The sequence below is a fragment of the Gopherus flavomarginatus genome, chromosome 10 (genome assembly GCF_025201925.1).
Source record: "Gopherus flavomarginatus isolate rGopFla2 chromosome 10, rGopFla2.mat.asm, whole genome shotgun sequence".
Taxonomy (NCBI): Eukaryota; Metazoa; Chordata; order Testudines; family Testudinidae; genus Gopherus; species Gopherus flavomarginatus.
Window position 1 is genome coordinate 78,605,147 of NC_066626.1, and position 71,005 is coordinate 78,676,151.

The following is a 71,005-nucleotide window of genomic DNA, read 5'->3' on the forward strand; positions in this document are numbered from 1 at the left end:
CTAGTGCAGCTGCTAAGGACATCAGGCCCCCTAGGGTGCTACTCCCTCCTGCAGCAGAATTGGCAGTAAGGTGCTGCAGGTGGGAGAGGGAGTATTCCTTTGCAGGGTGTCACCCTACTTCTTGGCCCTGCTGGAGGCCAGTTCTCCGACATGTGGGCTCTGAAGCAATTTGCTGTTCGGTGTCTTTTCCACCCAATAACCATTTCCATCCCGCCCTCTTCGCCCCCAGTGCAAGATGTCTCTGAATGGTCAGCGAGGAGAGTGCTGGTGTGTGAACCCCATCACTGGGAAAGTGATCCAGGGAGCACCCACCATCCGCGGAGACCCTGAGTGCCACCTCTTCTACACGGCACATGAACAGGAGGAGCGGGGAGCACATGCCCTGCGCATGCAGTAGATGGACGCATTCCTGCTCACTGGAGACAGCTCAGCCTGGCCAGAGTGCTGGATTTTACATGGGTTTCAGCAAGTCTATTTATATTCTGCAAAAGACTGGCTTTGTGCATTGCCTGTGACCCTCTTCTCTTGCCTTCAGCCTGCTGGGGAAGGACCGGGGTGCAGGGTGGGTTGCAAGGGGGGAAGGGGCAGAAATTGCTTTTCTTTGGTCTTTTGTGTAAAGTCAATGAAAGACAAAGCTTTGTCTTCTGTCAGCTCTGCCCCCACTGCAACGTACTAGGTATTCGCGTGCTTCCAGAGTCACTCGCGGCCCACTAGCCCCACCACCGCAAAGTGATAGCATAGTGCAAGGGAAACAGGGCATACGCGGGAGGCCAGGTGAAAACCACGCAGCCCTGTTGAATGTAAAGTCCTGAGCTCCCCGGATGTCTCCAAAGAGCCTAGGTGATAATGCTCAAAACAAGATGGATGAAAATCTTTGCCCCCAAGACCAAAGAATGTAAATAATACACATCACCTCCTGCTCGAGTCCTGTCAACCTGTCCCTATTGCCAAGCTGCTGTTTCTGTTTGTCATGAAGTGGGCTGTGGTGGTGGGGTAGGAAAGGAGGGGAATTCCTGAATTTCCCAGCTGGATCACGCCAGTACACAGCTCCAATCACCCTCCTCTAGGAAGGCAATGGAGAGAGAAAGGAATTGAGACGGTACAGCCAGCCCCATGCATTGTGTCTGGGGCACATCCCCAGAGATGTGGAGCACTTTCAGCTCTCATAGACTTCACTGAGAGTGGATAGTTCTCAGTATCTCTCAGGACCGGGCCCTGAATTATAACCTAAATCTTAAAGATCCAGTCCTGGGATCTGCTGAGCAATCTCCTTCTTGGGGATAGGAGCCTTACTGGTAAGGTGGGAATTAAGGGCCTGATCCTGAGAGATGCTGACCACCTGCAATTTAATTTAATTGCAAGTGCTCCGTATTTCACAGGATCAGGCCCTACATTTTGTAATTGAAGGAGCAAGAATTAAATTGCAGAGAGAGGAGAGCTCTTACAGATTTAGGGTAACAATCCAGGAAGTCTCTCTCTTTTTCTAAATAGCAAAAACCCATCTAAAACCCGTACTTCCAAGCGGCTGCCAACGTCCCTCATATGTTGCAGGGAGCATCAGCCATTCAGCACATACCTTTTGTAAGTAAAGTGCAGTATATATATAGTGCTTTGAAAGCGCCTTTCCCCCCCGTGCGCATGCACACACACACACACACACGCACACTCTCTCTCTCTCTCTCTCTCTTAGATTTAATAAACACAATTCCAGGAACTGTCGGTGATGTTGCACTGGAAGATCAGTTCCCAAGAACAGATGATGTGTCTCTGCCATTACTTTACACATTGATTTGTTTCTGTATGAAACACACACAAGCTGAGAATAAGCCATGAGATTTTCTTTTCATACCTATGACATTTGCAGGACAATTACTAGGTCCTTATGCTTAGAGTAATCCTTGGATTTTTTAAAAAAATATATTCAACGAGGAAGATAAGGCATCTCCCCAGCTCGCATTTGGAAGTTGATTCATTTCTAAGGTGGTGATTAGTTGAAAGGAAAGGAGTGGGATTTAAGACAGGGCAAAGCACGTGGACTGCCCATGGGGAGTTTGACTAGACTGTTGAAGCCCAGGATGGCTCTGCCGGACAGGCATGCTGAAGATGGACAAGTGCTTTGGAAGAGCTTTCAGGGGACAGAATGTCTGCTCATGGGGAAATGTGCAGCAGCTCTGTGACTCACTGAGGAAGCAGCCTAAGCAGTAAAACAGCCACCATCCACTGAAGCATCTGAGTCATTTTGAGGTGCTGCTGTGTTATGTTGTATGCATGATGTGCTGCCCATAGAACTGGGAGAGGGATTAAATCTGCACAAAATTGTTACCAGCTGAAACAAAAGGAGGGCGTGTGTGACCTGAACTTCACTCTGCCTAACAATGGGCTTAGACTTTCCGTTCACTTCCTTGCTGTATAGTAGTTGAACTGAAACCATGGTTGGCAAATCTGAGAACACCACTTTGGGTAGGAAGTGAGACCAGGCTGAACAGTTGTTCTTTTGCTCTGTGAATATTTGCTGCCCAACTTAATGTACCTTCTTGTGATCTAGTTTGCAGTTAGTTACCAGTGCCTTCAATTGGTAAATATCACCTGCACCTGAACACGCACACACAGATGATCTTAGTTATCAATAACAACTGCAGACTCTTCTAAATGCAGATGCAGCGCTGTAATGGACAAAAGCATCAAGGGGGCAGGGAGGTGGGGAATCACACCCAGGTTTAGCGTTGTTAATATGAACAGAAAAAAAAATTCTGGAAGGGATCAAAATTTCACATGGAAACTGCAAATGACACAAAGAGAACCCCCAGCATAAGAGCTGCTCTCTGAAATTAAACCTCCAACTCTTCCAGCCGTGAGATGAAATACAAAGGAGATTTTAAAAAGGAGGGGCAGGAGTCATCTCTTTTGTGTATTGTGTGTGTGTATGTGTGTGTGTGTGTGTGTGTGCACGTGTGCAAAACCTAGTCGTATAAATTGGTGCTACCTGTTTTCTGTTAACATCAAAGGGGGTTTGTTCTGCTTTTCACATAAACCTAGTAAGCATCTGACCTTGTCTGCAGTTTGTACCTTTTGTTTTGTTTAGAAATCATGATGCTTTTTTCTTTCTTTTTTGGAAAAGCTGAACTGCATAAAGTTGGAATAAATTAAATGGGATGCCAAAAAAGTGTCATCTTTCCCCCCCTCATCTGTTAATAGAACATACATTTTTGCCTGGTGCATCACACACAAATAGTGGCCCATTCCCTGCTTTGTCCTACAGGTATTGTAAACATGATGCAACAGGCAGCAAGGAGACGGTGGGCATTTATTATTATTATGGGTCTCAGCTGTATATGGCGAGAACAGAGGTATAAGTTAGCCAGGCTGCCCGGTGCATTTATTCAGTGCTCACGGCTTATATCAGTTATGCTCTCATTTTGAATAAAGAAGGCTTTGGCCCTCCTCGTTGCAAAGAAGATCTTCCGTGTATGAACCAAGTGTAACCCAAAGCAGTGAGCCTGTTGATGGCCTGAAACAATAGCTCTGAGTAGTGTGAACCGACCTGCCACCACAGCTTTCATTGAGAGGTTAACTTCAAAGTGTGCGGGTGGAATTTTAAATGGCAGCATTTATTACATGATCATTGTAGCAGATGGATGGGGAAGAAAGGAGGAGTGAAGGCTAAGAGGCATGGTAGTTGGGAGCTGCTGCAGGGAAGGAAATACAGACCCAGAGGAGGGGAGAAAGAAATGCAGGGCAAATAGAGGAGGCTGGGGAAGAGAAGAGAAACAGGGCAGAAGCAGAGATTGTCTTGGTCACAGCTAAGGACAACCACCTGTATTTCTCCTCAGTGGCCCAGCAATAGAGTGACCAGATAGCAAGTGTGAAAAATCGGGACCAGGGGTGGGAGGGGTAAAAGGTGCCTAATATAAGAAAAAGGCCTGCATACTGGGACTGTCCCTATAAAATTGGGACATCTGGTCACCCTACCCAGCAAGAACACCCACTTACACTCCCAGTTACCCAGCACTGTCTTTCTGCACGGTTCCCTGCCTTCACTGTGTTATTCCCAGCAAAGACCAACTGCCCAAGGATGCCTGCTTGTTTTCTCTTCCAAGATGGTTAACAAGTGTGATTGCTACAGTTATTAGTTCCCACACAGCACTTCCTATGCAAGCCTATCTTATTCTTATGGGAAAAGCATTAGAGAGGAAACATCTTAATAAAAGAACCTACACTCATGCTAATGAACTAACCAGAGCTAACCCCAAGCCTGGCATGGATTCTGGCAGGAGCAGTCCTTCAGACCCCTACCCGGGGGGATTCCTTCTTGTTATATGTTCAGCAGGGGGCTGGACTAGAAGATCTCTTGAGGTCCCTTCCAGTCCTACACTTCTATGATTCTATCACCGCTTCAGCTCACAACAAGCCCCTATCTTATGGGGGCTCCGTAGGTCCAGTCCTTCCAACCCTACCTTAATAGTTGGAGGAGCCATCCATGGATCACGGTTCCTGTCCAATTGTTGGATCGGGAAGAAGATCCTGAGCTAGTTTAAAATCAGGCTATTTGTCCGAAAGCCCTTTCTTTGTCTGTTGGTCCCTGGTGAATCCAGTCTGAACAAGGGTATGCACCTCTCCGGCGGGTTGGGTTCAAAGGGTTGGTAACAGAAGAACTACGTTATCATTCCCCGTCTCTAGGAGAGGAAGTACATACAAGACCACAATAACACACACCCAATTGCGTTTTTAATGCAACCCCCCCCCAAGGTATTAACCCTAATTCAATAAGGGTTAGCTTAATTCAGTAAAGTTGATCATAATTCCCCAAGGATATTACAGGCCTGAAGAAGAGCTCTGTGTGAGCTCAGATGCTTGTCCCTCTTACCAGTGAAAGTTGATCTGATAAAGGATATTATGTCACCCACCTTATCTCTCCAATATCTGGAATAACATGGCTACAACACCACTGCATATTACAGGATATTGGCTGTCCGTCACTGTGCTGGCCAGGGGCACATTGTCCAATGAATGATGCGGAATGTGACAACCAGAACAAATAATAGTGATACCGGCAAAAAGTTCGTTTGCTCCATGAAGGCCCCGTGTTCCCCTGGATTGCTAGGTGCCAGCCACCCGTTGAACATCCGTGGGCTCGCTGCTGCCATTCATGGAGGCCTAAATGTGTCCCGTATAATTAGAAATGGAAGCTGCCCTGTCCTCTGCTGCTTTAAAGGAGCGACCTTGCTTAAAAGAGAGGCTCTCTTGCCCCAGGAACTATCTCTTTGGTTATTAATTGTCTTTGATGTCAAAGGGAGTTTTGGGTGTGCAGCACCTCAGGATCAGGGCCAGTACATATTATTTGCAGAGCACCCCAGTTATGCTTACATAAGACACCGTGACCATCCAGGCCCACACCAGAGTTATCAGCAGGGATCAAACTTTAGACCAAGCCTTTATCTTATGAGTACAGTAACAGTAGCTCGGTGCAGCTAAGTAAGGAGCGGGTTGGTAGCCTCATTGTAACTGGCCAATTGCAGGGTCTGTGATGCAGACCCTAAACCAGTGGTTCTCAACCTATTTACCACTGTGGGGCACATCTAATTCTATGTGCATGACCTTGAGGCTGTCACATGGGCCGCAGCTGTGTGCTGATTGGTCTGCAAGTGGCCCACGGGCCGCAGGTTGAGAACCACTGCCCTAAACCAATGCATTGTACTGGAGAGTTTATAGAACAAAGCAGACACCGACAACCTGAAATAACAAACAGTCCCGGTTTAACAGTCATTTGCCAGATAGCACCAGGCCATGTCAGGAACCATCTAGTTCAGGGGTAGGCAACCTATGGCACGTGTGCCAAAGGCGGCACGCAAGCTGATTTTCAGTGGCACTCACACTGCCCAGGTCCTGGCCACCAGTCCAGGGGGCTCTGCATTTTAATTTAATTTTAAATGAAGCTTCTTAAACATTTTATAAACCTTATTTACTTTACATACAACAATAGTTCAGTTATATATTATAGAGTTATAGAAAGAGACCGTCTAAAAACATTAATGTATTACTGGCACGTGCAACCTTAAATTAGAGTGAATAAATGAAGACTTGGCACAGCACTTCTGAAAGGTTGCCAACCCCCGATCTAGTTATTACAGTACTTAGTCCTGCCTTGCATGGGGGACTGGACTAGGTTACCTTGTGAGAACCTTTCCAGGCCTATGATTCTGTGTGCGGCCTGAGTTTTCACAGTGTGTGCCAGGCGAGGCGGGGATATGCACTAGGTGAGGGTCAGAGACAGTTTATTCCCAGTCCCAGATCTCCACTGATTGGCAAAGCAGGTGCGTGTAGGTGACCCACTCATTTCCAGCTCAGGCAGCGTTTATGAGAGAGAGAGCGTGTGCACGAGAGTGTGTGTGTATGTGTGTGTGCGCACGCGTGTGCATGTACAGCTGCTGTGTTCCACATCAGAGCTGGGTGCAGCTCAGTGATGGGTGATGGTTGTAGGGGTTGTGTGTGTGTGTTAATACGAATACGTTATCTCCTTGTATTATTGTGAAACTGGCAAATAAACAACCAGGACCCCCACCTGCTGAGACTGTAGAGTCAGAGCCAGAGAAGACACATCTTTGCAACTGACATGGTTTCTTTTTAATTAATTTGCGCTTATTAGCAGCACAGCCTTTTGCCCGAGGATCTCACAGTACATGGGACTAGCACTAATGGTGCTTTGCAACACTTTGGAGAGGAAGATGAGGAACGAAGAAGGGGTCAACCCTGCTCAGGTGGAAGGAGGCTGTGAGCAGTGGACAGCAACACTAGATGGTGGTTTAGGGCACAAGAGTAGAAAAATGCTGTATCCTGTTGAAACAGCAGCCCAGTGTGGAGGGAGGCAGGCTGCTGAGTAGGGGATTCAGTCAGGACGCTGGGGGTTAGCACCTTAACTCTTGTAGAAAGTGCCCTGGGATTTGTAATACCTGCAGTTGACCAGGAGCTTACTTGGATGTTTCATCCAAAAGCTGGCACCTCCTGCAGCATTCAGGCTGGGTTGATGGCTCGAGACTAACTCCAGGGGACAAGTGCCACCTGCCAACCACCACCACCACATGCAGCTGCAAAGGAAACCCCAGCTCAGTGGAAAGGGCAACAGCAGAGAAAACCATTGACTTAATCGTCAAAGGGACCCAACTGCCTCTCCAGCCCAACCCACCCTGAGGCAAACATAGTCTTACCCTCTGTAAGTCCTGCTTAGAGCCAGAGGGGCGCGACTGGGCCCCTAGGAGCTGAGAGTCAGGGAGCTGATGGTTATGATGATGCCTTGGGGGAGTGAGGAACCGTGAAGGATGGGGGGGGGCGACATAACACAGTGATGGGAGGGGAATAGGAACCCAAATTGCTAGAGGGGGGCAGAGATCCAGTGGCCACGTCCACCTGGTTCATTGATCCAAAGTGAGCACAGCCCAGGGCACACCCGGCCTGGCCAGCTCTTGTGACTTGATCACCTCTCCCGCGCTATTTGGCTTCTCAGGCGTTTCTGAGTCAGGGGCGCCGGAACGGGGTGACCAGATGTCCCTATTTTATAGGGATAGTCCCGCTATTTGGGGGAATTTTCTTCTATAGGCGCCTATTACCGCCCACCCCCCTCCTGATTTTTCACACTTGCTGTCTGGTCACCCTATGCCGGAATGGGGGCCTGCTGCCTTTTCGCCATGGGGCCCTGCCCCCCCCCTCAGCCAGGCTGGCAGCTGGAGCCTAGCCAGGGAGCCCAGGCAGCTCTGGGGCACTGCTGACCCTCCTGCCCTGGGCTGCTCTCGGCCTCCCCACCCCAGGCAGGTGGAGGCTCCATGGCTCCAGCGCCCGGCTTGGCTGGGAGCAAGGCGGGGCGGGGCCTCGGGCGGAAGCGGTGAGGTGGGGGTTGCCAACACGCTAATCGCACAAAACCGAACACCCTTGCCCCGCCCTATCTCTGTCCCCCCCCACATCGCTCGCTCTCCCCCATCCTCGCTCATTTTCACCGGGCTGGGGGGGGGGGGGGCTGGGGTCCCTTTTCCCATTCAAAACTAGACACCTGGCACCCCTGTGGGGGCCCCCAGCATGCCCCCCTCCCCCACTATTGGGAAGGCTCCACTGCCCCTGTTCTGAGTTTGGTCCCGTTTGGCCCATATTCAAAATGGCTGCCCTCTCCCATGACTGCCCAAGCCTCTGGCTACTTTCAGCAAAATGGCTGCCATTCGCTACAGCCTTTGCAAGTGCCAGCCAGCCTGCCTTGAGCAAAGATGGGCCACTGGCTCCCCTTGTTTCCCAGGAGGCTGAAGCCAGCCTACCCTGAAGGCAAAGAGTGGCTCCCTGTGAAGGGCAGGCAGAGGCCAGGGGAATATAAAGAGGCAGGGAGTGAGCCTGTCGGCCAGCAGGTTTGGGGGGTTGGGAGCAGGACAGGGAAGGTGGGGGGCAGGCGACTGTGGGAAAGGGCCAGCGGGGCAGCTGCTAGGAATGGGTATAGCAATGGCTGGCAGGGCAGCCTCCTCTCACCCCCACCACGGGGACAGGGGGCAGTGGCTGCCCCACAAGGTGAAGGAATGAAAAGGTGTCAAAGATCCGCGTGAGTGAAAAAAATCTCATGATTTGGGGGGACTCCTGATGTTCACGTTTTGAATGCTCAGGGTTGGTGACACTGCAGAAATAAATATGCGCGCACGTGCACACGCACACGCACACGCGCGCGCACACACACACACACTGTGCATGCATGTATCAGCTCTCTATAGTGCACTTACAAATGAAAATACAGCCTGGCCCAATAACCGGGGGTGGAAAGCATGGGAAACGTGCCCACCCAGACCTGAGGAAAAAGGATCTAAGCTAGCGCTGAGCAGCAACCTCAGCCTTTCTTTGATCTCTGCAGCTGCATCAATCCCTGACCCCTAATGTGCTAATAGCCCAGCTGGCTCTGGTTGCCAGGGACCGTGGTGGGGAGATGCTGGGCACAGCCGCCCCTGCTCCCTGTATGGGACATTGCACATTGGCTCCTCTGGGCTGCCTGCATTATGGAGTTTCCTAAACAAAAGGGAGATGTGTGTGGCGGCGGGGTCATCAGGCAGGCAGGCAGTTAGGGGTGGGAGGATGGGCTGGAGACATCTGCAGGGTCAGTGCTGGAAAGAGACCCGGGTGGGTCCCTGAAAGACCCCCAAAGGCCAGAGCTGGCTAGTAACGTCTGTAAGAAACGAAGCCATAATGGTCATTGTCACCTTCAGCACCTAGAAACCTTACCGTCCCGCCTTTGATTTGTGCAGGGGGAGGGGTACAGCACCCCTCTGCCCTCGTCTGATGGGGCTACAAATTGGGTCGTTACACGACGTCTTTTAAGGAGAAAAGTCATACTGGAGAAAGGTGCCGGGCTCACCACAAGGGTGGCTCGGCTTGTCTGGTTAGTCACAGACCAGAGCCAGCAGCAGGCCCAGCGCCACACGTGTGTGAGTGAGCAAGCGAGAGGAATTGCTGGAGGTCTGATGAGGCCTGGGCCAGAGCAAGCCAAAGGTGCAGGGGAATGTGTGTGACGGTTAACCCCAAGAGATGTCCTCATCCCTGAAGCCCAAGGAGAGGGAGGGACAAAGCCAGGTGCAGCTCCCCTCCATCCTGCTGCACCAAGGGGCACCACCCTGCCCCGGGGGGCAAGAGAGGGCATGCATCCTGCTGGGTGGTGGTGGTGGGGTTCTGTGTGGGCTGCTGGGGAGCCAGCGGGGCCTGGTCACTCCTCAATGCCACCTTGGGACCAGGGTCCATCGGCCTGGACATGAAGCAGCAAAGCAGCAAAGAATCCTGTGACACCTTATAGACTAACAGACGTTTTGGAGCATGAGCTTTCGTGGGTGAATACCCACTTTGTCAGATAAAGTGGGTATTCACCCACGAAAGCTCATGCTCCAAAACGTCTGTTAGTCTATAAGGTGCCACAAGATTCTTTGCTGCTTTTACAGCTCCAGACTAACAGGGCTACCCCTCTGATTCTTGACATGCAGCTGAGTGACAGTGACACACCACCACCACCCCCCGGTGGCAGAAAGTCAGTACTGCAACCTCCCATTCGCATCCTGGGGAAACCGAAAACTCGGGCCTGCTGTTTGGTCTTTGTGTCTGGCGATGTCTTGGTCTTGTCTGTTCAGGTGTGGCTGCTGGAAGGGCGGCGTCCTGCAGCCCAAACAAGGTGACGCCCATACAGCGATCACACAGCATGAACAGGTGGTGTAATTTGACGCCCATGGGCGGTACAGCTGGAGGGCCATAAATATGGTTTGCAGCCCACACCCCCCTCCCAAAAGCTGTGTAAAGACCAGTCCTCCTTCACAGCAACTGGGTCCTTGGAAAGGCGAGATTAGTCCCTGGATGTGTGCAGTGTGACTGAGTCTGTTTTTAATAGCACTTTCAATGAGGATTCACCCTTTTGGATCTAGAATATGCTCTTGCTTGGGCACCCTCCCTGAGCCAGACTGCATCTGCAAACCATGGCAGGATGTGCTGCTCCTTTAGCCCATGTGTGCAGTTAGTGGCTTGCCTCAGCGTCGCATGCTTTGCAGTCAGAGTGTTGGGCTGGGGCTGGGGGGGGTGGCATGTGACCCCACAAAACTCTGCCTGACTCACTTAAATAAGGCGCGGTCTTGCCTCACTCTCTGTAGACAGTGCTGCTCTAATGGACACAGTGTGTCGCAGCTGCTTCATTAGCATGTGCAACATCCCAGGCGCTCACTGTGTTTTTGGCACGAGTCCGTGAGTTCTATTCCCCGTGCTGTGCGGACTGCCAGCGCACCTCTGTGTATGCGGCTTGGGGTTGATTGTTAGCGCCTGGCAGCGTTTCCTGTGTGGGAAACACAAGGTCTTTAGTCCCTTCCGCGTGTGTCCAGACCCTTTGGTGACACTGGCCTGATACGCTGCCATGTTTTTCATCCCGTTAGGATAAGGTGTCTCTCCTCTCAGCCTCCTCACTGGAGCAATTTAAAACTAGCCTGGCCCAAGCACTGGAGAACAATCCTGCACTCCCATCAGTTCCCTGGGCTCTGATCTAAGCCCTGACACCGACTTTGGCTAGCTCCATTAGCCACACTGTGCCTGAGTTGCTCCTTTGGGAAACTGGGGCGTGTGATTTGGTCGTTGCAGTCTGTGAAGGGCTGTGGAGATATAACGTCTCAGGAGGCCTTATCAGGATGTGCAGAGATTGTTATGAAGCGCTGCCTAAGGGCCCAACGTGGCACAGCCATGAATGAAAAGCCGCTCCCCACCTGCCCCCACATGGTGAGAGCTCAATATTTCCTGCCTACTTTACAAATGGGGAAGGTAGGGCACAGAACCATCAAAGGTCAAACTTGACTGCTTAGTTAGGCACCAGCTTTCCACTTGGATGCCTCACGTGAGGACCCTAAGTTGAAACATTTTGGACTGTGGGAGGCGCCCAGCAAGCCGGCGGGAGAGTCAGGAATCGTGTCCTGGTCACATGTCGGGTATGAGGGAACGGTGCTGCCTTCTACTGAAAGGCTATTGCATCTGCTAAAACACTGCCACAGACTGCAAGGGCTATAGTCCAGGGAGAGAGGTGTGTGGGTTTTGGATGTGCGCTTGCTCTAGTAAGCAGCCAGCCCATTCTCCCCAGCAGGACGGCCTTCTGCTCATCAGGAAATGGACCGGTTTCCAAACTAACCAGGAATCAGCCTTGTGAGAGCTTTTAGCAACGTCCAGCAGTGTCACAGGAATTGCCAGCATGGAGCAGACCCGAGGTGCCCCACGCCCTGTCTTTGACAGCAGCCGCTAACAAAAGCTTCAGAGGAAGACGCAGGAACCCCTGCAACTATGGGAGAAACAGCCTGGCCTAACCCCTTAAATAGTTAGAATGGCTAAAGCCTGAAGTGTGGAGCTTTATAAGCTCCTCTCATCCTTTCCCATAGTGATGCTGCTTCCAAGACATTGTAGCATGCGCTGTTCATGCTCGGCCCTCCCTCCCAGATGCAGATATCCACCAGGGCATAGACTCGCGCTAACTGAATGCATAACTTTATTAAATAAATGCTTTGCCATGAGAAAAGACAAAGATCAAAGAGTAACATAAATTATACGTTGAATAAATAGTATACAGCAATCTTCACTTTTTAATAAAACGTGAGATTTGTTTTTAAAAGTACAAAACAGAGCATTAAGCTCCTCATCCATTGTCAGTTTTTCACAAACTGCTTTTTTTTTTTTTCCCCACCAGTACGATTATCTATGTCTTCTTTACTGGAAAAACAATAACAAAAACAAAAAAAAAACAGAGCTACTGTATGTATGTAAAGCTATAAAAAGCTACTGTAAAATGTGTAGTGAGTATTGCTTAAAGATTCAAAACCAGGCAGGAATCTCGGAATCTGGTGTGTTAACAACTGTACTATAATGGTAGATAACTGCATGTGGACGGGCTGTACCAAGGCCGGCGTGGCGTGGCGAGGGGGGCAAGAGGCAGTGCAGTGCACTGGACGACGAGCCAAGGTGCTGGTACGGGGAGGGCTGGAATCAAGGGGAATTGTCGCTTGTTTAAATAGACACACTCCATTAGGGAAAAAACAACCGAAAGAGAGAGTGGAAAATAGTGCAAAATGCTCTTGTACTAGTGGTTTTAAAGTAAGACTGCCTGCTGCAGCCCAGACGTGGAATAACCCTGCTCACCACCAAGCCCTTGCCTTGCTTTCAGTCAGAACCCTATTAGATCCCCTTCCCCCCCACCCTCCACGCTTGTTTCATTGGCACAGATTCAGGCTAGAAAAACACTGAAAGGTGAAATGTGCCTCAGAGCCCCTGGGGGTTAAGCTGTTACTGGCGGGAGTCTTCCCATCTGGGTTTGCTCAATTCACCATTAAAAAACCCCAAACCGCTCCCCCAAAGCAAACTCCTTTCCCGGGGCAGGGTGTGAGGGTCACCATTTCCCAGGACATGGCGCGATCCTGCTTAGCAAATCTTAGTGCAGTTCTCAAACAGTCCCGGCCCTGGAGAGTATTTATTGATAGCCCTTCTGTGCAGCCGGGCGTCGTCCTCTCTCTGGGCTCAGCCCCGGGCTCCTCCAAAGGGGACCATGTGGCTCTGAGCAATGATGGCAGAGACCCACAGCTCTGTGTGGGCGAAGCACCTGAGGGGCTGTGTCTCCACTGGGTTCCCGGTTCCTGGACTGGCCCACTCAGACTCTCATTGTGGGGAAAGGGATCCCTATGCTGATCCCTAGTGGGGGGGGATTGCACCCCCCCACCCCAGTCACCATGCGCTTGCTGGGGTACCAGGGAACAGAAGGCCTTGGGACAGCCTGAATCTGCTCCAGCCTCAGTCCCTTTTCCAGGCCCTCAATGAGTGACGGCAGGCTGCAGAATGCAGGCCGATGGGCAGCTTTAATGCTTTGGGGGCAGGGGGGACGGCGCTGGGATCCCACTGGCAGCCGTAACATGGGGCAATGGCTGGCTGTGCCTCCCCCCAGGGCTGAGCTCACAGACACACAGGGGATCACTTCAGCAGGGGAGGGAAATTGAGGCAGAAGAGTACTTGCTTTTGGCCAGCTGTAGCGCCCCCAGCTTGCGCCAACCCCCAGAGCCACTCAGGCTGGGGGAACACGCAAACGGTGGCCCGGGGTTGTTCCTCCCATCAGAACTGCCGTGGCCGCCCAGTACAAGCGGGGAGAGGGGGCCGCCATTCAGGGTTGGGGCAGCAGCCAATGGGACAGGAGACAACACTCAGCTGAGAGTCGGCTTGCTGCCATCTGTCCTTTAGCTTGGAGAGCCTTGGAGGGCTTTTCCTAGGCTGCTGACCCAGGCCCATCATTTCTCTACTTCCCCCTCCTTCCCCCAGGGTGTGTACAGTGGGGGGATCCCACTGCAGCCACGGAGACAGTCCTTTTCTCGCCCCCCACTGTAAACGCTGCCGAAAGCACAGAAATGAGGACCAAGTTCTCCCCCCAGTAAAAGCAAAGGGAGCCGTGCTACTGACTGCAGTGGCTTGGGGCTCGACCCTGGGGTAGCCGAGAGCCACATTTAGACTCACCTTTGCCCCATCAATAAAAGGTCTCAGGGTGCGAGCTATAAGGAACAGTTGGGAGGTGACAGCCCCCCCCCCCCCAGCCAGTAGCTGCCATTCCTAGCTGAGTGCAGTCATGGCGAGACCCCAGCCTAGCCCTGCCCAAACAGGCTTTCGTAGCTTTCAAGTTTCGGGGACTGAACCCACAGCAAGACAAACGAACAAGCAAGGGCGAGAGCGCGCAAGAAGGGAGGAAGGTGGGTACTGGCCTAAAACAGTCAGGCCTTGGGGGTCACTTGGGGAAGGCCCGTGGCAGAGGGACTGGCCAAGCCAGGCTGATGGGGGCACTGCCTCCCCGTGCGAGAGCTTAGCTGGCGCAGTCCGTCCCTCTTTGGGGTGCACATGGCCCCTGTGCTCTCTTCTCTGCCAGCAACCCCATTCTCCAAGGCTGTGGCTCGCCTATAATGCACACAGTGACCTCCAGAGCAAGGTGGGATCACCCTGGGTCTGCTCCTGGGGGCAGGGAGCTGAGCCAGATCAGGTTATAGGTGTGACTTTGGCAAACATCCCCTCTTCTTTCCATTTCCAATGGACTGACCCAGCCCACCAACGCCGAATGCCTTGAAACGTTGACCTGTTCAGGCTCCCCGGCCGGACTTGGCCATAGGAGCGTGTGCTCATCTGTCCCTTCAAGAACCCAGAGCTTCCAGGACAAGCTGGAGAGATGCCCAGGGCTGCTGGGTGGCCTGGTTTTGATGCTTCATGGGGTGGGTCCCAATGGCTGTGCTATCCGTGGCCATGCGTGGAATAAATCCCTGCCTCCTGTAACTCTATTGAGTACCCTGGGGCGGCCCTGCGTCCCCCGCACGCATCTGGCTGGCAGCCTGGTAGACGCGGGCAGGGCGAGGGAAAAGTGTCGTGAGCTTTCTGCATCTCCCTGCACTAGAGCTAGGGGGTGTGGGGTGTGGGGGCGGGGGAGTCCATGGACCATTCTGAGAACCAGGCTGTGGGTGGGCAGAGAGGGGACACATCTCATATGGCAAGGCCCACAGGACGGAGACCCGTGGACCTGCGCAGCCAGCCTTGCCCTGGGAAATGGTGCCACCTGGTGATAGGAGAAAGGTGTTTGGGGTGCTTTCTGCTCTCAAATCACTGCCAGTTTCTCAGTCTAAGTCTCTGCTTCCCTCACCTGGGCCTGGTTCCTGGTCACACTGTGGCCCCTCTGCACAATGCCAGGTGCTGCGTCTCCAGCTGGCCGCGGGAGGAAGCGTGGCCAGAGCACACTGCACTGGGGCCAGAGTGTAAGCCAGAGCAGTCCTGAGGCTGCCCTACCTGACCCTGGGGGCTGCCCAGCCCTGGAATACAAGGCGCCCGTTGCCCTGAGCACGTGCCTGGGGAACTGAGAATCAGGCTCCGTGAGCACGGCATGCTCTGGTGTTGGGAGCACGGCCTCAGGCACGGACAGGGCACGCTGGCACACACAGACTCCCTGCCAGTCTCCCACGGGGCAAAACCCTCTGCTCCGCTCAGCAAAACCAGCAGGGCAACCACTCCCCCCACCACTGCCCAAAGCCTGGTGGGGGAGGGAGGCACTGCCCAGCCCCGCAATGCCAGGCTCATGCTCCTCTGGGAAGGTCGAGGAAGAAACCCCACAACTCCTGGTCACGCAGTAGCCAGTCTAGCTCGGGGAGATTCCTTGGTTCCCTTTGATCTGCGCTAGTGTGTTGTGGGTGTCACGCTGGCTTTCCCGCGGATCAGCCCGCAGCAGGGCCCGTCCCAGCTGGCACAGGGAAGAAACCGTCGCACTCTTCATATCTCTAATTAGCACGCTGCCTGAGCCAGTCGTAGCCTCTGCCAGGATGGGGTGGGGCCTAGCTCTTTCGGTGGGCGCATCCGCACCCTCAGCGACATAGCAATGGATAGTGACAGCTTGAGCACCGGTAGTTCGCCAAAGCAGGGAGTCAGCCAAATGCCTCGTCCTCTTTGCTGCGGAGTCTCGTTGGGAGTGACCTTAACAAAGACCCTTGTCGTGGTGAAAGTAGGGGGGAAAGAAAACGGTCCCAAGAGTTAAATAATACACAAGTCCAAAAGCTGCAGTGATCTGGCCACGCCTGAAGATGCCGCTTGAGTTGGTCAGATCAGTGGCTTCCGTGGTGTGAGTCACAACAGCTGACGAGCTGGCCAAACAGTCCTGGCCAAGTTACGGCACTGATCCCACAATAACCTCTGCCGGGGCCAAGGCGTCTATGGAGCTCCTTGCAGGGGGAGAGACTTGACATTTGAATCTTACCATTGCAATAGAAGAAGAGAGAGGTTTGCATTTGGGCAAACGATTCTTTTGATGGGCAGGGACAATATCATTTGTTTTTCCCATCCTGACAGAGGGTGGTAAAGATTTTTGAGCCTGATCCCACAGCCATTTAAGCACAGCTGTCTCTGGGACTGCACCTGTGAGTAAAGTTACACTGTGTGGGTGGGGGGCCCGTTCACGTCTACAAGACGTAAGAATGGCCAGACTAGGTCAGATCAAAGGTGATTGGTTATCTTTGGGCTGTTTTTTTTTTTTTAAAAGGAGCCACCACTATTTTTTGCTGGCAGGAGCTGTTATCCCCTGACTAAAGAAACGCAAACCCGTTTCCAACAATGTTCTAGACCCCGACTGCCCAGAAAGCTGTGCATCTCTCTCTATAGAGACATCAAAGGACTTTTAGCGCCAGTGGAGGGTCAATATTCACTCTGGCAGTGCCAAACAAGCCACTCAAACACAAGGGCTGAGCGACGGACGTGTGCCTCAACGTGGGGCTTTGTCTGGTTTTGCTGGAGACCGTTTAGAAAGTTGCTGGCTAGTCTAAAAACCAAAACAAACAAAAAAAGACACCCTCCCCCATATCAACAAACCAAACCAAACCCACAATAGAAAAGCCCCCAAGTCGATGCCTACGTTGGCTGCGTCCCTGCATGGGGAGTCGAGAGCAGTTTTGGGGGGGTCTGTACTGGGAAGGCGGTGCCGGTTTGACTTCTGCTTTCCTCTTCTCCGTTAGCCGCCGCCGCCGAGCTGGCGAGGACGGGCTGCAGATTCCGAGGTCCTCAATTTCTTTCGTTTTTCGAAATGAGATGAAAGGGTTCGGAGTCCCGGGGCGTGGGGAGGCGTGGGGGCAGGGGGCAGGGGGATGGCGCAGGCCCTTCACTCGGTGACACCGCTGTCGAAGCTGTGACACTGCAGGTCGCCCGCCACGTAATTGGTCCCCGGCAGTTTCAGTCCATACTTGTCCACACACCAGCACAGCCCGCGCTTCCGCCCCCGGGACGGCTTGCACTGGGGAGGCGAGGAGAGATGCAAAGGGAGGTCAGTGGCAGGCGCGTCACGGGGAAGTAATGGTGCAGGGAGCAGAGCCCAGGCCTCAGTGCCGCGTGGCTACACGCCGAGAACGAGACGCAGCCATCACGTCTAATGGGGGTGCGACCTGGCACCAGTCCGTGACCTCGCCAAAGGCTAGCCCCATGGCTCAGGTGCTGTGCAGGACTTAGGAGAGAGCAGGGTTCGGTTCCTGGCTCTGTGCGACCTTGGGCAAGTCAGCTCAACTCTCTGGGCTTCAGTTCCCACTCTGTGAAATGGGATCAAGAATCCTTCCTTTCTCCCACCCTTTGCCTCGTTTCTCCAGGTGGAGCATGTGCTCTGTCTCTTGCTCTCAGTGCGCAACATGCCTAGCACAATGGACCCCCAGCCCCTCTGATTCCCAAGGCCAGGGCCTTCAGGTGCTACTGCTAAAAAGTGATTCAGAGACGATGCAGCTTCCTGCTAGCTGCTGCATGGGATGCCTGATGACACTTGACTTGATAGACCTCCTAGGAGGGTGGGTAGTAAGACAGCCCACCACTAACACGACCAGAGGAACCCTGCAGGGTGCGTCTAGGGCACAGCACTGTGGGAGAGAACCGACGAACAGACGGCCCGGTTTGTGCACAACTGGTGAGCCCTGGAACCCACGCCCAGGCTCGTGGAAATCCTGGTCGCGGTTTTACATCTGAGCTGAAAGAGGGCAGCCCGAGTGACCTGACAGCAGTGTCGCCTAGGGGCTAGACTGCCAGGCTGGGGTTCTAGGTTGGGTTCTGTTCCTGGCTCTGTCAGTGACCTTGGGCAGGTCACATCACTGCTCTATCCTCATTTTACAGATGGGGAAACCGAGGCACTATGCTCCCGCTCTGCTTGGTGAAGTGCTTTGGGAGCTAAGGACGGGAAATGCTGTGTAAGAGCTGGGGGCCATCATTAATGTCCCCACGCACTCTATTGGTTCGACACGGAGCTACCGGGGAGAGTGGCCCTGACAGAATCAGACCCTTGTCGTGGGGAGGGCCACGTAGGTTTCCCCTGGGGGAGCTCACCTGTTTCCTCTTGTAGAATCCCTTCCGGTCGCAGTTGGGAAGGTGAACGGCTCGTGGGATCATTCGTTCACTGGTTTTGATTTCCTGCAGCGAGGCCTCCATCTGCCTGCGGCAAGGGCCCTGCCAGAGGAGCGAGAGGATCAGCGAGAGCCCAGCAAGTCTTAGCCCGCAAACCAACCAAGAGCTGGGAATCCCGCACGCCCCCCAAATCAGTGACCCACTGGGCTCCTGGAAGTGATGGATTTCCCCAGCGCGGGGGTAGGAGAGAGCAGGGCAAAGCCTCATCTCCTGAATGGCAATACGGCCCCCCACTGGGCAGCCGTGCCCTCCTCTCTCAGCACCTGCTGCTGGGGGTGCTAGGTGGCAGGGGGAGGAAAGGGGCAGGCAAGGGGAACCCAGCACTCACCAGCTCGAACTCTTGCCTCAACTCAGGGACGGCGACCCGGGGATGCGCCGTGTTCTCCGCCCCGCCGACGAACTTGGACAAGGTCAGCTTCTTCCTGCGATCCTTCTTCAGGGCCTCGGCCTTGAGCTCGGAGAGGCGCCCGTGCTTGCGGTACACCTTGGGCGAGAAGGCCTCCTCCGCCATCTCCGAGGTGGTCGGCTCCTCGTGCTCGCGGGATTCCCGCTCTGGAGGGGGGACAAAGCAGAGCGACTTCTCCGTGAGCTGCCCATGGAACCTGCAGGGGCCAGCCCTACGTACGCCTCTCGCTGAGTGCCCACGGGGAGAGGGCTGACTCCCCCAATGAGAGCCATGCCACTGCAGCACTTTGGGCACCGTCTCTCCATAAAGGAGAGACCCTTCCTTCCAGCGCCATTCCCCATGAGGGCAGCCCCTGTGACTCTCACAAGACTCAGTCGCATTGGGTCAGGGAGTGGTCCCTATAGGTCCCAGGCCGCTGTGTATTGTTACATCGAACCAAGAGAGGCACAGGTACGTTACCGAATGCGTACACTCTGCCTGTCACATACATGCACAGATAGACGCTGGGACGCGCAGGACAAAGCCACGCCACGAACGGTTTCCACACAGTGCCTGAATTGGCTCAGCTTTGCTGGGGAGAAGCCTTCAGGCTGGGCAGAAAAGCCATCATCTCTTTGGGGCGTGGGGCTCAGAGGGACAATCCGACTGTGGAGGAGATGGTAGGAGGGATGGCCTGCTTCTCCGCTGCTGCCTTTCATTTGCCCCCAGGGGCAAAATCACCACAGGGTTTGGCAGGCTTAGCTCGAGACAGCAGGTCAGGTCTGGGGGCAGCTGCCAGGGAGATGTAGGGCTCAGGAGGGGAATAGCAGGAGATGCTTGGCATCAGGATTGGGGAGCTTTGGCAGAGCTGGGAGGTTCCTTTTAGGTAGCTGAACGCAGGGTCCACCCTAAAACCTCGTGTGCAGCATTGCTGGTGCACAGTGAGTGTCATGGTCCAACCAGAGGGGAGTGCATGTTTGCAGTAGCTAAGTCATCCCCGAACAGTGCATATCTAGTCTCTGCAGTGTGGGGGGATCCTTCTGGATGAGTTCTTATTGGGATGATCAGCCTCAAGCTGTGTGTGTGTGTGTGTCTGTGCCTAAGTCATCTGCTGTTTCATCCACTGTAGTTACCCCCATATACGCTGGGAGACCTTCGGAACACTTTGCTCCCAGGCAATATGATTTTAACAGCTGGGATGTCAGCAGGGCTCCCAAGTGCTTATATATAGGAGTGAGCCGGTGACAGCCTATACTTAGCTGACTTGTGACCTTTAATACAGCCACTGGAGTGAAAGAGGGTTATTTCTGGTTCTAGATGTGAATATAGTGCTCCCCTCCAGAGACAGTGGAACCCTGGGCCATATTCCCACCAGGCCTGTTCTATTGTAGAGGCCCCTCTGGCAGAGGCAACATAAAGAGATGGCAAATGCACACTGGGGCAGGGGACAACAGGGGGAAGAATGGAATAGAATCGTTCTGCCTCACGCAGCCAGGAATACAAATATCAACCTACTTAGATGTCCTCATGATGGTGGCGGGGGGGAATATGACTCGAATTTGGTCACAATGAACCCAACATGTGCAAAGGATGATCCTTGTGCAAGGAATAAGCCTGCAGATGATCTTGGGGCAGATGGGATGCCAGCCCCACAGAAGACGATTCTGTGACAAGCAGAGATACTCATTGACATAAAGAAAATTATTGTCTGACCTAGCCCAGGTGCAGGCTAGGAAAAGGCCAACAAGATATTTTCACCAGGACCTAATGCAGCCACCTCTGGGGTGGACCATTACGTTTAACAGCATACGGCAACACTGCAACATCATGTAGGATAGGAGGGGAAGTTTTAAGGGAGGTAGAATGTAATGGGAGTTATATTTCAGAGTGTCATTCACAGGCCCTCAGGAGTCTGTCAAGCCAGACAGCAATAAATAACGGTCCAGCCAGCAATCGCCGACCGGGGTACTGGCACTTACAGAAAGGAAGCATTTCACCTGCTGATCAGCAGGTGGCAGCACATGCCTGCAGTTCGCACTTAATGCAAGGCAAAACCCTGCAAAATCAGCACGGGGGTTTCATAAGGGCGGGAGGGTCTCAGAATTGGTGCGCTGGAGGGTGGCAACTCAGACCCTGTGGTCCTTACAGCTGTCAGTCCAAGCCTCCCACACCCACACCCACTTCACAATTTCAATCAATGCCAAGTCGAACTTTTCCTCTCCCAGCTCTGAGAAAATCCAAATATGCTACTTGGCAAAGTCGTGTCTCAGCCTAGCAGCTACTCACATGCATTATCGAAAGCCATGCAATGAACCTGATCAGGGCAGGGTAAATCCTACTACAGCCTCTCAGGATCGTACTCAAACCTGCTGGATTCAACAGAGCCTGATGTACCTTCTTCAGTCCTGACAGGGTTCCCATCATCCCTGCATCTAACGCCTCACAACACTTGCGAGGCAGGGCACTGTTGTTATGCCCATTGTACAGATGGGGAAACCAAGGCACACGCTCACACAGGAAGTCTCTGGCAGAAGGGGGAACTGACACAAAGTCTTCCAAGTCCCAGATTTGCACACTAACCACCAAGCCATCCTCCCTCTCTCTCATTTTGTGAGGCCCAAGGCTTATCTGTGCACTCAGGTTTTCTCAGGTGCAGATGATGTGTTTTTGCTTGTTGGAGGAAACAAATGTATTGATTAAATAAAACATGAAAAGATCACGCCTGAAAGAATGAACCAGTTGGGAAACAGGAGCCGGTCAGTTACCTGGTCTGTGTCTTGTCAGTTACAATGACCAGCCAGCAGCCACTAGTCCCTAGATGTTGTTGTTTATGTTTTCACCAGGAAATGGGGCAGTTTTACACTGAAGTCTTTTCATTCGCCAGATCATGGAAATAAATACCCTACTCTGCCAAGCTGTATTAACCATACCTACACCCTGGGCATAAATGAGCGACGTCTCTTTGTACAAAGTGATGCCCTCCCCAGGCCAACGGAAAAGCTGGGCAGCAAAGCAGCATATACCACAGCGTAACACTGACTCCACCAGGCATTGGATTGAGCCCACAGGCCATCAGCCTAGGAAAGCAGGTAAGAAGCGAGGTGGTGCAACGTGAGATCCACTTGGTGCGGCATCCTACCTCTGGCAGCGCCCAAGTCCTGATACGCCAGAGGAAGGAAGAACCCTCCCCACAACGCCCCTGGCCAATTGTGCTGTATTACTCCACAGAAGGAAACGTTCTTTCCGAAAACCCAGCTGATGTTTGGATTACGTCCTGAAGAATGGGGATTGACGGTGCTGGTCGTTTTTAGCCCAGCTTGCGTCAGTGCAGGAGCTAGTCTCATTCACCTGGGTCAGGCCACCGGACGAGGCAGAGCCGGGCAGTGGAACATAGGGGGGAGACTGGAAGGCAGCGCAGCTGCTGGGAGACGGGCGTGAGCACCGCCGCTCTCATTACATCTCCCAGGAATGTTTCTGAAGAGCATTACCGCCCTCACCATTCTCGGTCTTCCAGTCACCAGCTGCATCAGCATCGTCGGCTTTAAAAACTTGTTTTGGACATTGGGCCCTGGCACTGGTGCTCAGCTCCTGCTGGAATCATGTGTGAGCACCATGATCCCACGCCCACTGAATACTCAGCTGTAATAGTAAGTGGGCGGGGGGGAGAGCCAGCTGAAAACTAACATCTCTCTCCTGGTATGCAGCTGTTTTTAGAATGAATAGTTCAGATTGAATTTTTCCTTTAAAAACATATAACCCTAATAAATAACCCTACGATAACAAAGCAGGGTGTACAGCCTGGCATTCCGTGCAACCCTACAATCACAAACCAGGATGTGCAGCCCAGCACTCAGGCCAGCCTCCTCTACTGTCTGTACAGTGTCAGCTACAGAGATAATCATGAACTGGAAGCCTGGGTCCTGGATCTTCCCAAACTCTGCCACGTGGATTTTGGTTTTGGGGGGATCTGGTGGCCACTCAAGAAAATGACCTGGTCCAGCTCGAATGCAGCATTCCTCTCTTTTCTGAAGGGGCTGCCAGTGGCACAGGTATGACCAGGGAGAAGCCATGTAAGGACACCAACAGAGCACTTTGTTTCTGCTTGCTGTAATTTGTAATTTTGCAAACCTGGAATTTATCTGCAAGCCAGAATCATGAGTAGTAAGTGGATGGCCCAGTTCTGATCCCTTTTAGGAAGTAGGAGAGAGATGGAAGATGTGAGCCGACGCCCTGGAAAGGGAATGGATTTGAGGGGTGCGTGGCCGGCAGGCTGGCATTTCCCAAACTGATTTACACCTGTCTAGCTCCTGATACCCCTAGAGTTGTTCTTCTGTATTCGCCAGAGCATTATCTTGCTCCGATTAACACCCTGGCGTCCTCTGATCTCCACTGCACCCGAAGCTGGATCTCAGTCACTGTGATGATAAGTTTACTTCTCGGTCAGCCTCGTCTTTCTATTCCCCCCTGGACATGGTTCGGTTTGTGCAAAACCACTGCCCAGCTGACGAAGCTTTTACAAAAGACATCAGGTCTCACTTTAGTGGAGTCCTTGCCTGCCAGAGGGAGAGGGTGGGAGCCTGTAAATCCAGGAGAGCTGGTTGTGTTTTCAATCCACTGATCCACCTCTTGGAGCCTACGGCAGGGGGCTCCCCAGCCCCAGAAATCCAAGAACGGTTCCCTAGCTCCTGCTTTGCTAGAGTTACTCATGAGGCTGGCGTCCCAGTTGGGAAGGGAGGGCCAAGCAGTGCCCAGGGTTGGGGGAGGGTGGCGAGGAGAGCTGCCAGACCCCCCCTCGCCTCTCCTCCCCAAACAGGAGCTCAGTGGGATCCTGCCAGGGATCATGTATTCCTTGGCTGGACCATTAGGGAGCGACTTGTATCCGGCGGCGTGCACACTCCCGGCCCAGGCTGCGTTACTGATACAGCCTCTCGCTGTCACCCAATCCCCCTCCTCGCTCCGGCCGAGAGAACCTGAGCTGGGCTCTGCAATCGGGATAAGATGCCCACGTCAGCAACACATTAACGCCTGCCGAAAGCCTCCACCTACCGAAACCTGCTCCGTTACCCCCAGACAGGCCAGGTTGTGGCTGCTGGGACTGAACAAGACCCAGGGGTTCTGCAGTTCTGCTCCCAAAAGACAGAGGGAAAAACACCTCCCGGGCCAGCATCCCCGGATGGGCATGCAGGAGCCTAGCAGCTCAGGAAGGAGACTCACGTTTGCCTCCTACTCCAGCAGGATCTGCCCCACCCCCAGCGCAGCAGCCCAGGCCAACCTCTAAGCCGCTTGCCAGCCCTGAGGATTCAGTTACAGTCTGATTGCCTTTTGCAGAGGCAGGAAATGCTAACCTTTCCCACCGTTTTACCCTTGGAGAGAGCTGTTGGGACCCAGGGGAGGAAGACGCTACTGGGGGGCAAGGACTGGCCTATTCGTTCCTAGTTGGGGCTCCTTGCAAGATTGCCCAGTGCAGGGAGGCAGCTTAATTAAATATAAACATTGTGGACGAGTGCGGAGAGAGCCAACAATTCTGAAATGTGGGCGGAGCTTGGGACGGTGGGTGGAGTTTGAATACAGCATCACCTACCGTGCCCCATCTCCACTGGGACCCCTATGCACTCAGTGGGCCCCATTCTTAGTTACCCCTTGGAGCAGGAAAGGTAGGGGGAAAAAGTTGCTTTAAGCAACTTTTGTGCTCCTTGAATTCTAGGACTGCCTGGTGACTGACAAGTTAGAACAGCCTCAGGGCTGCTCTAAACTGTGCTCTGCTCCCTTAACCTCCCATGGGCCCTGGTAAGCAGAGAACAGCCATAGTGCCATGCACTCCTGCCCTTTGTGCAGCGGGCTGAGAGCAGGACCAGTTTAACAACAGCAATCATTAACAACAGCTACACATCACAACTGACAAACTTGTGTTGCTTCTAACCCAGCCTGGATTTGAATCCGTGCTCATGATGCGGGGAAGGCTCGGGAGCCCATCACCACGTCCCTGAGCCATTTGGTCTAATCCAGCTGCAAGGTCTGACCCTGTGTTTGAGGTACATGGGGAAGAGGCCCTATCTCAGTGTAACACTGACAGACTCCAGTCATTGGCAGGCAGGATCGAACCTGGGACCTCTGGAGCTAAATGCATGAAGCTCTACTCCATGACCTAAAAGCCACATGGCCCACATGTAGAACAGAGGTTGTAGCAGACTCACTAATCTCTAAGTAGTCTCGGTGCCACAGATCACCACGCCCAGGTGGTGTGCAGGTTTCAAATCGATCCAATCACCTGGCAGGGTTTTTCCTTTTGCTGTGAAAGCGAAGGGCATGAGGGACTGCACAGAGCCGGTTGGAGGCTGCTGGGATCAGGTGGGAGGCAGGGAACTTGTACAACCAGATGATAACGACTTAACAATAACGGGCTGCTTAGGAAAACCCTGGCAGGCGGGACGGGCCCCGTAATGACAGCGGTTGTGTGAACAAATGACCCCGTTCCTCAGGGAGCTGGAGGGGAGAGGAGAGTAGGTGGCAGACAGGGAGGCTGGTCAGCATGAGGCCTTCCGCCTTAGGGTTCCCACTCAGGCCAAACGCCCCGATGAAGTCACCTGGTGATCTCAGTTCCTCGGCATGCCCCCACAGATCGGGGGCCCCAGCCTCCAGCCAGGCACACTGAACTCAGCTTCAGCATCCTTTGGCACAAGCAGGAGCGAGAGAGGCCAGGGCCTGAGCCAGCTCTCAGGGACCTTGTCCTGCTAAGCAAGAGAGACGGCTCGAGTCGGACGTGATCAGCTGTCACGGGCTTTGGCTTGGTAAGAGTGAGTGGCAGAGTTCTGGGCTGTAGGGGGCTCTCAGAGGGACTGCCAAGGGTCAGAGCCAGGATCTACTGCACTGCGTGTAGAGCACATCAGTGATGTTTGTTCGCAGATAAGACTAAATTGAGAGGAGTCGCACGCAACAATGTGGATAGAAAACCCCCCCAAAGGGGGGGAGCGGATTAGAAACATGGGCAGATTCAGCTGGAATGACTGACGCAAAGCCACCTAGGGAATACAAGCTGAAACATCCGTCCCCGCTGGGAGGGAGCAAGCTGAGAAATAGCGATGCTGAACGTGTCCCAGGGTGTGAGTGGAGCACACATTCGATGCAAGTTTGCAACGTGATATATGGCTGCAGAAAAGAGCAATTTTCGAATCACAGAATATCAGGCTGGAAGGGCCCTCAGGAGGTATCTAGTCCAACCCCCTGCTCCAAGCAGGACCAACAGCAACTAAATCATCCCAGCCAGGGCTTTGTCAAGCTGGGCCTTAAAAACCTCTAAGAAAGGAGATTCCACCACCTCCCTAGGGAACCCATTCCAGTGCTTCACCACCCTCCTAGTGAAACAGTGTTTCCTAATATCCAACCTAGACCTCCCCCTCTGCAACTTGAGACCATTACACCTTGCTCTGTCATCTGGTACCACTGAGAACTGCCGATCTCCATCCTCTTTGGAACCCCACAAAAACATCACAACATCATCGCATCATGGAGCAAGAAGATGACCATCCCTTCCTCCGGCAATGTTTTGCTTTGTTTGGTGCACCCCCTTAAAAGAAGGGTATTGCTCAACAGGTGGCTGCTCAGAGAAGGGCAGCAAACGTGGTCAGGGGACTGGATGGACTGAACTATGGGCCAACGTTTGGCCTACTTTAGCCAAGTGGTGAATCAACAGGACACATCATAGCAGCCTACAAATATCTGCAGTGTGAACAGCCAGAGGATGATTTCAGGTGGCTCTCGGGGGTCTAACTAGGTGTGATGGAAGAGGTAATATTTAGGCTAGATATCACAGATACTTCACAGATACAATGTGATGTGTGACCTTGTCTCCTGAGTCATCATTTCAGACCATTAGAGCTAGACTAGAATAATGCACTGGAGCAGGTACTGTAAGCAACAACCCTGTGATGGTTTGGAGAATGGCTGGAGGATCTCCTAGCTCTTCTCCATCTCTTGGTTCAATGAGCCCACAAGCTCAGAATCCGGCACCAACATTCTAGCACACTGGACCCAGTTGGGGAAAACCAGGCTGAGCCATCTGTCAATCCCAGCTTGTGACACAAAAGGTTTGTCCTTCTCCTTCCAGAGGAGCTATTTGGGCCAGTGGCGCATTGGGGCCTTCTCAACCAATCAGCGTCTCCTCTCTGCACCGACACGCTGGAGAAGACTCTGCTGAGTCAGCTGCTGCTCGCCTGTAGGGAGTAACTATGTGTGACAAGGGACAGGAAGGTGTTTTACACCAGCGCTACTACCCGGGCTGTTCTAAAACAAATGGGATTGATTTGAAATGCAGGCCTGGGAGTGCATTAACCCAATGACCGTGATGCACCTGGGCTGAGCCGGAGAAGAAAGAAGCTTAGTTTAGTGCCTGGGAAAGGCGCACCCAGGGGAACGACTTCATTTAGACCTGCGTTTTTCAGTCTGCATTACAAGTGCAGCCCGATCGGTGTAGGCAGAGGGTCAAATCACTAGCTTAGCATGATCTGTCTGTGATGCTCATGTGTTTCTGTCACTGGGAGAGGTAAAATTGTCCCTGCAATATACTTTTGTTATTGGCGGTGTAGGGATACAGTGGTAGAGAGTGTTGTAACTCCTTTTATTCAATCACACAAGTATTTTAACTGCCTGTAATAACTTAGGAGTCCCACAAAGGCTTATACAGGTGAAAATCCATGCACTCACTCAAACAGTCCCACTGACTTCATGAGTAAGTGTTTGCAGTATTGGCCACCAAATGCTCCTAAAGCCATCACAGGTGCTAGTCCTCAGTGAGGCCAACAAAATAAAACCCCTGTGGTGATCCTAGTGCAAGTCATTTTTGAGCTAGGATGAGCCACAAATATCAAACAAATAAAACAATTACGAAACTTTCCAAAGAATGAAAACACTGAGGGCAAGAATTCCCTCCGCTGTAATTCGATGACGGTCCATTGACTTCAGCCACGCAGTGTGGATTTAAACCAGCTGAGGATCTGGCCTTTAGTGTAAATACTCGTCTCTCTCAATTGCTTTGGTTCATTGGTCTTGTGCTTTCTAAAAGCAATTTGACTCAGGCACCAGACCACACAAGGGAACGGCAGGTGGATTGGATTGGATTTGGTGAGGCTACAGTGGGCTGTGGGGGAGGAGCTGTTTCAAAATCAGGCTTACAATAGGAAGCTGCAGTAACTTCAGTCTTGATGATGGAGAGATTAGCAGTTCTCCAGATGGTGGGGATTTCTCCATGATCTCTGGAACTACAGAAGATGCAGAGGGATGAACAGAGGGAGAGCAGAGAGGCAGCTAAATTCAATATTGTCAGGACTGGTAATTTTGTTTCCATGATCAGAGGTTAAAATGGTTATCTCTCTCTGCACCCCCTTCCACCAGACACAGACCACAGGGTGGAGAAATTAAGAAGTCCTTCCCTTACCCATCCTCCAAGGGATTCCAAGCAGCAAGGAGGGAGATGGGGAAAAGAGAGAAAAACGCCCTTCTAGAAAATGATTTGTAAATAGCCCCATGAATTGCTTGGTGGTAACGGGGCACCAGAAGGTCAGAATCAGAGGTGCCGACATCTTGTCATGGCTGTGTTTATTGGTAACAAAAAAGTTTCAAAACTTTACGCAAAAAATGGGAACGTGAGACTCTTCCCTGAGGACATCCTAGCACTCCAGGCCCTGAGCTGCCAGGAGTCTGGCCCCAGGAGACACCCCCAAAGCGGGAATGAGCTCCCCCCAAAAAAATCTTAGCTGCATTGCTATGAAGGGGGTATGGCAGGTTGGAACAGGACCCTAACAAACATCACACAGCAAGGGTCAGAAATCATTCCTCAGGCCCTGGTGCCAGATGACTCAACAGGAGAGGCATGGGGCGGAGCTGTGAGTTTGGGATGGTTAGTAACTCTGCTCTCTCTGGCTAGCTGGAGCCTTCCCTAAGGCTCAGTTGGAGCCCGGCTCACTTTGCTGCAGCCTGCACGAAACGTGCATGTACGTTCTGCTGAAATGACAGCACTGTTAGAACATAAATCAGAGTTAATGAAACAAAACCGAGCCAGGCCCGAGGAAGCATAGCAAGGACAGGCCTAGAAGCTAAGGGGAAGAAGAGACTTTTACCAGAAAATACAACAGTATTCAGGAGTGAGGATCCCAGACACTAGAGATTCCAGGGGTAGGACTGCAGAAGTTTTGCCTATTGCTGTAGAATAGGGGAGTGGTTTTGCCCAAGGCCAAAGTTCAGATAAAGGGGAGATCTTTGTTATTTTCCGAGTGAGTAGAGGAGGGGACTCTAGAGTTGGGGATCTGCTCCATTACAGATGCTGAACTCCCTTTTAAATATAGCTGCATGAGAGGTAGCCACAAAACTCTACAACAGTGGTTCTCAAACTGTTTTAATGGAGTCACCTGGGCTGGCGTTAGACTGGCTGGGGCCCAGGGCTGAAGCCTGAGCCCTGGGCAGCAGGAATCAGGCTTCGGCTTCTGTCCTGGGCAGTGGGGCTCAGATTACAGCCCCCACCCCACCTGGGGCTGAAGCCCTTAGGCTTTGGCTTTGGTCCCCCCACCCGGGGTGGCAGGGCTCAGACGGGCTCAGGTTTCAGTCCCCCGCTCCTGAGGTCACGTAGTAATTTTTGTTGTCGGAAAGGGGTCGTGGAGCAATGAAGTTTGAGAACCCCTGGTCTAGAAAAAGCTCTGGGGATTGGTAATGGGATAGGGGGCCTTTCACCTCCAGGACACTGGTTTGATTCCAAGGCAGGCAAGTAGTGAGTGAAAGCTGTTATCATCTGACAGCTGTTCCGTGGCCTAGTAGAAATGAGCATGGGAGGTAGAAGAGGGGTTGGGTGGGGAATCACGAGTCTGTTCCTGGTGGACAGGTCTCCACATCACAAAATCCAGCATTTCTAATACATTGGGGCTCTTGTTGCCAGCCTGAGCAGAGAAGCCAAGCACCCAATGGGCCATGGAGACTGGACCTTTGTGTCATCCCTAAAGGGGCGAGGTGCATTGGAAGGGGACTGCATGGAGGAATCTTGTGCTGGTTTGGGGACAAACAGAGGGAGGACTTCAGTCTTTTGCGCTGTTACCTTTCACCAGAACTATCAAGAAGGAGGGCAAAGAGAAGAGCGAGCACAATCGTTATCAAACTGCAGAAGAAATGGGCGGGTGCATGTGCTGGAAGAGAGAAAGTAAAACCCAACAAGAAACTTAACCTAGTGACTTGTGCCTTCAGCATCTGAACCACACAGGACTCCACTCTGGGACTCCAGCCTGATTCTCAAGGACGTCCCTGGAGTCGGGTGGAAAAGATCGGTTGGATGATCCGCTCCCACCTCTGCACTAGCGTGAGATTATGCCGCTCGGTATTAAACGTTGCAAGCAACCAGCTTTCTGCCTTTTCCTTTGGGAAACTATTCTACTCTCTAATAGATCTCATCAGCAGGAAATCGCTCAGCCAATTTAATCCTTTTACTACTCACTCTGCTCCTGGCTGCCACCCTAGGCAATTCCTCTCCCAGGTTGATGCTTACTCCCTTCCTTTATGGCAGACTGAAACCTCTGCTTTCCAAGCCAGATTTGAACCTGCACCCCCAATCCTTCCTAGCACTTTCCCTGTCTGTGCTACAACCCCCTGAAACATAAGAGACATGGATTCAATGCTTTCCTCTGACACAGACTCCCTGTGTGACCTTGGCATGTCACTTACTCTCTCCATCCTTCCGTTCCCCCGTGAACGGGTGAGGAATACAGAGACGGAGACTAAAGCTGGATGGGACCACTCTGAGGATCTAGTCTGACCTCCTGCGTAGCACAGGCCACAGGACTTCCCCGAAATCCCTCCTGTTTGAACTAGGGCAGGTCTTCTAGAAAAACATCCAACCTTGTTTAAAAAACTGCCAGGGATGGAGACTTCCCCGTGAGATCAAAGATTGTGAGTGGCTCCCATGCTGTGGTGATAGGGGCCATGTACCTACCTGTGCTAGATAACCCCAGTACCCAGGCCACGTTCCAGGGCCGACATCCCAGCTCGTCTAAAAAATGCCTTTGGATGTTTAACGGCTGCAGCCGGACGGAACCGTGGGAGAGAGAGCACTGCATGCAGCACAGCGTCCATAACGCAGTATCGACTCCGGGCCGCAACACCAGTGCCATTTCTCACAGCACAGCACCCCCTAGCACCGTGCTGGGGAACTGGCGCAGTACTAAGTCCCTGCTATTTGCAACCTGGCACTGGATTCAGTACTGGTTCTCAAGGAGCGGGTGTCACCCACTGCGCCCCACCACCACTTCTTCTAGCACCACGAGGGGGTCTCTCATCCCTACACTGGCCCAATCCAGCTCATGAGGGCTGGTGGGAATGACACAACCCACTGTCTGGCTGTATGACTGCAGAGGTCATGTGGATACAGGCAGGTGGCCAGTTCGCTGGAGACCCACAGGAGTTGAAAGGGAAGGGAAAAATATCCATTGTGTTGATTCATTCTTTGCCGACCACAGGATATTTTCAATCACCGTTTGGCAAAATGCATTCCCCTTACTATGCTGGGCGCTGGCCAATCCATAAAGCACCGCTTTGGGCTCCTGGCTAGTGAACCCACACAAGGGGGCCCCATAATTTGTCCTTAAGCACGCACAGTCGTCTGTTACACCAGGTAGGAACATGTCTCACTAGGCTACCGCTGTATAACACGACACATTGTTTGGCCAATTAGTACAAAGGAGAAGTCATGCGAGCTGAGATTTTTGGTCCATCAGGTCAGCTACCTGCCTCTGGTAATGACTTACATCTGATACTTCACAGCAAGGCAACTCCTGTTCCCTCAAAACCCCAGCACCCCAACAATCCATAATGCACTTAGCTGTCTGTACCAAGCTGTATAGTGAGGAATAGAACTCTTTCTTGGTATCTAGAGGAGAACATCTTATACCCTGAAGCCTGAGAACAGAACACCCATATATCGTTACCAGGCCCTCACTGCTCATAAAATTAGCCAATAGAATGAGTGGAAAGGACACATTTTTTTTTCTATACTGCTCCTCCAGAAAAATCTGCATAACTTCTTGAATTTAGCGAAGTGTTTTATGTTCAAACTGTGCCTCTTTCTATGACCTTAGAGGCTATGAAGCAGTTTGTATGACGGCATTATGTGCTACACAAATGTGTACAAAGAGTCTATCCATGTGCATTGTTTCCAAATGAGATCAAAAATCATATGACAATAACAGATTTTACCAGCAACACCTACATTTGTTAAAATCATTTTTAGAAATTTTAAAACAAAACTAATTTTCCACTAAGATTCTTGTTTACTTTTTGCATTTCTTGGGGCTTAAAAATGAAAACCAGCTAGTCAGTTTCACTTTTGCGTCTAGACATTTTCAGTTTCACTGTCTGGTTCTCATGTCCTAAGGCAAGGTGGTGGTGTTTGGGTTATTAAAAGGAAGCAGGATTGTTTAAAAAAACAGATTCCACTTGAATTAAACAAACAAATGATTAAAGCTAAAACAAATCAAATGGAAACATTTGTGCTGGTTTTATAAAATCAATTTTTTGGACCAAATTTGACCAAAAAGTGCCTCTTCAAGCTCAATCTATGATGCTAGCTCAGTAATTACTGCATTCCATACCTATCAGACTGACCTTCTCCACCTTAAATAACACCCAGACTGGGTATCCCCATCAGCAAAGCTAAAACAATCACACCAGGCACAGTTCTCTTGGGATAGAACTTTCACCACTCACCGGGTGTTGTGAGCCTTAATTAATGTTTAAACAGCCAGTTGAAATCCTTGGAAGAACAAAAATGTTAGGGAAAAGCTAAGTATCGTTATTTGAGCATTGTTTGCAAGTAGGCTTGATCCTTTAAACCCTCTGCATGTGGAATTCCCACTGACTTCCCCAGGAGTCACCTATAGGGGGAATTAAGTTTTGAGCGTTATCTACTCCAAGAGGGCCCCTACCTTTAAAAACGTTATGGCCGTGCCTGCTTGCATATAGATTCATAGATTCCAAGCATACGTGCTGGAACTAGGGGTGCTGCCACACCCTCTGGTTTGAAGTAGTTTCCATTATGTACAGGGTTTACAGTTTGGTTCAATGGCTCTCAGCACCCCCACTATACACATTGTTCCACCTCCCCTGATTCCAAGACCAGAACTGACCTGCTGTATAACACAGACAAGAGCACTTTCTCAGACCTATTCCTAGAGCCGATCTTTCAGGAAAACACCCAGTCTCAATTTAATAAATTGCAGACCTCTGTGTTTGTGTGCACGGACCAGGGCTTTGCATGAACGAACAGGCAGCCCTGCAAATTATACTCATGCAAATTTTGGAGGCCTAGCGTGAACTTAACCTGTCACTAGCATCTGTCACCGGATGGCCAAATTCTTGCCACATGTGCAGCTATTTGCTTCAGCTTGAGTTTGTAGAGCTGTATCAGCAGGAAGCTGGTGACTGCGTAACAGGCAGAACTAGTCTGAAGCGGGCACCGATGAAAACAGAAAGCGACAAGGAATTCAGAGCCATTTTCTGAAAGATCAGCCTCCCTGCGGGTGAATTTGAACATATGGACCTTTAGAGGGCCGTGGATTTCAGAGAGCATATTATCCTGCCACCTGCAGGAACAAATTACAAGCAGCTGAACTGAAATAAACACCAGCGTCCCCTTAGATCATCAGCATCAAAGAGCTACGTAAAAAGTAACATCTGACTGAGATTTGCCCTGGCCACTGACACCTGCTGAAGGTCTATGGCCCTGGATGGTTCCTTTCCATCTCATGGCCAATGTTCAATGAGCTTGTCGGTCTCAAAGGACAGGTATTGACATCAGCTGCTCCTCGAGCATCGAGACCTCCCCGTCTCCCGGCTAGACATGGTCTCTGTAGCTGAGGGGCAGCGGATGCCTGCTTTGCTGCTGCCCATACAGGACCTGACCTGAGGCTAAAGAGACAATTTCAGTCTCTAGGTGACATCTTTTACCTGCATTATATACACCTGCAGATTATTACTGCATATCCAGCCACATATTATTCTGGTTGGCAAATGAATAATTGATACCCCCAGGGCATCTTCGCTTCTTCCTCCTCAGCATCTCCACGCTCTCCGTTCTCATCAGCCCTCTCCTCTCCTCTCCCCAGCACCCACATCACTGCCCTTGGGCCCGTATAAAAACGCACCTGCCGCAGTCATGAAATCCCTCTGCTGGCTTTCCCATGTTGAGTTCAAGCTCCATGGCTTCACTTCCTAGGCTCCTGACAGCTTCCCTTCCTTCCCTGCACTTGTCTCTTGCTGCAGCACCCGGCCTCATCAGCTCCACCACTGAGGTCAAGATTCCCTCACCGCAGCCATCTCTCTGGTTTTTGTCTGCCATCCCTTTGGGTGGAACAACTTCCCCGGACAGATACCTGCACCCATTCCCACTAATCCCTCTGCTTAACCCACCCCCTACTGTCAAACCTCCAAACTCTCAGTGGCTAGAGAGAGAGGCCAGCAGGGGATCAATGCTGTTTATTTAGTTTAGAAAAAATCTTATATGATTTCAGCTCCATCCAGTTGTGCACACAGCTGGACGACATAACCACAAGGTCTTGCTGCTGCTGCTGCCTTTAGCCGCTCTCCCCCTTCCCTTCTGTTGTTTGTTGCACTCCCTTGTGTCTTGTCTTGAACTAGACTGTGAGCACTTCGGGCTGGGGGCTCTTCTTCCTATGCATTTGGACAGCACCGAGCGCCTAGCCCCATGGGGCCCCAATTCAACAGGGGTTTCCAGGGGCTACCTTAAATACAGATATTAAATATTAATAGTAATGCACACAGTGCTTCTCTATTTGTCTTACTGCATATATGAGTGAATGTATATGTGCATATTTCTATAGAATACTATATAGTCCCATACATATCTGAGTAGCTATACATAGGTGTGGGCAAGTAAAGACACATTTCATATATGTAAAAGCAGCAAAGAATCCTGTGGCACCTTATAGACTAACAGACGTTTTGGAGCATGAGCTTTCGTGGGTGAATGCCCACTTCGTCAGATGCATGTAGTGGAAATTTCCAGGGGCATTTCATATATGTAATGAGATACAGGTATACCCAGATGTAATATGTGCATTCACGGTGAATTCTGGCTTCCTTTACACCTCTGTAGCTCCTTGTTGAATTCAACAGGGTTGGAAGGTGTTTGGTAAGCGAGGGCCGAAGAGGGCATTTTTATTGGCTGTGCTGTACGGGTTGGTGTAACTCTTCCTTCCTTTTTACTCCCTAACAGAACAGGGAGCCCTGGAAATCCTACTCAAGATCATAGGAACTGCCACCCCGGAATGGGCCTCTTCCCTGGCTCTCCTGCCTCTGATAGAGACTCTCGTGGAAAATGGGAAGACTCATAAAGACACCCAGTCGCTGCCATCAGGTAAAACTTTCAGTGGACATAAGGGGAAACCAGAATGCTGAATATTGTCAGACAGGTGCCTGGCTTCCATGGAGCAGATTAGGCCATCTTGGGGCTTCTCTTCTCTTTATCAGTGCAGATAGGCTATAAATATACATCCCCTAACTATATCTACAATATACTTTGGAACGGTACAGAGGTGAGCTTAACCTAAGTCAGCAAAGAACCTACAACAGTGTCTATCCCCTCTTCTTCCGGTCCCCATGTGCGTTTTCCTATGCCCTGATCCTGCAAACACTTAAAGCATATGACTGACTTTATTCACGTGTTTGATATGACGGTAAGGCTACTCACGCGGTTAAAGTATGCCTGTGCTTAAGTCTTTGCATGGCCAGGGCCCTTGACTTTCCTCTAGATTCCCCCAAACTTGCTTAGGCTCACTTATATAGGGTTAGATTCTGCTCTCAGTTCGAGTCATATAAAACTGGAGTAACTCCATTGCTGTCAGTGGAGTTACACCATATTAATGGCAGTGCAAGACAGATCAGAATTTGGTCTATATAATACTCAAACAGCCATGCATCTTTTCTCTGGTGGGATTAGGCAGATTTTTTTTTTTGGATCAACTACTCAATAAACTAGTTCCTGCTCTAAAAACTAGGCTGCTGCAGAATCTGTCCGTCAAGAGGCCCCCATCCCTTCCCGTTTGATCCACCCCCCCACACACACCACAAAAACCAACTGTCTTCTTGCTTGCAAATGATGGATTTCACCATTTTTTTAAACTTTAGATCAAAAAGAAAAATGGAGTTTTTCCTGTTTCTTCTCTGAGAGCTCCAGGCCTGTTGCTACTAGCTTTAGCTTTCAGCTCTCAAGGGTTTTAATGGTCTCAGCTTCACACAAAGAACTCACCACTCAGCACAGATCACTATGGACAGCACATGTTCGTAACTGTAGTGTGTACAAAGTTCCCTGCTCCCATGACCCTTGCCCTAACCCTGACCCTTAGATCTAACCCCAGTTCACCCCAGCTCTCCCGTCTATAGCGGCACACCTGCCCCTCTTATATCCCAGTCACTCATTTACAGCTGTTGTGTGTCTGTTAAACCCAGCCGCATGTTAAAGCCCATTTAAACTGAGAGCATGAAAGAGGGAGAGGAAAATCTGTCAAGGGAATGATAAAGAATTAAACCTGGTACTAGCTGCAGAGAATGTAGCTACACTCACTGCTTCTCCTGTCTTGTTTAAGCTGACACAGCAAAATGCATTTTCTTAAAGCGAGCTCTGCATTTCTCCCTCGCAGCTACAGTTATCATTGGCTCAGAGTTTCATAAGGAAACTTGCCAGAGATTATTTTTTCTTTCTTGAAAGAAAGAAGAAATGAGAAAGAGAAATGTTTGGCCACGTTTGTTTTTCCATGAACTTTTTCAAGTCAGTAGACTTGTATTTGGCCAGTAAACTCCACTCTGGTTCTTGTCTCTGACCTCTCTGTCTCTGAGGTCAACAGGCGGTGGTAGTGTGATGCAGCAAACCGTGAAACAAAAACGGAAAGAGCAGGCACATTTTAAAAACCGAGCTACATAAATGATGCTGCTTGTGTTTTTACAGTCCTGTAAATTTCACTGGAGTAAGTTACAGTTTTGAAGGTAAGGACGCTATCCCTTTGATGATAGGGTATTTTTACAGGGTACTCATCACACTGGTATCTAAGCACCAGTAATATTAATAATGAACAACATAAAATTCCTTTGCAATTCTGTCGCGGTTTTCATTCAAGACACTTAGAATTCTCTATAAACATTAATGAAAGTAGCCTGTACATAGGTAGATTAATTTCCCAGGTATCATTATTCCCAATTTACAGTTGGAGAAACTGAGGCACGGTGAGAGCCAGTGAACTTGTTCCCTGGTAAAACAGCTAGTCTACAGCAGAGCTACCACTAGACTGCCAGGTCCCCTGCCTTCCAGTCCTATGCTATAATCTCCACCGCATTAGCTGTCTATCCACCATAACGACGAGGAGGAAGAAAAAAATATTTCTGAGAAGTGGATTTAAACAGAGCTGCAGCAAGAGCAGGAATAAATAAATATGCAGCTGAATCCATCCCTCTCGACTGTCACTTAGTTAGACACGGTTGATTCTTTTGCAGCAGTTCTCAGTCCAGGGCCGAGTTTGGACATCCATAGACATCCAGGCCAGCTTCCCTGACACATTGTCCCCGGATTTCTGGCCAAACTGGCAGAGGCCAGCAAGTTCAAGTCAAACTTAATTTTTTTTCCTCCCTGGTTGCCTAGTAACATGCCTATGAAAATATACTTCTCTGTTCTCACCCTCTACCACTCAAAAGCCACCAGGAGTTTTTTGTTTTGTTTCATTTCTCCAAGTCCTCAGAAATTCCTGATTTTTACAACCTCGCAAGTCAGCAACCTCTGCTGCTCCCTCCCAGTACAATCCAGGCATTTCTTGGCTCAAGGCGGTTGTTTTATTCTAAATTTCAGTTCAGACTTTCAGAATTATTCACGTAATCTGAGAAACCAACAGAGCTCCCGATGGGACCACCTGCAAGATTTGGGTGGAAGGCAACTTGGAGACCAGAAAAACAACTCCTCAATCCAATCTCTCTCTCTCTCACCCCGTTCATCCGCTGGATTCCTGCCTGAGACAGAGCCTGAAAGGGCCTTACAGGACGAAAAAGGAAGCCGATTAAAGGAAGCCCGGCCAAGTGGTTCATATCTATGCACCTGCTATAGGACTGGATTCCTTGGGAAGGGTGGCGAGAGAGAGAATAATCAGCCTGGCTGAGAAATAAGTGGAAAGTCAAAGTGTTACTGGTGCCATCTGTCTGCAAGGGTCACTGTTGTTACACTGAAGTGCAGGTAGGGAGCCCAGCTCAGCCTCTTGCACTGGGCGTACACACATGTACACACAAAAAGAGAAAATAATCCTATGCGTGACACGCGTGGCGCATGGGGATATTTCACCTCGTTTCAGCGTTACCGGATTATTACTCAGTTTATTGGGTTCCAAGACAGGAAATCAGCTCCTTTTTTATCATCTTCCTCTTAAGAGACCCAATCCACATTTCAGCAGGATCCAGGCAAGTGGCCTGCCTGTGCCTTTAAACTCCTCCAAAGAGAGCATGACTGGCTTTTTGGTGTGTATGTGAAATACATACATTTGGCTTTGCTATGAAGGAAGACAAATAAAAAGCAGCGAACGCCTGCAGCAGCAGAAGGGGGAAAAAATAATAGAAGTGGAAAGATTTATTGAGTGTTAGGAGGGATAAGCTGCAAATCGCCTATGCACGGATGCAACGAGCGGCTTGGCAAAAGGAAAAAAATGATTTTGCAGTTTGGGTTTTTTTATGTGTTTCCTCCCTCCCTCCTCTCCGCTTCGGAGGGTGAAGGTGCCCAAATGGAAAGACAGGATCCTACTGCCCAAATAGGTGCTCAAATAGAAAGACAGGATCCTACTGAATCTTAGACAGAGATCATGGAAATAAGGGAAAACCCTATGAACGATAAGGGATAGTGCTTTATTTAAAGGGCGATTTTAGGGAAATAGTGTTTTCCTTCGCATATCATGTATTTTTTCTCTCAGGTGTACATGGCGACTGCCCTCGGGTATATAGTGCAATTATCATAAGCTCCAGTTTCACGTTTAAAATGGTTCTTATGATCAGTCTAAATACATTTCAATACATCTGAAGACGAGGGATGGGTTGTCACCCTAAGGGAGAAATCAATGAACTCAGGGCCAGGTGGTCACCCTAAAGAGGATCCCAGAATTGGAGATAATCAAAGGAAATGCTGCTTCCTTTTTTGCCTCATGCACTCGGCACCCTACAAAGGTGAAACCACCTTGGCTTTCTTTTAATTTTTTTTTTTTTGCATTCATTTTGAATCTGGGTTTTCCTTTCCCCGATGCACCTGCTCCCGTTCCTTGCCCAGCAAAGACCTCCAGCAGCCAAGCTGGAAAAGCTGGTCTGGAAGGGGTGGGGGTGGAGGGGTACGTGTTGCGGGCGTTGGGGGTTGAACTGAAGGGTTGGCTGGGTGGGGATTTGGCAGGGAAGGTTTGGGCTTGTATTGCTTCACTTCCAAAGCACGAGTTAGCCGCCAAGCCAAGGGAGAGGGGGTGGGGAGGCAGATACGAAAAGGGAAGAAGGGCGCAGAAGCCGTGGGCTCGGGGAGGATGGACGGAGGGGCCAGGGAACCAGCAGCTTTCAGGGGATGGGTTGAGGTAGAAGACCAGGAGAGAGGGGCCGGTGGCAGAGGATGCCCTGGGGGAAAAGCCAAGCTGGGCAGGTGAAGTAGGTACCATAGGAGGGGAAAAGGGTGCAGCAAGATGAGCAGAAGAGGAACAGAGAGGAGATAGGAGAGGATTCCCGAGGGGGGGAAGGGGAGATGTTGCAGGGGGCTGGGCAGCAGACACCCTGCAGCAGGGGAGCATGGGGGGTGGTGGTGGTGAGTGTGGCTGGAGCCGGGGTGGGAGGCCAGGGGACCACAGGAGAGTGTGAGCATGGTTGGAGTGTGTGTGAAGGGAAGCAAAGAGGGAAAGATGCAAAGCCATAAGGGGGGGCACAGCAGGGGAGCACGGGGGAGGTGTGTGTGACCGCTGCTGGAGCTGGGGAAAGGTGCAATGCCCACAGCAGGGGTTGCAGCCGGAGGGGCGGGGGGGGGGAAGGCAGGGGGAAGGTGCAATGCCATGGGGGGGCACATCTGGGGAGTACGGGGGGGGTGAGCACAGCCGGGGGCGGCAGGTGCAATCCCCAGAGCAGGGGCTGCCGCCGGAGGGGAGGAGGGGGGAAGATGCAATGCCATGGTCGGGGGGGGGGTGAGCGCAGCCAGAGCCCGAGGGGGCAGGTGCAATCCCCACAGCAGGGGCTGCAGCCAGTGGGGTGGGAGGCCAGGGGGAAGGTGCAATGCCAAGGGGGGGGCACAGCTGGGGAGCACGGGGGGGCAGGCACAATCCCCACAGCAGGGGCGGCCAGGGGAAGGTGCAATGCCATGAGGGGGTGGTGAGTGCAGCTGGAGCCGGGGAAAGGTGCAATGCCATGGGGGGGCACAGCTGGGCAGCATGGAGGGGGGCAGGTGCAATCCCCACAGCAGGAGCTGCCGCCAGAGGGGTGGGAGGCCAGGGGGAAGGTGCAATGCCATGGGGGGGGCACAGCTGGGGAGCACGGGGGGGCAGGCACAATCCCCACAGCAGGGGCGGCCAGGGGAAGGTGCAATGCCATGAGGGGGTGGTGAGTGCAGCTGGAGCCGGGGAAAGGTGCAATGTCATGGGGGGGCACAGCTGGGCAGCACGGGGGGGGGGGGCAGGTGCAATCCCCACAGCAGGAGCTGCCGCCAGAGGGGTGGGAGGCCAGGGGGAAGGTGCAATGCCATGGGGGGGCACAGCTGGGGAGCACGGGGGGGGGCAGGCACAATCCCCACAGCAGGGGCGGCCAGGGGAAGGTGCAATGCCATGAGGGGGTGGTGAGCGCAGCTGGAGCCGGGGAAAGGTGCAAGCCATGGGGGGATACAGCTGGGGAGCACGGGGGGGGGCAGGTGCAATCCCCACAGCAGGGGCTGCAACGGGGGGAGGCCAGGGGGAAGGTGCAATGCCATGGGGGGGGCAGGTGCAATCCTCACAGCAGGGGCAGCCAGGGGAAGGTGCAATGCCGAGGGGGGGAGCGCGGCTGGAGCCGGGGAAAGGTGCAATCCCCACAGCAGGGGCTGGAGCTGGAGGAGTGGGTTGGGGAGGAGGCCAGGGGTAAAGGTGCAATGACATGTGGGGGGACACAGCTGGGGAGCACTGGGGGTGTGTGAGCGCAGCTGGAGCCAGGGGGAGGTCAGGGAAAGGTGCAATGCCTTAAGGAGGGACACAGCTGGGGAGCGCGGGGGGGGGGGGCGGAGGAGCAATCCCCACAGCAGGGGCTGCCGCCGGAGGAGTGGGAGGACAGGGGGAAGGTGCAATGCCATGGGAGGGGGGCACAGCTAGGGAGCACGTGGGGTAGTGAGCGCAGCCGGAGCCAGGAGGGGGGCAAGTGCAATCCCCACAGCAGGGGCTGCAGCGGGGGAGGCCAGGGAAAGGTGCAATGCCATGGGGGGCGGGACACAGCTGGGGAGCACGGAGGGGGAGGTGCAATCCCCACAGCAGGGGCAGGCCAAGAGGAAGGTGTAATGCCACGAGGGGGAACAGCTGGGCAGCACGGGGCGGGTGAGCACAGCCGGGGGGGGGGGGGAGAAGTGCAATCCCCACAGCAGGGGCTGCAGCGGGGGAGGCCAGGGGGAATGCCATGGGGGGGGCACAGCTGAGGAACCCCGGGGAAGGGGGCAGGTGCAATCCTCACAGCAGGAGCTGCAGCAGGGGAGGCCAGGGGAAGGTACAATGCCATGGGGGCACAGCTGGGGAACCCCGGGGAAGGAGGCGGCGCAATACCCACAGCAGGGGCTGCAGCGGGGGACGCCAGGGGGAATGCCATGGCCGGGGGGCACAGCCGGGGAAGGGGGCAGGGGCAATCCCCACAGCAGGGGCTGCAGCGGGGGAGGCCAGGGACAATGCCATGGGGGGGGGGGGCACAGCTGGGGAACCCCAGGGAAGGGGGCCTGGGGCTGCAGCGGGGGAGGCCAAGGGGAATGCCATTGGGGGGGGGCACAGCTGGGGACCCCGGGGAAGGGGGCCTGGGGCTGCAGCGAGGGAGGCCGGGGGGAATGCCATGGGAGGGGCACAGCCGGGGAAGGGGCAGGGGCAATCCCCACAGCAGGGGCTGCAGCGGGGGAGGCCAGGGGGAATGCCATGGCCGGGGGGCACAGCCGGGGCAGGGGCAGGGGCTGCAGCGGGGGAGGCCGGGGGGAATGCCATGGCCGGGGGGCACAGCCGGGGCAGGGGCTGCAGCGGGGGAGGCCGGGGGGAATGCCATGGCCGGGGGGCACAGCCGGGGAAGGGGGCCTGGGGCTGCAGCGGGGGAGGCAGGGGGAATGTCATGGGAGGGGGGCGCAGCCGGGGAAGGGGGCAGGGGCTGCAGCGGGGGAGGCCGGGGGAATGCCATGGCCGGGGGGCACAGCCGGGGAAGGGGCAGGGGCAATCCCCACAGCAGGGGCTGCAGCGGGGGAGGCCAGGGGGAATGCCATGGGGGGGCACAGCTGGGGACCCCGGGGAAGGGGGCCTGGGGCTGCAGCGGGGGAGGCCGGGGGGAATGCCATGGGAGGGGCACAGCCGGGGAAGGGGAAGGGGCAGGGGCTGCAGCGGGGGAGGCCGGGCGGAATGCCATGGGAGGGGCACAGCCGGGGAAGGGGGCAGGGGCTGCAGCGGGGGAGGCCGGGGGAATGCCATGGCCGGGGGGCACAGCCGGGGAAGGGGCAGGGGCAATCCCCACAGCAGGGGCTGCAGCGGGGGAGGCCGGGGGGAATGCCATGGGGGAGCACAGCTGGGGACCCCGGGGAAGGGGGCCTGGGGCTGCAGCGGGGGAGGCCGGGGGGAATGCCATGGGGGAGCACAGCTGGGGACCCCGGGGAAGGGGGCCTGGGGCTGCAGCGGGGGAGGCCGGGGGAATGCCATGGCCGGGGGGCACAGCCGGGGAAGGGGGCAGGGGCTGCAGCGGGGGAGGCCGGGGAAGGGGGCCTGGGGCTGCAGCGGGGGAGGCCGGGGGGAATGCCATGGGGGGGCACAGCTGGGGACCCCGGGGAAGGGGGCCTGGGGCTGCAGCGGGGGAGGCCGGGGGGAATGCCATGGGAGGGGCAATCCCCACAGCAGGGGCTGCCGCCCAGGGCCAGGCGGGACCCGGCGCCGCCACTCACCCAGCTTGGCTTGCTCCCGGTAGCTCTTCTCGTTGCGGCAGAGCCCCCGGCCGTGCAGCAGCGCGTGCAGGGGCTTCTCCTCGCCCTGGCGGGGCAGGCAGCGCAGCCCCTGGGCGCAGCGCTCGGTGTACACGCCGCAGGACTGCCCCTCGGCCAGGGCGCAGGTCATGCAGCAGCCGCAGCCCGGCTCCTTCACCAGCTCGCAGCCCGCCGGGCTGGGCGGGCACATGGACAGGGCTTTCTCGTCGCACGGCTCGCAGTGCACGAAGGAGCCCAGGCCCTGGGAGCAGCCCAGGCATATGCCCAGCAGCAGGCAGAGGGTCAGGAGCATCTTCCAGGCGCGGGCAGGAGCGAGGAGGCGAAGTTGGTGTTTTAAGGGAGGGGTGGGGAAAAATCCCCCTCTAAACTCCAAAAAAACAAAGCACCAAAAAAGTCCCAGGAATAATTATTTTTTTGGCCGCAAAATAACCAGATTGCACAGCCTGGTTGCAAGGCTGAGAGCTGCTGCAACAGGTTGGTGGTGGTGGGGGGAATCATAAACCAGCAAAGAGCTGGGGGGTGACTGCTACCCAAACCCTCCCTCCGCCGCCGGCCCCCCAACAGTTTTCCAAAGCTTGGCGAGGAGGGCAAGTGGGGAGCAAAGTTATTCTGCGGAATGGGCTCCTGGCAGGAGCGCAGCAAATAATAATGAAATACTGCAGAGCAGGTAGCGCTAGGCGGCTGGAGAGGTTGGTTGAAAGCACATTTTTGTGTTTTGATTGGGTCTCTTTGCTTCCCCCTCCTCTTCCAGCTCTGTCAAGAAAAGTTTTCTGCAAAAGTTTGGATTTTTTTTTTTTTGCAAAGGCTGCAGAAGAAAAGTTTTTTCTTTAAAAAAAAAGAAAATGAAAAAAAAAAAAAAGGAGGAAAAAAATTCCACTTTGTAGATCTCTCAACACTTTCCCCCCGGAGAAGTTTCTAAAGAGACTGAGTACTGCCGAGCAGGGCTGTCTTTTAAATAGACTGCCCTGGCTGCCTGCCAGCCCTTAGCTGCAATTTGAGATCCCAATGACACCTCAGCTTGGATGGGTGCCAGAACTCGGGCAATGGCAGTGCACACTCACAGTGGCTGGGGGTGGGGGCTGCGGCTTTTGACTTCTAGGTTTCAAACCCTGGGCAACGATCAACGATAATATAATTGGAGGTGGGGGAGAAGGGAGGGTCACGAAAATAACGTGTTCCGATTTCCCCAAGAACACTGGGGGGTTAGGCGTTCAGGTTGAGAGAGACACAGAGAGCATTTGTCTGGGAACCTCTGTGAACATAGTTGCCAACTTTCACACAGAAAATAAGCCCCCCCCGACTTTCACAATAAGCCAAAAATCAAGCTAGTTCCATTTCAAAAGAAGAACCCCAACACTCTATGTGACTAGATCCCTCCTGTGTGCAGTGTAGGACTGCGGTGGGCCTGCTGTGCACCTCTGACTCTCTCTTCCCCTTGCCCCTGCTTGCTGGGAGCTCATCACAAAAAAGAAGCAACAAGCTACAACAAACAACAAGCCAAAAACTAGCCAACAAGCAACTCACAAGCCAATTAAGCCAAAACCGAGCCCGATTTCTGCGTTTTTTCCACGGGATTGGCATGTCTGTCTGTGAGATATTGCAGAGAGCTCTGTTGTTCTGATTTCCCACTGAAATTCTAGTGACTTTTTAAATCACGCAGGACCCAATCCTGCAAACATTGGCTATCAGGCATGGTACTTATCATCACCAAGACATCATGAACCCCCCCGATTGGGCCCTAAATAAGGGAGACAATGTGCATAGGAGTCCATCAGTTGTAAATATGACATGTATGTACCACGTGTTAACACAGTCACTTATTCAAGACTGTAGCTACAGAATGAGTAGAGAACATTCCTAACTGTGCACTGGTGTGATTACACAGCTGTACACCTGATAAAAAGATATTCTCCTTTGCATGCACACCTGTGCTGCTGACACAAGTTCCTTGCATGGAAAACACACAGAGTTAATAAAACTGAAGGATGAACATGACATAAGGCAGGGATAGGCCTACTGCAAGAACTGTGTTAGATTCCTCTCTGGAAAAGTGAGCTGTGCCTTGCAGGATGCCAGAAAGCAAGGGGAATTTTGCCACACGAAGCACAATTTGTACATTTTATCTCAATCTTGTTCTGCCCCATAAATTCCCCTGCCCACCCCCTCATGTGAAAAGAGCCAGACTTCTCGTAGGGACACAGCATTCCTAAACACAAATGGTCAGGCCACATCTCTTCACAATAGCACACAATAAAGTCCTTCGGCACTTATTAATTATTTGTAAAGATTAACTTTTGTAGCACTAAATCTCCACTAATAAATACATCACCCGATCCCCTGACACTCCAGAACTGCTGTTAACAGACACAATACACCTTGAGCAACAATGGCACCAAAAAACAGGTTTTGGGGGCTTGGTTCTGTGTTCTTTAAGTCAACTAAGTGATGCTGCCTTCAGACTGAGGGAGAAATTGAAAGGGATCGACCATTTCTTCATGAGATTTAAATGAAATATCAGAGCCCCCCATGTCCCCCCCCGGTTCCATATTCCTTACGTTGCTTCTCATCTCCCGCATGAATGTGACTGCCTGCATTGCATGGATTTTGCCACTAGAATGCACCCTTATCTATGATAAGACATTGAGTCTGCTGCTTAAAAAGGTTAACTCTTTTTCTGCCAACATTGTCTAGCCTTAAGCCTGCCTTAGTCATCTCTGGGGTTCATCGTTTTAATGCATCGCTCATGTTTTCCCCATATATATGGATTTTGTATTAAATGTGAGATTCCTTTTTTTTGTCTGAATTGTTTTTCTACAAGGAAGGTTTTCATAGGTTTTCTTGTAAACTATCTGTTTAGATCACACTTAGTTATTTCCAAGTGGCTGTCCCTTTGATAGCTGATTAGATAGATAGATTAGATTAGATGAGGTGTATAGGGATAGATAGATAGATAGATAGATAGATAGATAGGGTTCCTGATAATTTTTATGGAATATTAGTCATATCCTGCTTTTAGAGGGACAAGGTGCGGGAGGTAATTTCTTTTATTGGAGCAACTTCTGTTGGTGAGAGAGACAACAGAGCTCTCCTTCAGGTCAGCTCACCCGCCTTGTCTCTAATGTCCTAGGACCAACACAACTACACCAACACTGCAAATACTCTGCCTTTGATTTTCATGAGGCTTTCCCATTGATTTTAAGGGGCGTTTTGCATGTCACAACAGCCATGCTGTACACTTATATAGCACTTGTCACCTGAAGATCCTCAAGTACTTTGCAGGAGTGATTAAGGTTAAATCCCTCTCTCCTCATGGTTAAAGCTAGGGAAACCGAGGCATAGAGAAATTAAATGGCTGTCAGACAGCAAGACATGGGCAGAGACAGCAATACAATACAGGGGAGAGATTTCACCCCTTTCCGGCCCCTGCACAATGTATAAAAGTGGCCAGAGTGAGGCATAAAGCCCAAATTCCCCTCACAGGAGGACTCCCTTAGCGCGAGCATTGTGGAAGACAGGTGTGAGGCCTGCCTTCTGAGGACTTCTCTGCAAGCCCGGCCACAGGGCTCCACTGGGAGGTGTGTATGAGAGTGGAGGTTCCCAATGGTACTGTGGAGAGTATGGGGAGGCTGCCCTCATGTAGGCAGGTCCCTAGAGCTAAGTTACCATGCAAGAGCAAAGGTGTCTTAAAGATATCCTAAATTCCTTCCTACTGCGCTGCGAGTTCTATGCTGGGCCCCCCTCGCCGAGGCCTAGCACCCTCTCCTTAGTCTCAGCTGTGTCCTCTAACCGTGAGACCATGGCCAGAGGCAGACTGAAGTCTTAAGCCAGTAGGCCTTAAACCTTTAGTCACAAGCTGATTCTGTCTGTAGCCTCTTGACTGAGGACTCTTCAAAGTGGTACGAGCAGTCTCTGTACTGGATGCTGCAGTGCGACAGCGGGTATTAAACAGCCTCCTTGTCTGTAGTCTGGACAGAGTTGCCAGTAAATGGCTGGGGCAGGGTGAGCTTCTCTACAAGGCTGTCAGTCTGGCATCTTTCACCAGCCAGAAAGAAACCGTTTCATTTTAAAAGAATAGAAAAAAAGAAACCAGCCAGTCAACAGCATATGGCTGGTCTTCAGCTGCAAGAGAACCTGTGACCAGCAAAGATCATATTTCTCCATTCCTATACATTGCAAGGGGGTAAGCAGGATAATACTTGAAATTTATATAAAACTCTTTCTTATCTGGGAAGTGAACAGAAAGCATTCGGAAATCCATGTTTCTGTTAGCCTCTTCTAATATACTTTAAGTCTATATACTGCACATTTTATACATGGATTTTTGTTACTAAAGATCTCTTTGGAAAATGGTCACTGTTCTTTACTTCTCAGCTACGTTACACTTCATTATAATCCTCTCTGTAATGTGTAAAAGCCCTGGCTTTCAAGGATGTGATAAAAGAGATGGAGCGTATGCTTTAGTCTGGCCTCATCAGTGTATTTTGGTGCCACTTGGAATATCCAACAAGTTCAGAGGTGACTCACAAATATGGGTTTTGTTTTTCCCCCCCCTCAGGGAACACTGTCAAATTAATTTCAGCCCCAAATGTAGGCTTTGTGAAGGAGAATGAAGTTTTATAAACATGAAAAGAAGTGTTCTCATGCAATTAAAGAAAAGCCAGTGACAACAGCTATTTTGGAATCTGAACATCCCATCGCAGGGTTTCGAGAGCTCAGCATTGCTAGGGCATAAGAACCAGAGACAGAAAACTGACCAATAACACGTGAAATAAGAGAGAGGTGCAAAAAATTAATCAGGCAACAAAATGGGATTTTGATTTCCAAGTTATTTTCCTATTTATTATAAGGTATTTTTTTGAATCTTGTGTAAAACATTCTTTTCTTTTTCTTTCCAAATACGTTATTTTTCTCTTGGCAGTGTCCCTTTAAACAGCATTCTGCTTTGTAATCATAACAATAATTTAAGAAACCATTGCAGTTTTGTGTATGGAGCAACCCTAAGAACAACCATATACCAATACACAAAAGGCAATGGCAGAGCATTCTTGGAGTGATGAGTGTAATAGCGGTTGTGAGGGCTAGGTGGCATAGTGGATACATTGGATGTTTACCTCCAGGGACATCCTTTCACACATGCTCTGGGCAATGATGAACGAAATTATCTCCTTGCAAGCAGTTTTCTGTATCACTAAAAAAACCTGAACACTTCAGTGCTTTAAGTGAAGACTGCATCGGTGTTTTGGTTCCTAACATGATTCTTGAGAGTATTAATTTTAAACTATCCCAACTCAAGGCATTGGTCACTGGAGTTGCTAACCTGCCGGAGCAGAAGCATTATGTAAGATCTTTGGCCCAGATTTTCAAGTGAGTAGCGGTTATAGGGGCCTTGATTTTAGTAAAGAGGAATGATTTTCAGAAAATGCCAAGTACCCAGGCTCTGAAAATCAGGCGGTCTCTAATGGGGCACCCTGAAAACAGAGGCATCCAAAATCACTAGTTACTTGAAGATCTTGCCCAAAGGTAAGTCTAACAAGGGTGCTTAAATTCCATTGGCAGAAACCGCTAAGGGGCAACATTCCACAATCTAAGTTGATCGGTGACCAGAGAACTTGGCCCAGGTTTCTTGGACTGACAGTTATTTCATAATTAAAGGGCTATCAAAAGTTTTCTTTCCTTTGCTTAGCGCATGGGACTGGGAAGCAGGAGCCAATTCTCCCTTGGTAGGACATGAGGCAACACCCTATCAGATCTGAGTGGGAGTCACATGGTGGAGAACAAGACCCCTGGGTTACCTGCCTTCCCTGAACTTGCTGCATGACTTTGGCCATGTCATCTCACTGCTCTGCACATCAGTTTCCTTATCGGTAAAACAGGGGTAATGAAACTGACCTACATCAGAGGGAGTCGTGAGGCTTAATTAATGAACATCTTCGAAAGCGCTCTGAGCGCCTCAAGCAGCATGCTCAGTGAGTTTGAAATATATATATATATATTTATTCTCTCTCTTCTCCCTCTCCCTCCCTCCCTGCAGCCCAGCTTTTCACTGCAATTCTTTTTAGATTCAGACAATGCCTCTTTGGCCCGAGCCAGAGGCACTGACTGAATCTCTCCAACAGTTTAATGGTGAAAAGGTGGGGCTGCAAGCGTCTGCTGAGGCAGCAAAAAAAAAAAAAAAAAAAAAAAAAATCAGTTGCTCTCTCAGTATCACATTCAAAAGGTGACCAAGACACAAACTTAAGACTGGAGTTAGCTGCAGAGTGAAAGTGCTCCCAGCTGAAGTGTAGAAAACACCTGCGTCTAATAAAAATAAAGAGAAACATCATCAATATCCAGCAAAGAGTATAAATAAAAAGAAGAGTATAAATTCAAGCTGTCTCTGGGAAATTTGAACAGATGCCCCAGCCTGCTGCATTCTATAGGTGTTATGCAATTATTTACCTTGTGGTGCAATAAAATATGGGGAGGGGGCGGTGCGGTGAAGGGGTTGTTGTGCCAATTGTTGCAAAGCGTAGTGCTTTTGAAGCTTAGCTACACAGCTTGATACCATGGTGATGGGTGCAACAGAAATACGCGGGATAGTTACAGCAGATGGAATCAGAGAGCAGCTTCTGGAGAAGCAAGTTTCCTTAAACGATCTTGGCAACTTCTGGGTTTTCATTACCATTCCTATACATTTTTACGGATACTAAGATGTGTCGTCGTAATGTAAGCAAGAGAGGGCACATTAGGAGTCAAGAGAGAAGAAGAATGCTGATCTCCTGAACCCAGGTAATACACCTGCACCGTTCTGCGGCTCTTTTGTCTCACTGAAAAGCATCCACCTCCTTCTAAGTGATGGCTGCCTTTTAGGTCCATTGCTGATTTTGGCCATGAATGTCATATACCATCCCATATACCAGACTTCTTGTGCAATGTCATTTCATAACCCCTGAGAAGTTTGAAAATAACTTCTCTTCCCTTACTGATTTGGTCTTTTACCATTTAACAAACATGGATCCTTCCTCTCCCACCTTGGGTTATCATGGCGCATCAGCTGACATGGCTTTCCCTGCTTTACTTCCTTGTAGCATGATTGGGGTGGATTGGTTTTGTGTGGGTGGAGTGCTGAGAGCATTCCAACTGGCCGTGTCAAAGACCTGGCTGGGCACAACTTTGAAATATCAACTCCACCACCAGCCTCCACTCTCCAGACCAGAGAGGAGCAGCACTTCAGGTCACTGAGAGTAGAGATCGCCCTACAGAAGAAAGATGGGGGTGTTTCTGTGTGCATTGAGGAGAAGTGTGAGTAAGTAGGTTGGAGAACAACCTGCATTGAGGATGAGACATGTCCATTCAAGTACGTGATGGCAGAAAAGCAACCGTGCTTGAAATCCAGCCAGTCAATCCTTTAGCATGGCTGCTGAAGTTCTCAGAGATGTCCACGTAGTTCTGGGGCCAAGTTTTGCTAGTTAATTTGTGCTTCCTTGATAGCCACCTGCCTGGCTGTGTAGCACCAGTGCCTAAATACTGTGGCTGCATGGTAATCAGTGGTCAATCTGCTCTGAAACATTCTGCAACAGTGTGACGGTGGATTTGACTTTTTAAAATAAAAATGTCCATTACGGGAAACATTAAGTTAGGTTATAATTTTGTCCTGCAAGCAAACATGCTTATTTCCTTTCTTTCTTATCTATTGCTCGATTTAATCACTTTCTCTTAGAGTTTTCTATATGATATAAGCGCTGCTTCACAGCATCTCTTAATCCTTCCTTTATTAAGTGTAAAAGAGGAGGAGTGCTGTCTAATGGTTAAAGCACATGAGTGGAAATCAGGAAACCAGTGTTCTGTTCCAGCCTGTGTCATGGACCCACTTTGCAACCCTAAGTTTCCCTGTCTCTAAAGTGGGAATAATATTTCCCCATCTCAAAAGGCAACTGTGAAGCTTAATTATTTGTAGAGCACTTTGCGATTTGAAATGAATGTTGCCATGGTGAATGACATGGCTTGAAAACTCCAAAGGAAAACGTCCTTTGTACAAGTACAGAATGCCTTCAGTGTGTTGGTCTCAGGATATTAGCGAGCCAACGTGGTTGTGGCAATATCTTTTATTGGACCAACATCTGTTGGTGAAAGAGACAAGGGTTTTGAGCTACACAGAGCTTCACGGCCTGAAGAACAGCTCTGTGTAATTTCAAAAGCTCGTTTCTTTTACCAAAAGAAGTTTTTACCTCACTCATCTTGTCTCTCAAGTACAACATTGGCAGTGGGCATGGGATCTCCCCCTATGTTTACCAACAGGAAGAAGTGGTCCATTCAGATCCTGGCCAGTCTGCTGAGACTGTCACCACGGGTCCAGTTAGCACCAACCTTAATGCTGGCTTCTGTGATGTGGACACTTGCCCTCTTGGAACTAGATTGAGACCTACCAACTCATTCCAAATGGGACATGGAGCAACTGTCAGATAACAACTCATTTTAGTTCCTAGTAACACAGGCTGGGTGTGGGCCCTTTAACTAATTCCCAGAAACCTCCACACCCCACATCTCTAACATTCATCACAATTATTTTCTAACGACAATCCTGCCACTTATCTTCTTTCTTGTTTCCTTCATCCCCCGAGTAATGAAAATATGACTATGGTATTTTTCCAAGAGCAGTTGTTAAGCAATTGTTGTTAACCCCACACCCCTTCTTTCCCCCCTCCTCATTTGAAGCATTTCAAGCTCTGTTGGATTTCTGGCCAGCGTTTTCACTGAGTTACCTTTTTTGATTGCCAAAAAAGCTAAACCAAAAAAAAAAAAGTTATAATTTTCCAAGATTACTATGAATTAAATTTATAATAGTCACAGTTTCCCAGCCAGCTGGGACGCTGACAATTTGGAGGGTTCACCCATGCCTAGAAATCTGCCCTTGTAGCTCTGCTTTCCTTTGTTTCAAAGATTAAAATCTCAGAACGCACAGTTGACACTAAGCTTGGGAGGGGTCACTACCCATTTCTCCATCTGCTTCTGCGGCCTTGCTGGAATCAATAATGCAGATGTCCTGGGGCGGGAGAAAGTTATCACCTAATATGCATCATGACTAGGCAGCACAAACAGGCCCTAGCCATATACTCTAAACTATGCTTTTTTCTTTTTCCTGTCTGCGACACATGCTGCCACATTTCATTAACCAGTTCATGTCACACTCACCTGACCGCAAATGCTATGTAGATGTATCCATGCAGCAGCTTTTTCCCCTAACATGACCACTTGGGTGTGTCTGCATCTTCCATGCTGCTTGACTGGTATTTGTAACACTGCATGCTGGGCTGCTTTCCTATAGTGCCTCAGCAAGGGAATACAGTGCTTGGAGAATATGCACAAATAGCACCAGCCATGTATTCTGGGATGCCCAGGGAGCTGGATGGGAGATAGGCCAAAAATGTTCCACAGGCATGGGTAGAAGGATTTCCCACACTACAAAAAAACAAAAACAAAAACAGAGTGCTGAATGGGTGACAGGAAAACACTCTGTCATAGTTACTGGGCTAGCTTTCCCTTTGACCCCTCTCAAGTGCATCGTTTCAGGTGACAGGTCCCATGCCTTCACTTCTATCCTGGTGGAATCCCACAATTCATCTACTGTTAGACTGGGCCTGCAGCACCCCTTGTGAGTGCTCCTCACGCGTGATGGCGTTTGGCCATCTGCACAGACTCTGTGTGGAAGCAGTGACCAGCACGCGATACAGTGGCTCTGAATGGCTTCCTCAAAACAAGGTAGTGTTTATTTATCCATAGGAACGTGTCATTCAGAGAAAAGGCGTAAAACAACAAATGGCCTACATGCATACACCCTACCGAACATTTAGCATTTCCCTCAAAGTCTAAGCAGGGACAGCTATTTAAGACAATGTGTTCAGGGTCTGTCCCTGTATGTTAGTCTTCTCTCCTCCTTGAGTAGCTCCCTGAGAACCCACTCTCTCTGGGCAGGCCCAGGGCCAAGGTTTTATTTCCTTTAGGGTTTGTTTCATGTTTCCCTCCTGAAGGCCTCCTCCTCTGGCCCAAGCCAGGGGCTTTGGGCCCAGCATGGTCAGAGGCAACATTTCGAAGGCATTGACATGTGCGTTGTCAGTTTTGTACTGGTGACTGGGATATCTAAAGCCATTGTCCGCCTTCCTGTGGTTCTGAGGTGAGCTCCTGCTGGAGTTAACCCTTTGCAACCAAGTCACTAACATCATAACAACAAATAAACAGAGGCACGCATAATATTAATGAAAATAATGCAGATAGCTCTCAGGTTCTTCACACAAGTAAGCTGGTGGTAGGCGTGACATAACTGGCTGCCATGGTGAGTATTAACTGCATTGTATGTAGGCACAAGCCAACTTTAGAGCCTATCAGCATGTTACTAACTGGTTACAAACCCAATTAAAAGTTGTAAAACAGCCAGGGTCTTAGTGAGGGAGGATTTGGGTGACCGTATAACAGATTCAACATTTGATTTTTATGCTGTGCTTGCTCGGTTTGACCCTGCATTGCATCGTGGGTTCATGTGGGCCTTGGGAAGATTAAATAAGGAACCAGACATTTGTCATATCAACCTGTTGCAAAACCTTTTACAACCATAGTTTGTCTTTACTGTAAGCCGACCATGGGGACTCTGCCATCCAGCCATAACTTCTGCCACAGCTGGATCCTTTTGCAAGTTAATACATATGTCCGAGGTCTTATGCTTCTCAAGGAGTCTGTGGATTTGACATTCAGGTGGGCAAAGGGACAGGATTGAAAGGACGGGAATGATGTCTGGAAGGGTGGGCAGGGTTCAGGGGAAACCATCATCTCCAAGCTAGATAAGCTCAGGGGACTCAACCATTGAAATGAGATGAGGTAGGCGTGGGAGTGGGAGGGTGTGAGTAAGGTCAGAGGGGTGACCTGCATCACAACCCTGTTTTACACCCGCTACAATCCCACGGAGTTCAATGGGGTATTAAGTCAGGACAGAATTTGGCCCTTTCTCCAGGTACAGTAAGTGTGCATAAGGGGTGGGGAGCAGGAGACAGGACTCATTCATGAAGCTGGACGAGTCATTGTTACACAGAATTCTCCGTGTCCTCCCTAGGCACTTGCCTGCTCTCACGGTGAAGTCTTCCTTCTCTCCTTAGCTTGCAGTCAGGTCCCTCTGTGAAGCCATGTATGGTAGCGTGTATGAAGAATGCTATAACAGCACACTGTAGCAGGTTGTATTGTTCATCTGTGCACTAGCTAATGCCTTGCATCCTCAGCAGCACGGAAAGTATAGACACCCTGACCCAAGCAACCCCCGGAGTGCACCAGTCTGGAAAAAAATTGAGATTGGCCCCTAAAATATCTCATTGCTTCATTCGACAAAATAAAATAAAATAAAACCAAATTACACCCCCTCCTCCCCACCGGAGATGTAATGAACTGAAAGGCAATCCAAGAGGCAGGGAGGGAAGAAGGAACTTGTGCCAAGCACAGAAACAGTGGGGCATTAAACATACAATTGTCTCTAAGCTTCCAAGACTCAGAGCGCACATCAAAGGCCTGAACTGAGTCCAAGCCATGTTCCCCCCGCCCCCCAGGCCCATGAGAAAGGAGTTTCACAACCTGGGGGTTGCTCTCTCAACTTTTCCCCTTTGCTTTCAGAGCCATGATGGGCCCTGAGAGAGAAACATGGTGGGGGAGGGGGACAAGTCGATGCCTGGTGTTAACAGTACTGACTTTGCTGAAGCCGCAGGTGGGGTGAAGGGAGCACATGATGCTTTCCATCAAGGCTGTCAGCTTTGTGCATTTGTATCAAGAGACCGCTGCAATTCTTGCGATGTTGAGTCCTTGAGCTGGGTCAGTGCAGGGCAGCTTTGCATCCTCATGGCACTATGCATGTAGGGATGCAATATACCAACAGCTGAAATTAATTCAGGGTTCTTTACCTTCCCACAAGCTAGTCCTGCAGGATGCCAGACAGACTGAGAACACTTCAGTACAGACAGTGATGGTATTTTCAGGGGACAGTTCACAAAGTGTGCATTTCCCAAAGAGGCAGTGTTGCCTAGAGGCTAGCACACTGGACTGGAACTCAGGAGCCCTAAGTTCTTTAACAGGCTACCCCACGTGCCTGCTGAGTGACCTTGGGCAAGTCACGTCCCTGCTCTGTGCCTCAGTTTCCCCATCTGTAAAACAGGGATAATGACAATGGCTTCGTTTGTAAAGCACTTTAACATCTACTCAAGAAAACTGCTATGCAAGAGATATTATTATACCGTTATTAGTAAGGGACCCCAAAAGGTCGGACAAAAATGGAGTTCTCACTTCTGCTGACAAAAAACACATTTATGAAGCCTGCTACTGTGGCAATTTCTCCCGCAGCACATAACAAAAGTGATGCCACAACAAAAAAACGTTGCATGAGCATCACAGTATGATGCAACATTACAATGCTGATGTCATAAACAGATAAGTAAGAGTTAATAGAACAAAACTGCTTCATATCTCTTTTCCCTGGAAAGGGTTAATGAGAACAGTGAGCCTGGCTGTCACCTGACCAGAGGACCAATAAGAGGACAGGATACTTTCAAATCTTGAGGGAGGGAAGTTTTTGTGTGCGCTGTTAGTGTTTGGTTGTTGTTCACTCTGGGGGCTCAGAGGGACCAGATGTGCAACCAGGTTTCTCTCCAATCTCTCTGATACAGGTTCTTATAGATTCAAAATAGTGAGTACTAGGTAGATAAAGCGAGTTAGGCTTATGTTTATTTTCTTTATTTGCAAATGTGTATTTGGCTGGAAGGAGTTCAAATTTGTATTTTGCTGAAAGGATTTTAATTTGTACTTGTATACTTAAGCTGGGAGGGTATTCCCAGTGTCTATAGCTGAAAGCCCCTGTACCTATTCCATTTTAAATTTACAATTTTTACTGTTTTTCTTTCTTTAATTAAAAGTTTCTTGTTTAAGAACCTGATTGTTTTTTTATTCTGCTGAGACCCCAGGGGACTGGGTCTGGATTCACCAGGGAATTGGTGGGGAGAAAGGAGGGAAGGGGGAGAGAGAGGCTAATTTCTCTCTGTGTTTGGATTACTGTCTCTCTCAAGGAGAATCTGGGAGGGGAAGAGAGAAGGATGGGGGAAGGTGCATTTTCCTCTCTGTTTTAAGATTCAAGGAGTTTGAATCACAGGGATCTTCCAGGGTAACCCAGGGAGGGGAAGCCTGGGAGAGGCAACGGTGATGGAAAGAGTTTAGTTTCCTTGTGTTAAGATCCAGAGGGCCTGGGTCTTGGGGGTCCCCGGGCAAGGTTTTGGGGGGACCAGAGTGTACCAGTCACTGGAATTCCTGGTTGGTGGCAGCGCTGTGATGCAGTAGGGACTGTCTGTGTGGGGAGTGGGAGAGCAGGGGAGGACTTTAGGGGATGGACGATGCCAGGGCCTGTAACCTGAGCTAGGTAAGGGAGGGGAAAGGTCAAACACCTTTGCCCGGGAAGGGGACAAAGGAAGGGAGCGGCAGGAGGGAAGCAGTTTGAGTTTGGGCTTGGGGCTGTGTGGGCGGAATTCAGGGTATCCTAGCTAGGATCCAAGCACCCTGAAAGCCCAGAAGGACTCGGTGGAGGGGTCCTGACTGTGCCTGCAAGCTCTGCTGTAACCTGTGTTCCTGTTGTCCAATAAACCTTCTGTTTTACTGGCTGGCTAAGAGTCACTGTGGGTCCCAGGAAGAGGGGTGCAGGGCCGGACTCCCCCACACTCCGTGACAACTGGTGGCAGCGGTGGGATATACTGCACCCCGTGAACGGCGCTTCCTGCAGTAAGTGACTGGGGAGCAGTAAAACGAAGGGGTGGTTAACCCCTGGGAGTGTGTGCCCAGTGAGAAGGACTTTGCAGTAACAGGGTCCCCCGGGGGATTGCAGCAAGCGGTCCCAGGGGCGGAGGAGTCTGCAGCTCGACCCTGGCAGAGAGGTGGTGACCTCACGAAGGGCTGGTGCACTAGGGGTCCCCCTGGAAACCGTGGGGAGCGGCGAGCACCCCGGCCTGTGAGTGGTCAGCAGGAAGATGTATGCCAAGCGGCGCAAGTGTGACCTGGCGGAGCTGTGTAAGCAGAGGGGGCTGCACCCAGGGCGGCTCAGCAAGGACCAGCTGATTGCCCAGCTGGAGCAGGGAGACCGCATGAATGAACGGAGCCCTGTCTCTGAGGGAAGCAGCCGAGCAGATGCAGCGCAGGCACCAGTGACTGTCCCCACTGGGAGTGGTCAGCCGGCGGATGAGGCCTTCCCGAGACCCCCCCTTCCTAGGCGTAGAGGAAGGGCGGGGAGGAGCCCAGTGTATACCGAGGGCACCGTGACACCCCCGGCCAGCAGGGGAGCCTCACGGCGAAGCTCACCCCCCAGCAGGGGATCCTCCCGGCAACGCTCGGCATCCGTGGAGCGGACGCGGCTGGAATATGAAAGGGAGCTGAGACGGGAGGAGCTCGAGTTAAAGAGGCGAGAGCTGGAGGAGAAGGTGAAACAGCGTGAACATGAGCGGGAGGAGAAGGAGAAACAGCGTAAACATGAGCTGGACCTGGCCCGGCTGAGGAGAAGTGAGGCCCCGGCTGCGGTGAGTGAGGGGGGACCCAAGCCTACAAAGAGCTTTGATAAGCACTTGCTGCCCCGGCGTAAGGAGGGGGAGGACATAGATCCCTTCCTGACGGCCTTTGAGAATGCCTGCGAGCTGCACAGCGTTGACCCTGCAGACAGGATCGCAGTTCTCACCCCCTTACTAGACTCCACAGCCGTGGAGGTGTACAGCCGACTGAAAGGGGCGGAGGCAGGGGACTACGAACTGTTCAAACAGGCCCTGCTCCGCGAGTTTGGGCTGACTCCTGAGATGTACCGGAAAAAGTTCCGGAGCCAGCGTAAAAACCGTGAGGTTACATACCTACAACTGGTCAACCGGGCGCAGGGGTATGCTCGCAAGTGGACAGCTGGGGCCCAAACTAAAGAGGACCTGCTTGACCTATTCATACTGGAGCACCTGTACGAGCAGTGCCCGTCCGACCTGAGGCTGTGGTTGATGGACCAGAAGCCGGAGAACCCGCAGCACGCAGGCCAGCTGGCCGACCAATTTGTGGACAGTCGGGCAGGGGATGGCAGGGAGGAGTCTCGAAGGAGCAGGCCTGCCTCAACGCAGAGAGAGAGTCAACATGGGACCTCCCAAAGGGGGCCTATGGAGAACCCCCCCAAAAGGGGAACATCCAGCGGCAGGTCCCTCCGACCCACTCAAGGGGACCCACGAGATATGGGCTGCTATCGCTGTGGCCAACGAGGTCACATACGGGCCCAGTGCCCCAAGCTCAGGAACAGACCAAGCAGACCCAACCCGCAGAGGGTGGACTGGGTAAAAACCCAATCGGAGGAGGGGCTACATTCCCAGGAAAGGGGGGTTGGCAACATACCACCTATGGATGCTCCCGGTTCCGGGTTTTTGGTTTACCGGGTGGGCGCGGGGCTGCCCCTCCGGAAAGAGTGCATTGTTTCCCTGGAAGTGGATGGGAGGAAGGTCACTGGGTACTGGGACACGGGCGCAGAGGTGACGCTGGCCCGGCCCGAGGTGGTGGCCTCAGATCGGATGGTGCCCGACACCTACCTGACCCTGATGGGCATGGGCGGGACCCCATTCAAGGTACCCGTGGCAAGGGTACACCTGAAATGGGGGGCCAAGGAGGGCCCCAAGGATGTGGGGGTACACCAATATTTGCCCACTGACGTGTTAATGGGAGGGGACCTTGAGGACTGGCCTAGTAACACCCAGAGTGCCCTGGTCGTGACTCGTAGTCAGAGTCGGCAAATGGCACTGCTCCCCGACAACGGGGAAGGTACTCGACCTGAGGTGCAGGACCCTAACTCAGGGAGCGGGGAACGCCCAGGGGCACGGTGCAGAGAGGCTGCGGCCTCAGACCCAGCCAGCAAGAGAGAGCCGGTCCCCATTCCTGTCCCAGCTGCTGAGTTCCAGGCCGAGTTGCAGAAAGATCCCTCCTTGCGGAAGCACAGGGACCGGGCTGACCTTAGTGCGGTACAGACCATGAGGAGAGGTTGCAAGGAGAGGTTCCTGTGGGAGAAGGGGTTCCTGTACCGAGAATGGGCTCCCCCAGGGGAAGTAGAGTCATGGGGGATCAGGAGGCAGCTGGTGGTTCCCCAGAAGTTTCGTCACAAGCTGTTGTACCTGGCCCATGACATCCCTCTCGCAGGGCACCAGGGAATCCGGCGCACCAGGCAGAGGCTGCTACAGAACTTTTACTGGCCTGGGGTCTTTACCCATGTCCGACGGTACTGCCAATCCTGTGACCCCTGCCAGAGGGTGGGGAAGGCCCGGGACAAGGGGAAAGCGGCTTTGAGGCCTTTACCCATCATAGAAGAACCTTTCCAGAAGGTGGCCATGGACATAGTGGGACCTCTCAGCAAGACGACCCGGTCAGGGAAGAAATACATCCTGGTGGTGGTGGATTTTGCCACTCGCTACCCCGAGGCGGTGGCCTTGTCCTCTATCGAAGCAGACACAGTGGCAGATGCGCTGCTGACAATTTTCAGCCGGGTGGGGTTCCCCAAGGAGGTCTTAACGGACCAGGGGTCCAACTTCATGTCGGCCCTGCTCCGGTCCTTATGGCAGAAATGTGGGGTCCAGCACAACTGGGCCTCAGCGTATCACCCCCAGTCCAACGGGCTGGTAGAAAGGTTCAACGGGACGCTGAAGATGATGCTAAAAACATTTATGAACCAGCATCCGCAAGATTGGGACAAGTACTTACCTCACCTGCTGTTTGCGTACAGGGAGGTACCCCAGGAATCTACCGGGTTTTCACCTTTCGAACTGTTGTATGGAAGGCGGGTGAGGGGGCCCCTAGACCTGATGAGGGACGAATGGGAGGGGAAGGCCGCTCCCGAGGGAGAGTCAGTGGTGGAGTATGTCCTGACCTTCCGGGAAAGACTGACCGAGCTCATGGGCCTGGCCAGGGAGAATCTGGCCCGAGCCCAGAGGAGGCAGAAGGTCTGGTATGACCGCACAGCACGAGCCCGTACCTTCGCCACCGGGGATCAGGTGATGGTTCTTATCCCCGTGAGGAGAAACAAACTCCAGGCCACCTGGGAAGGGCCCTTCAAGGTTATCAAGCAACTGAATGAGGTAAACTATGTGGTGGAGCTGTCAAACCGGGCACATCACCGTCGGGTGTACCATGTGAACATGATGAAACCATACTATGACAGGGGGAATGTGGTGTTGGCTGTGTGTGGACATTGGGAGGGGCAGGGATATGACCCCTTAGTGGATCTATTCCCTGGGACAAAAGCTGGTTCCCCCCTGGAGGCGATTCCCCTCTCTGAGCAACTGACCCCGGGCCAGCACGCTGAGATCAGAGGGGTGCTGCATCTGTACCGACAGCTGTTTTCCAACCAGCCTGGACGCACTAATTTGACTGTCCACCGGGTGGAGACTGGGTCACATCCCCCTATAAGATGCTCCCCTTTTCGGGTCACTGGTAAAACTGCCCAGGATCTTGAAAGAGAGGTCAGGGACATGCTGGCTTTGGGGGTGATCCAGCCGTCTTCCAGCCCTTGGGCCTCGCCAGTGGTGCTAGTCCCCAAGAAGGATGGGTCAATCCGGTTCTGTGTGGACTATCGAAAGCTCAATGCCATCACCGTATCTGATGCCTACCCTATGCCCAGGCCTGACGAGCTCCTAGACAAGCTAGGAGGTGCTCAGTACCTCACCACTATGGATCTTACCAAAGGCTACTGGCAAGTGCCGCTGGACGCAGATGCCAGGCTGAAATCGGCCTTTATCACCCCTCTGGGGCTCTATGAGTTTCTGACCCTGCCCTTCGGCCTCAAGGGAGCACCAGCCACCTTCCAGCGCCTGGTGGATCAGCTACTGAGGGGGATGGAGAGTTTTGCCGTGGCGTATATTGACGACATCTGCGTCTTCAGCCAGACCTGGGAGGACCACATGTCCCAGGTTAAACAAGTCCTAGACCGACTCCGAAAGGCTGGGTTAACAGTAAAGGCTGAGAAGTGCAAGGTGGGGATGGCTGAAGTATCTTACCTGGGCCATCGGGTGGGGAGCGGCTGCCTGAAGCCGGAACCAGCCAAGGTGGAGGTGATCAGAGACTGGCCTGCTCCCCAAACCAAAAAGCAGGTCCAGGCCTTTATTGGGATGGCGGGGTACTATCGAAGGTTCGTGCCCCACTTCAGTGCCATAGCCGGCCCCATCACTGAACTATGCAAAAAGGGGAAGCCAGACAAGGTGATCTGGACTGAGCAGTGCCAGGAGGCTTTCCGGGCGCTGAAGGAGGCTCTGGTTAGTGGCCCAGTTCTGGCAAACCCAAATTTTGACAAACCCTTTATGGTGTTCACTGATGCCTCAGACACGGGACTGGGGGCAGTGTTAATGCAGGAGGATGAAAAGGGGGAGAGACACCCCATCGTGTACCTGAGTAAGAAGCTGCTACCCCGGGAACAAAGCTACGCAGCCATCGAGAAGGAATGCCTGGCCATAGTGTGGGCCCTTAAGAAACTAGAGCCATATCTCTTTGGGCGACACTTCACCGTGTACACCGACCACTCTCCCCTGACCTGGCTGCACCAGATGAAAGGAGCCAACGCCAAGCTCCTGAGGTGGAGCCTGCTCCTGCAGGACTATGACATGGACGTGGTCCATGTGAAAGGAAGTGCCAACCTGACAGCGGATGCGTTGTCCCGGAGAGGGGGCCCTGAACTTCCCCAGGTCACTGGGCAGAGTGACCTCGCTCAGTTCAGTCTCGAAGGGGGGAGAGATGTGATGCAGTAGGGACTGTCTGTGTGGGGAGTGGGAGAGCAGGGGAGGACTTTAGGGGATGGACGATGCCAGGGCCTGTAACCTGAGCTAGGTAAGGGAGGGGAAAGGTCAAACACCTTTGCCCGGGAAGGGGAACAAAGGAAGGGAGCGGCAGGAGGGAAGCAGTTGGAGTTTGGGCTTGGGGCTGTGTGGGTGGAATTCAGGGTATCCTAGCTAGGATCCAAGCACCCTGAAAGCCCAGAAGGACTCGGTGGAGGGGTCCTGACTGTGCCTGCAAGCTCTGCTGTAACCTGTGTTCCTGTTGTCCAATAAACCTTCTGTTTTACTGGCTGGCTAAGAGTCACTGTGGGTCCCAGGAAGAGGGGTGCAGGGCCGGACTCCCCCACACTCCGTGACAAGCCCTACAAGTACTAAGCTGGTAATTGAGCTTAGAGTAATTCATGCTGGTACCCCATCTTTTGGACGCTAAGGCTCAGAGTTGGGAATTATACCATGACAGCTGGGAAGAAAGCAGAGGTGTTTTCCTCCCTAGACGAACTAAATTCAAGATGTATTTGGTTTTATGCCCAGCAAAATAGCCTTGCAGAATTCACAATCTACCCATGAAAAGTGAGTCCCGTCCCAAGAAGATCAGGGCAGGTGGCCATCCCAGATTTATGATTCACAGCATTTTCGGAAAAATTAACTGTTAGTTTGCTCAGCTGATAAGGGAGGTCTGTGTCTCTGGAGGTCTCTCTTTGACTGATTTGGTTGGATAAGAGGAGGAATGACTAGGGTTTATAACATTGAACCCTTCTCCAGGAAAGGAATTTTAAGAGGGCTTCTCTGGAGCAATGGTTCGCATACACTGACCCATGGGTCACCAGGAATCCTTAGAATGAAATACACTGAGAACCAGGCAGTGCAAGATTTCAGTGTGCGGAGGGGAAGCATTTTCATGAGATGATCTTTTTCCTTCAGAATGGTCTGGGGAAGAAGAAAGCTGGAGACTGAGCAAGTACCCCAGGAGATCTTCAGGATTATGCTACTTTCCTGTAATTTATATAATTAAGAGAAAGCTTTCTTGCTGATCATAAGGCCATAGACAATTTTAACCAAAAGAGCATGTTCAAGCACCCCAATCTGTCTTCATTTCTATGGTTCATTTTAATTCCCCCTTCCTGATTTTTCACCAGCCTCCCTTCACTCCTCGTTCTACAGAAGTCCCTCAAGCCATCCTGATCTAATTTATATTCTGTTTCAACTGGCTTCCAAGGTAACTGGTTCCTGTCAATACTCTCTATGCTATAGGTCTGCCCGCAGTTTCCATTCACTGCTAGGGTCTCAGTTTCTAAATGATGCCCCTTAGTTTGTGACCTCTTCAGTGATAACAACATCTCTGTCCACTTACTCCATTTCTTGCCTTAATCTGAAAAGTCTCGACAAGTCTCATCTTTTCGAACGATAAGCAAAGCCTTCTGCACATCACAGAATGTAGATTCTTCAGACCTGGTATTGTGTATTTTGCTCTCCAGGGAACTTTCTACAAATCAGTAACTTCCTTCTTGTGGGACAATGCCCTCCACTGCACAGAGAAGTCCAGACAGAGCCCAACAAGTGCCTTGCACTGTAAAGTCACAACATCTCATCTTTTGTTCTGAATTCAGCCCCTCTTTCAACACAACCTGGTACCTTGTTTATCTTACGTTACTGAAGGTGTGCACTGAGCTATGGTTTCAGTGATTTCTTCACCATCCCATGCATTTTCTTTCCTTGGGCAGTATCGCTGGATGGCGATCATTTCTTTCATCACATGCTCCCAAGCTAGGAGCCTTCCTCTCAGATTAATTAACTCACATACCAATATGTCTATATTGATCTACATTTTTCATCTGCTTGTCCAGTCATCTAGATCAGTGGTTCTCAAACTAGGGCCGCCGCTTGTTCAGGGAAAGCCCCAAGCGGCCGGACTGGTTTGTTTACCTGCTGCATCCGCAGGTTTGGCCAATCGCGGCTCCTAGTGGCCATGGTTCGCCGCTCCAGACCAATGGGGGCTGCAGGAAGGGCAGCCAGCACGTCCCTCGGCACGTGCTGCTTCCTGCAGCCCCAATTGCCCTGGAGCGGCGAACCGTGGCCAGTGGGAGCCATGATCAGCCAAACCTGTGGACACGGTGGGTAAACAAACCAGCCTGGCCCGCCAGGGGCTTTCCCTGAACAAGCGGCGGCCCTAGTTTGAGAACCACTGATCTAGATGATCTCTGAGTTGCTCCAGGGCTTCAGGGGAATGTGTGCCTCTACTGAATGAAATGTCTTAGACCTGCTCATGTATATATTAGTTCCCTCTAGTAGAAGACTCATAAACAAAGCAGGCAGGGGAATGCTTTTTCTGTTTTGGGAACATTTTCAAGAATTCAATTTTTTTTCCAGTCCTGAAGAATTAGAACAAAAAGTCAAAAATCTCAAAATATTTTGCAAAACAAAAATCCTAAAAAAAAAATGCAGCTGGGGTCAATCAAAACATTTTGTTTAGATAATTTTGAAATGTTTTGTTTGTGACCTCTTAAAATTAAAAAAAATACTATAATTAAATTTTGAAATGTAAAGTCACTTTGAATGGAGAAATTGAACTTTTTGTTTCAAGAGTTTTGACTTTTCCAAATTTTCCAAAACTTTTTCAAAACGGGGAAGTCACCCAAACGACCCTTTCCTGTAAAAAGATTCAGTTTTGAAAAATCAGCATTTTTGATGGAATAATGTTCAGTTGAAAAATCCCTGACCGGCTGGACTAAGAAAGATTTCTTCATTAGCTCCGGGGATAACTGGGCTGTGGTTTTGGTGACTCATGACTCATGAACTCTATTCTCAAGGCTGCCTGTATGTGGTTTAGAGACACAAGGTGGGTGAGGTAATATCTTTTATTGGACCAACTTCTGCTGGTGACAGAGACAAAACTTTATGTGGTTTAAGATGATCACCGCACACCCGTCTGCAGAGTTAAAATTCATGGCTTCTTTCTCCTCTAGCATGAGCAGTTTCCATGAGCACATTGAGGCCAACTGAGAACCTCATTTAAGGAAATAGACGAGTTAAGAAAATACATTTCCTTTTGCATCAAACAGCTCACACATACTGATTCCCCATAGGCCTGACCCTCTTCTAAAGAAACTCCACATTAAGGCACAAACTGTTAAAAGGATAAAATTCTACGTGCACCACAAAGTGAAATACAATAGAAGTGGGACCAGATGTAAGAGGAAGGAGGTCACACTCTACTCTTAGTTCTGTGAGTGCAGTTCCAATGAAGTCAATAGGATTGTATCAGTGGAACTGAGAGTGGGCCGTAGGTCTTTCCAGAGTATCAGTGTAACACCGACAGACCCCAGTCGTCGTTGGGCGGGACTGAACGTGGGACCTCAGGGCATGAGCCTCTACCACATGAGCTAAAAGCCAACTGGCTGTTAGCTAAGACTGTACAGCAGTCTCTCTCTCTCTCATCAACTAGATGGTACAGAACACCACACCCAGGAGGTGAGTGGGTTGCATACTCCCTCTAGCTGAGGAAAAACGTCCTGAGCTTCAGGAACATAAGAATGGCCCTACTGGATCAGACAAGGGGTCCATCTAGCCCCGTATCCTGTCTTTCGACAATGACCAATTGCAGGTTCCCTAGAGGAAATGAACAGAACAGGTAATCATGAAGTGATCCATCCTCTGTTGCTCATTCCCAGCTTCTGGCAAACAGAGGCTAGACTTCACAGTTGAAATCCCGGACGAGCCCCTGCTTGTAACACCAACAGACCCTGGTTGTTGGCCTCTCAGACTCTCCCCACACACACACTCAGGAAATGTGTGGGTTACAGCGGGTCATACGGCAGAGTTCTCCAAAACAACTCCCATGAAAGGATACGAGGTCAGGACACTCAGATTATTTCTCTAACAGGCTTCTGCTATATTACAGAACGTGGCTCCTTGGACACTGGCGAGAGCAGCCCTGCGGATCATTTTGCTTCCATTGGTTTATTATTTAAAAGGTTGGTGAGAACCAAAATTGGACCACCTTCTTATCTGCTCTGACAGAAGCATTTGCACGGTTGGTCTCTTTCTTTTGTGTGTAATATTTTGCCCCACACACCAAATGCTTCAATCTCTTTTTTTCTAAATAAACTAAATCCACCCACACAAACACACACATAAATATTAGCAGCCCAGCAAACTCCAGCCCGAAAACAAACCATTATGTATGTAGCCCAGTGCCCATGAATATCCTGTAAGAGCCAGCACACAAAACCCACCATTTACAAACAATGCTACAGTGTCTAACTAGTAAGAGCTACCCTACAATAATAATTCATTCTGTTCAGACCTGCATTCATGAGCAGCCTTATAATAAATGACAGCAAAGACCACACCATCCATGAGCAACTCTGCAAAAACCAACCAGTGCATGCCGCCCGGTGCTCATGAGCGACCCTACCAAAATAAACCAGAGTACAGACCTGGGTAGCGTGGATGTTCTTCTGAAAGATATGGTTTAGGACAAGCATAGCTATTGGATCTGAAGCAGGAATTAATAAAGAGAAATCCTATGGTCTGTGTTATGCAGGAGGTCAGACTAGGTGATCACAGTGCTACCTTTTGGTCTTAAAAATCTGCATCTCTGCTGAGAAAAAATATTTTGCAAACATGTAAAGCAGTTTCTAAGCAGAATCTTGCTTTGATCGTGTTCACGGGCATTTGTATTTCCTTCTCCTGAAAGACTGTGTGAGTGGGGTTTTGTTGGCGGAAGGAGGGTCTCAGGCCCACAACTGAGATTAATATAATCACTATATAGAATTAATTTAGAGGGGAGATGGAGATCATTCTATAAAAATTGGGTCACCCCAGGAGCCCGTAACGCAAGTGAGGATGACAGCTCACATACCAAACATTGAATAGTGAATACTTAAGGACGACTCAGCGGAAACAACACCCACAAGGGCCAACTCTCTGCCTAAGCTTCCTCCCGGTTTCTCCACTCTCTGTTCCCAGCAGCTTTCTAATGTGCACGCCCTTTCTCTAGAGTCACCACCCAGCGCCTTCTCCTGCTGGGCTTCATTTTTAATTAAGCCTGGCCCACCCTCCAGGTAACAGTAGCCAAGTAACATAACTGACTTCTCAGGCCTACCTTAACCCTTTCATTGCCTGTGTGGAGTAACTCCTCCCCCCCCCAGTGCAGCCATGAGCACCCCTAAAATGCAAACCAGTGCGCAGGACCTACCTCTCACAAGCATCCCTGTAATAACAACAAACTAGCTGTGTACACACAATGGAGATGACAACTTTGGTAATTAAATAGATTTCAGTCTCGTGAGTCCCCAGTGGCTGTTATAAATAACAGTGAGAAGAAATTAAAAAAAAAATCCAGTAAGAACTATTTTAAGTGGCATTTTGACCACGTCCATCTTAAAGCTCCACCAAAGTTTTAGCCTGGAAACTTTTCTATTCCACCTGGGTCTTGAGCTGTGGGTTGAAATGTATTTTAAAACCAGAGGACACTGTGCAGTTTAGCTGGGGTGAGTACAAAGGATGAGCAGACAAGTGGATCCTGGTTCTAAACTCCCCAGAGCTACTGACTCATTCTAGGATCTTGGACAAGACACTTGACTCGCCTGAGCTCTGCACAGCTGGAGATTTGGGCAAATAAATAGGATCCTTAACAAAAACACAGAAGCTGAGTTTTCCTGGGTAAACAAATTACCAAAAAGAGGGAACGCCGCTCCCCGCTCCCAAACCTCTCTCTCTCCTTTGCATCTCATAGTTGAAGTGAAGGCTAGTTTAAACAGTGAAAATGTTCAAAGTAAAAAGCTTGACCTGGCAGCTGTCTCAGAATGACCTTGCTTTGGCTGTGAAATCTGCCTGAGCTTTGCAGGAGCAAGTTTTTATGGCCTTTTCTGGTCGGAGAACAAAGATATATTGTGACGTTACACTCCATATGCTTTATGAAAATATGCTTATGAATGTGAATATGATGTAACTGGAATATGCTCTATGCAAATGGTCTCTTGTAAGGTATCATTACAAAGCTTATAATCTACTGAGTGTGTTCATCTGATTTGTTTGCATGTATTATTTTCTGTCTGGAGTTAGGAGAATAAGATATAAACTTGTATTACTGATGTAAACAGGTTAAGTGGAAGTCATTAAGGGTGCTTAGAATCAATGAACTGTAAATGGCTCTGTTTACTTGCAAACCTTCCTGTGTACCAGTGGGCCAGCCCAGGAAGAATGGAGGCTGAGGTCTCTCAGGACATGTGATCATGTCACCTGATACTGGGATCCATCTTAAATCTGGTACTTTTCCATTTAGAAGGAGGGGTGGGGACCCAGAGAAACAATAGATTCCTGCCTTGTGCCAAAGCTATAAAAGGGGATGGAGCAGGACAAAGGGGTCCCAGTCATGAGAAAACCCCTGCTTACCACCTAAGATGTCTGCTGGCACTAACGTGGACTGTACTAGGGGAAAGGATTGGGCCCAGCTTAGGAATGAGTCTAGTCTGTGAAAGAGGCTTATTGGAACATCTCTGAGGGTGAGATATTACCTGTAATCAGTTTCTTAATGTATTAGGCTTAGACTTGTGTGTTTTGTTTTATTTTACTTGGTGACTTACTTTGTTCTGTCTATTATTAATTGAAGCCATTTAAACCCTACTTTTTATACTTAATAAAATCACTTTTGTTTATTAATAAACACAGAGTAAGTGATTAAAGCTGTGGGGAGCAAACAGCTGTGTATATCTCTCTATCAGTGTTATAGTGGGCGGACAATTTATGAATTTACCCTGTATAAGCTTTATACAGAGTAAAACAGACTTATTTTAGGTTTGGATCCCATTGGGGGCTAAGTGTTTGGGTGCTGGAGGCAGCTAACCTGCTGAGTTGTTTTCACTTAAAGCCTGTAGCTTTGGGGACACGGTCCAGAACCTGGGTCTGTGTTGCAGCAGGCTAGTGTGTCTGGCTCAACAAGGCAGGGGTCTGGAAGTCTGGCAGGGAAAATGGGCTCAGAGGTAATTTGAGCACATCAGGTGACAGTCCCAAGGGAGTCTCTGTGACCGAACTCATCACATATATATTTATTTTAAAAGGAAATTTTATATAGACTTTGCATTACACTTTCTTCTGAGGCTGGATATCAAACCAGCAGCCCTTTGCTCTCCCTCCACCACTCACTTTATCTCACCCAAAAAAATAACATCCCAACCTCTCTTCCTCTCTCTGAGCAGCGATGGAAAGTTGGGTGTTTGTAAGCCCTGTTTTCTGTGCAGTTTAGTGCCGAAGCTACAGCTGCACAGAGAGACAATGCAACAAATCTGTGGCTACAGATGGACACAAGCAGCAGAGTCCTACCCTCCATGGGAAGAATTAGTTAGGGGAAGAGTTAATTATCCTCATTTTACAGATGGGTCACCAAGGTCAAGAGGATCGAGTGGGAAAGAGGCAAGAGGCCAGGAGAAGCAATTTAGAAGCTCGAGTCTGATCAGCTGGGTTGCTCTGTGTTTGAATGAGAGAACTCATTGGACCTCAGTCTACACTGGGTTACCCTCATTTTTTTTTCCATTATGTTGCTCCTTGACCAAAAAAAAATCTATGGAGAAAATGTGCAGGATGCTCTCCGGCTGAGATATTTGCATATGAGCTAAAGTAGCATTACCACTCACTGCCACAAGTGCTAAGGCTTTTATCATTTTGTCTTTGGCTAGAGGGCCACACAGTCACAAACGGTTGTGCTATGCCGGTAAAACACATGGCAAATACACCCATTAGCTGGTACCTTACATCACACAGGGTGCAGGCCTCTCGCTTTTCACTGAAAGACAGTGGGAATGGCAGAACATGAGGTCTGACAGGAGACATCTGCCAAACTTTGTGCCAGTGCAGTTTTGTAGCTTTGACAGCTTCCCCTAGGGTCACAAGCCCACTGTTGTATATGCTTGGGGAGGGGCCTGGTATTAGTGCACTAAGACTCATTTTTAAGGTAAAGAACCAGCAGCTTGGACTGAACACGTTGAACTCAATGAACTGACTCCTCCCAAAGCGTGCTATCACGGGAGGGTTTTGTGATGAACTGGTCTGCAATGGGTGCTCCAAAGTGCCAGAGAGGATATTCGGTGGGTCTACCTGCAGAAAAGGGCGCTGGAAATCTCATTAGGAGTCTTCACTCTAGATTAGGGTGACCACCTGTCAAGGAAATAAATATCAACTGTCTAAAAAATCTATGGCAAAGCCTGCTTTTAAGGGATACCAATCCACTGTGTTTTCTTCATGATATAAAATCAGTGTCTGGTCATTTGCATGTTTATTGCTTGAACACAGGCTCTTTATCCCATCAGTAGAGAATTAGAAAACATTAGGCACCAAAGAAGGGACACTTCTTACCCGCAGCACAGTTGCCTGTCCCCTGGAACAGAAGTAAGAAAGAGGGCTGTGGTTTAGGCCCAGGCCTGAGAAATGCCAGAGTTCTAATCTCTGTTCTTGGGCAAGTCACTTGATCCTCTTGATCTTGGTGACCCCATCTGTAAAATGGGGATAATTAACTCTCCCTTTATTGCACTGGGGAGTTGTGAGGATTAATGAGCTAACAAGTATAAAGCTAGGGACCAGCTTCCCAGCTGTGGCAAACAGGCATAACTCCACTGTAGTCAACAGTGCTACTTCAGTTACACCGGCTAAGGGTCTTGGCCTCAGTGTTATTTACTATTCTCCTTTTTCATGTTTCCCCCCAAGAAAACCTTTGCGGACCTCTTAGAGACAACATTAGACACCCTGAGCTGTTAACGCACATAGCGGGAAAGAGGGAAGAGGCCAGGAGAAAGCAATTTAGAAGCTTGAGTCTGATAGCTGGGTTGCTCTGTGTTTGAATAAGAGAACTCATCAGACCTCAATCTACACTGGGTTCCCTCAGTTTTTTTCCTATTATGTTGCTCCTTGATAATGACCAAAAAAAAAAAAATCTATGGGGAAAATGTGTAGGATGCTTTCCAGCTGAGATATTTACAGAATCAGCAGAAGAGATGAAATGCACTCGCTCCTGATTGGCATGATTTATCTCACTGCCGAGGTCAGAAATGCTAGCGCAGTCTATTGCAATTAGACAATTCATTTCCCTCACCACTGGGCCACACGCGCCGAGTCCGCAGCACCGGAGGTCTTTGTTCCGACGTGTAGCCGTAAGGGGATGTGCCAGCGAGA

At 50.8% G+C, this 71,005-nt stretch overlaps 2 protein-coding genes across 2 annotated transcripts in view; one reads left to right on the forward strand and one right to left on the reverse strand.

Moving 5' to 3' along the window:
* The window catches only part of IGFBP2 (insulin like growth factor binding protein 2), a 111,337-nt gene extending 108,452 nt beyond the window's left edge, over positions 1–2,885 (forward strand). Inside the window, exon 4 of the mRNA XM_050916734.1 lies at positions 230–2,885. Coding sequence (XP_050772691.1) covers positions 230–397 — 168 coding nt within the window. The 3' untranslated portion in view covers positions 398–2,885. The remainder of the gene's footprint in view (positions 1–229) is intronic.
* An 11,867-nt stretch (positions 2,886–14,752) lies between these two features.
* Positions 14,753–43,937, reverse strand: IGFBP5 (insulin like growth factor binding protein 5). Its single transcript, XM_050917171.1, has 4 exons — positions 42,993–43,937; positions 18,773–18,996; positions 18,367–18,486; positions 14,753–17,299 (listed from the first exon to the last, which is right to left on the reverse strand). Exons 1-4 carry the CDS (start codon positions 43,321–43,323, stop codon positions 17,168–17,170), a joined length of 807 nt encoding a protein of 268 aa, XP_050773128.1. The 5' UTR covers positions 43,324–43,937; the 3' UTR covers positions 14,753–17,167.
* Positions 43,938–71,005: the final 27,068 nt, after the last annotated feature.

Bases quoted from the DNA above. Each gene is read 5' to 3' on its own strand.
- IGFBP5 (XM_050917171.1), bottom strand. From the start codon at position 43,323: ATGCTCCTGACCCTCTGCCTGCTGCTGGGCATATGCCTGGGCTGCTCC. The intron at 18,487-18,772 runs GTGAGTGCTGGG...CTCCTCTGGCAG, and splicing joins TGAGGCAAGAGTTCGAGCTG to GGCCCTTGCCGCAGGCAGAT. The intron at 17,300-18,366 runs GTGAGCTCCCCC...TCGCCTCCCCAG, and splicing joins GATTCTACAAGAGGAAACAG to TGCAAGCCGTCCCGGGGGCG.